Source organism: Protomyctophum bolini (genome assembly GCF_963924005.1).
Source record: "Protomyctophum bolini genome assembly, chromosome: 15".
NCBI lineage: Eukaryota > Metazoa > Chordata > Actinopteri > Myctophiformes > Myctophidae > Protomyctophum > Protomyctophum bolini.
In genome coordinates, this window is record NC_137876.1 from 30,383,715 (window position 1) to 30,453,936 (window position 70,222).

Sequence of the window (70,222 nt, forward strand, 5' to 3'; positions counted from 1 at the left end):
GCCATTTGCCTTCGGTGAGTAGCCTAGTCTATAGTGTAATAATATAGAAATAATAATAATAATGATAATAATAATAATAATATTATAAAGGCCCAGGCCAGCATAGTCGCATATTTCACTTTTAGGTGATAAGTAAAGTGCTTGATAGTTTACTTCTGTGGTGGAAATGAACAATAAATATATATATATATATATACTGTCACGGTCCGTGACATGTGTTATGTTTTGCTAGTGTCTTGTTCTTAGTTTTGGTTTTACTTTACACTTGTGTGCTTTTATTTTGCAGTCTGTTAGTGTTTCCTGTGTTGCTCGTGTTACCTGTGTTGTCTCACCAGTACCCTGATTACCCTAGTGTTTCCACCCTGTCTTGTTAGTCCTTTTAGCCAATCATTGTGATAATTATATGTTGAGTTCACCTGTGTCTGTGTATTTATACTCCCCTGGTTTTGTCTTTTCCTTGGTCAGATCATTGTTTTATGTCACTTGTGTTTGCTCCTAGTGAATTCCCAGGTTATTTCTAGTTCTTGTTTGCCTCGTGTTCCTGCTGTTTTTGGATTTTGGTAATAAACCTTCTGCAATTCCACTACTTTGCCTCTCTGCCTCTGTCCTGCACTTGGGTCCGAAAACTTCCTGCCTCGTATCGTGACAGAATGATCTGACCAGTTGGACCCAGCGGACAGGTTCGGATAGGTTTGTTTTTTGGATTTTTTGGATTTTTGCCATGCTGCCAAGGCTGTCCACAATGGCGGATAGCCACCAGCCCAGCCTACCTTTTGCACCTAAGGACTTTGGTGTAACAAGGGAAGTATTTTATGAGGATACTCAGTTCCTTGTTCAACTGGAGAAATATTGGAGGCAGAATCCTGTATTTGCCCAGTTCATGGGTTTTTTCCGATGGGAGAGTCGGGGAGCCATTTTTCCCCAAGTGCCTCCTCTGCCTGCCGCCCCAGCTCCTCTGCCTGCCGCCCCAGCTCCTCTGCCTGCAGCCTCAGCTCCTCCGTCTGCAGCCCCAGCTCCTCCGTCTGCAGCCCCAGCTCCTCCGCCTGCAGCCCCAGCTCCTCAGCATGCAGCCCCAGCTCCTCTGCCTGCAGCCCCAGCTCCTCTGCCTGCAGCCCCAGCTCCTCTGGCTGCAGCCCCAGCTCCTCTGCCTGCGGCCCCAGCTCCTCTGGCTGCAGCCCCAGCTCCTCGGCCTGCGGCCCCAGCTCCTCAGCCTGCAGCCCCAGCTCCTCTGGCTGCAGCCCCAGCTCCTCTGGCTGCAGCCCCAGCTCCTCGGCCTGCGGCCCCAGCTCCTCTGGCTGCGGCCCCAGCTCCTCAGCCTGCAACCCCAGCTCCTCGGCCTGCGGCCCCAGCTCCTCTGCCTGTAGCCCCGGCTCCTATGCCTGCAGTCCTGCCTACCGTGCCTGCAGCCCTGCCTCCCGTACCGCTGCCAAGGTCCTCCGCCTCGCCTCGGCCTCCAGGCCGACCTCCTGACGGCACCCCCCTCTCGTCCCGGCCTCCAAGCAGACCTCCGGACGGTGCCCCCCCCTCGTCCCGGCCTCCAAGGAGACCTCCGGACGGTGCCCCCCTCTCGTCCCGGCCTCCAAGCAGACCTCCGGACGGTGCCCCCCTCTCGTCCCGGCCTCCAGGCCGACCTCCGGACGGTGCCCCCCTCTCGTCCCGGCCTCCAAGCCGACCTCCGGAAATCACCTTCTCAGATCTGGTCTATCCTCCAGGCCGTCCCCCTGAGGTTACCCCCGCCTCTGTCCATTATCCAGGCTGGCCCCCTGATGTCACCTGGTCTGTCCCTCTTGCCCTCCTCCGGCCCCCGCCACCCACCCTGCTCGATGCTCTTGAGTCTGGACAATATTGAGGCATGTCTGGAATCCATGCCTTAAAGGGGAGGTACTGTCACGGTCCGTGACATGTGTTATGTTTTGCTAGTGTCTTGTTCTTAGTTTTGGTTTTACTTTACACTTGTGTGCTTTTATTTTGCAGTCTGTTAGTGTTTCCTGTGTTGCTCGTGTTACCTGTGTTGTCTCACCAGTACCCTGATTACCCTAGTGTTTCCACCCTGTCTTGTTAGTCCTTTTAGCCAATCATTGTGATAATTATATGTTGAGTTCACCTGTGTCTGTGTATTTATACTCCCCTGGTTTTGTCTTTTCCTTGGTCAGATCATTGTTTTATGTCACTTGTGTTTGCTCCTAGTGAATTCCCAGGTTATTTCTAGTTCTTGTTTGCCTCGTGTTCCTGCTGTTTTTGGATTTTGGTAATAAACCTTCTGCAATTCCACTACTTTGCCTCTCTGCCTCTGTCCTGCACTTGGGTCCGAAAACTTCCTGCCTCGTATCGTGACATATACACACACACACACACACACACACACACACACACACACACACACAAGTATAGTAATGTGTGTGTGTGTGTGTGTGTGTGTGTGTGTGTATACCGGTATATATATATATACACAGTATATATTATATATATATATAATAGTAATGTGTGTATATTAGTATAGTAATGTGTATATACAGTATAGATAGATATCTGTATAGATAATTAATGAATGTTCTTCAATTGTGTTTTAAGCTTCTTGGCCACTGGAGACAGCTACCGCACCATCGCAGACAGCTACCGTGTGGGCATCTCAACGGTGTCTGGGATAGTGCCAGTTGTTGCCAACGCCATCTGGGAGTGTCTGGTTGGCGAGTTCATGCCAGTACCAGACACCGAGGACTGGCGTGGCATCGCTGCTGCCTTCCAGCACCGTTGGGACTTCCCAAACTGTGTTGGAGCCATAGACGGGAAGCATGTCATCCTCCAGGCCCCCCCGGCAACAGGTTCTCAGTTCTACAACTACAAGGGGACTTTCTCCATGGTCCTCTTGGCGGTTGTAGACGCTGAGAAATGTTTCCGGGTGGTTGACATCGGTGCGTATGGAGGTTCCAGCGACGGTGGTACTCTGGCACACTCCGTCTTTGGCCAGCGTCTGTTGGATGGCACCCTCCACCTCCCTGAAGACACTCCGCTTCCTGGGGCAGCAGACCTGGGCCCTCAACCCCATGTGTTCGTGGCAGATGAGGCCTTCCCTCTGCGGCGCAACATCATGAGGCCATACCCCGGGAAGAACCTGACCAGGACGCAGAGAGTCTTCAATTACCGGCTGTCCCGAGCCAGACTGGTGGTGGAGAACGCCTTTGGCATCCTGGTGAGCCAGTGGAGGATGTACCACCGCACCATCCCTCTCCTCCCGGCCAATGCAGAGGCCTGCATCAAGGCTACGTGTGTCCTGCACAACCTCCTCAGGAGAGGCAGGACCCGTGGTCTTGTTGCTGCTGCTGCTGCTGCTCCAACACCAGCTGTGGATCGGCCCGTGGAGGGAGAGGTTCCAGGTCTCCGTCGGATTGGAAGGGTGGGGAGCAACAACGCTGCACAGGAGTCCCTGTTCAGAAGAAGTTGCTTCACATCCTTCTTTTCTGGTGTGGGTGCCGTTTCCTGGCAAGATCAAGTGGCCTAGTCATCCAGTCCAGTCCAAAAACCAAAGGCTCTTTTAAGAGCCACCCCAATATTCCTATTAAAGAGTTATATCCATATATTTATATATATATATTTGGCAATACATTACTACATGCATATGAATGAACGGAAACATGTAACTAACTTTCAACCCTCAATAACATGGTTTTTCTATTATCCTCACATGTAATTTTGAAATGAAATGTACTATTTTGTAATGTAATATAATGTATTGTGTTATGTTTTAATTTATTTCTAGACTCTTGGAAGATTAGCCGAAAGGCTAAAAGAGATCCAAATAAAAATATAAACAATATAAGACAGGCAGCAACATTTGTCTGCTCACCTTGTCTCTCATTTGTGACAGGTCAGAAACCTTAATCTAATATGACATCACCAGTGGTCATTTTAATGGATTTCATACATTAAAATAATTGAATTGCAATTAACGTAAATCTTGCTAATTTTCGAGGAAGAGAAAGGCTGTCGCTCTAATTAGTTTGGAATCCTCATCGATTATGTCACTGTAATAACCAGGTTTCTGAACAGTCCACAACCCACTAATGAGTGAGTGGACAGAAATGGTGCCATCTTATGAGTATTGGTGAGGACCAATTAGACGAAGATAGGTTGAAATTTGGCTTCTGTAATTTACTCTTTATAATGCTCCAGGTATTCAAAAAGACAACAATTATTTCCTTTAAAGATTACACATTTTATTTTATACATCTCATAGTAAACAATGAGAGACAAAGTCTATGGTTTTTACTCCTTGAACACAAAAAACAAAGAATATAAACAATACAGTAATCCATAGCATACTATGTGTTTTGGAGGTGCCGTGTTTATATGCATGGCGAAACGATGGTACTTATGGGTGTGGGATACCCATTCAAAGTCAGCTCATAAATTACCAAGTTGTCACACAGATCCAGGAGAATCAAACGTGACATTGATGAGCGGAGCTCCAATCCAGAAGTTGAGCTATTGTCTACTTCAATCGCCCAGGGCGCTCCAACAATAAATGCACTGAAACGCAATGCTCAGTGCTGGGAAGAGAAGCGCTTAAATGTGTTTTTTACCATAGTAATGCATGGCAGGGGAGCCTGGGATCGAACTGGGAACCTTCGCTTTCTCAAGTGGACGCTTTACCTGCTGAGCCACAATGACGTCCCCGTCAAAAACGTTGAGGGGGGTTCTAAGTGGCAACATTAGTTAACATAGCATCAAAATCAGTTAAACCACTTTAACTCTATATACATCGGATATAAAAAGAAAAGAAAATCTTGACAAATTTCAGACAAACGTGGAATATAAGGAGAGTCCCTGACACAAAATGTTTTCAGATTGGGTGTCCACGGCCAAATGTACTTTAAATTTACATTAAAACCGGGAAAGCATACGGTTATGGTATGTGTAATTTAAATTTTAGATATTAGCGTTGGCTATTCAAAAACAGATCTACTAGGTAATAGCTTGTACTGCCAAATCAAGGTGCAGTCTCATCCCATTCCATTATAACCTATATACAGACACATGTGCTGAGAAATTTCTCTCTTTAAAACAGAGCAAAGTGAGAAAGAACTGCAGTTAGAGGGAGAGAGAGAGAGAGAGAGAGAGAGAGAGAGAGGGAAGAACTAGGGTGGTGCTTGCTCTCCCAGTTCTTCATAAAAGATATCTGTATATGCCTTGGCACACTCAAATCTTAAACGAGCCTGGTTTCTGACCGAAAGCCCATTCACCATTTTGGCAAAGGCCAGAAAGTGAAGTTCGTTCATATCCAGAGCCTGCGGAACACTTCTGGAGATGGTAGGCGTTGCGGTAATTGCCATTTCGTTGACAAGGGCTTCCTGGAAGGGTGTCATGTCTTTGTGCTGGGGGTTGGCCTGATGACGACGCACCTTCCGAGGCACAGGCACATACTCCTCCTCCTCCTCCTCCTCCTCCTCCTCCTCAGACTGCTGCACTTCAGGGTTGTCCTGGGTCTAGAACCGGGCGATACAGACAATCACATATACTATTGGTCAGTCATGTGAGATTACAGGATTCCTAACTTCCTACACATATATAGGATGTACAGGGGCTTTCACATAGAAAGTGCCCCCCCCCCCTTACATAGAATAAATATTCCAAAGCTACTGTATGCTCCTGCTGTTCTTTTACATATACAGCCAACAAATAAATTGCCTTTGCTTTAATGAAATACCTAGAGTTTTATTGAAGATGCTTCTGAACATGCATACTATTGCTTGTGTGATCAATATAACAAACATCATATAATAGCTTATCTACAAGCTGACAATGTGTCATGACACTGATCTGTCTCTCCAAGTACCATAGATGCTGCTGCTTTGACGGAACTCTAATCACTAATCAGCACAACTGGTGTTATTTATAAATATCAAATATATATAATAATAGAAATCATTGAGATAGATAAATCAGTCATAGCAACTGACAATTGTAGTCCACGTGAATACATCCCAGACATAATATCTAGAATTTCAAATATCAATGTAATGACATATTTCCTAGACCTTACCTGGCGTTCTGCGACGTCATAGAAGGAAAAGGTGCTGGAGTCCTCGGTTGGTGGGGGAGGTGGCAGGCTGTCCTCGTCACCCTGAGCTGCAGGAGACCCGTAGGGAAATAGAGTGACATAGTCACCGGGAAGATATGTGCTGCTGCTGCTGGCTCCGGCTCCCTCACCAGCCCCGAGGCATGGTCGGGTAGTGCTGGTGTGGTTAGCAGGTGGGGCCCTTTTTCTGGAGGGGCCTTTACTTGGTCCTGGAGATAGTAGAATAAAAAAAAGAATCATATTCTTTATTGTCACATCACAGGTTTACAGGTGTTAAAACAGTGGGTGAAATGTATTATGTATTGTTCCATCGTTATTTGAATGTTTCCAGAAAATAAATGGAGAGAAAGGGGAGGGGGGAAAATAATAAATTGAAAAACGACACTTGTGTGAAGTGAGGGACACATGGTAATGTTTAACTGCTATAAAATTCCATAGACTTGGCTGCCATATGACATAATTTCAAAAGCCAGATGAAGCGCCCCTCAAAAAACGTATCTTCATGAGATTTAGAAATTAGGTGAATGAGCATAGTAGCTGGTATCTGTTATCATGCAGACATTGATTAGTGCAAGGACAGTTTCAGTGAATATACATTAATATCAAGGTGCAGATTACCCTGGCGGGCAGCAGCGCTCGGGGTCATGTTGCCTGTCGTGTCCCTTCTCGCCATGTGTGGCTTCAGGAACGACATGACAGCCATGAAGACCCACGGCTTTCCCGAAACTTGGCCGGATCCACTTTTCCTCTGGGTGTCTTCTTTGGCCAGATATCCCCTGTACTGATCGGCAAGGGACTTCCACCTCTTCCTGCACGTTTCCGCTGGGGGAAAAATGACATGTCATGACGTGACCTGAGTAAAGCCAACAGCTACGTCATATCAAAATATGTTATTATTCATGTACAGACAGTCTACACCAGGAGGTGGTTGCACCACCAGAACGTAAGTTCTGTCTTAAATTGTGGAGTAAAGTCCTTACTAGAGGCTTAGTAATTAACTACTAGGTAGTTTGTAACTAGTGGCTTACTAAATTGAGTTGCACCACGACTGTTTAAGGCATAACGTAACTAGTAGTGCCTAGACTGTTCCTAAAATAATGTATAGTCGCATAAAATGATGTCATAGTTCCCGGATCCAATGAAAACGAGCGGTTTCTACACTAGGAAGTAAACGTTATCTTGTCAACAAAGCAACTCGCCGTTTCGTCTGCTGCCTGCATCTTCAAAAGCTTCGGTAAGTACCATTAACTGACGTTGAATTATAGAATAAAACTAATACATAACGTCTTATACTGTTACACCGCAGCATTGACCAAATTTAAAACATTTCCCACTCGCGCTATGTTAACATAGCGTCGCGGCGGGGTTTTCTCTGTCATAAATAGAATGATTTACCGCGTGGATTTAGTTTTTGCAGTTTGGTTCATAATATCTAATATCAAATTTTCTCATCACAGACCAAGATGGCAGAGAAAGAGAAGCGCAACAGAAAGAAGAACCTCAGTCATGAAGAGATTATGATACTGCTCGATGGTTACAAGGAGAACCAGTCTGTTCTTGAAAGTAAATTCAACTCGTATGTTACAAATAAGAAAAAAAACGATGCATGGAACAGGATAGTAGATGCAATAAATGCGAAGGGGTGTGAACAACGAGAGCTAAAAGAGATCAAGAAAAAATGGAGCGATCTTAAAACCCAAGCAGTGGAAGACAATCCAAGGACGACAAACTTCCCCACTGGTGGTGGTCCAAAACCGGACCCAGGGCCATATTCCACTATAATCATTGACATCATAGGAGAGGATTCTGCTACTGTAGTTGGGGTTTCAGGAGGAGGGGTAGAGAGTGGAAGAAAGGTTGCTGCACCACCTAAACGGTCCGAAAACACAGCTCCACCACCAACCCAAGGTAATCAGTTAATGTATGATAAAAGATCCAATTGAATAATATATTTAAATGGTAATTTTGCTTATGAAAAGATCCAATTGAAATTCTATATTAATGAGCATTTTGTTACTCAAACACCTTAGTGCAGGAATCATGACAGTTTTCTGAAATACCTGTTTCTAAATTGGTGTGCTCAATATTCCATGTCAACGACCCCAACAATTATATGTAATTGGCCAGATCGACCCCCATCTGGAAATATGTTATTCCATGAACCCCTTAAAGGCAAAGATTTGAGTTTAAAACGTTCGCTCTGAAAGAATATATATTAAAAGATTTGCGTCACATTTTCACGATTTTTGAAAAATAGCAGATTTACAAGCTCGTAGTGCGGCACTCGGTGTGCTATGAGATTGTAGATCTGCTATTTTTCAATAGCTAAAGTATAACACAAGGAGTTCCCGCCCAGAATGGGTTAAATTGTCATTGTAAACATCCTGGCATACTGCAAACTAAAGTATATGGTTTCAACATAGGTAATGCATTTCTTTCTTATTGTTTTTTTCTTTTCTTCTCTTAGTTGCAACTGTTCCTGAAAGCCAGCAGAGTCAGCAGGCCACAGATCGGCTCTTCACTCCAGAATCAGCAAATGAGCTGTTTCGTTTGATCACTGGTGAACACATCCCAGACTCCCCGGAACAAACAGATGTCTCGGTCATTCCAAGTATCTCTGTTGCCGCCCCAAGTACCTCTGTTGTCGCCCCAAGTACCTCTGTTGTCACCCCAACTACCTCTGTTGTCACCCCAACTACCTCTGTTGTCACCCCAAGAAGTACCTCTGTTGACGGCAAAAGAAAACAGAAGCGACAAAGCGAGGATACTGAAAATGTAGATGTCTTGCGTTGCAAGCTTTTAAAGTTAGAATGTGGGAAGATAGAAGAAGAAACTTTGAAAATAGCAGCAGAGAGGGAGAATCTGTCGTTAGAAAAAATGAAATTAAAACTTGAAATCCTAAAATTGCAAGAGGAGCTCAAGCCTTCTGGTTATTCTTTCTCTTTAGTTGAATTGTAAACTTGCCTACATACTGCACTATTTTTTTATGTTCAGTTAGTGATGTCACTTAATTTGCTTGGCTGTATGCAAGAGTAATTCCAACAACAACAAAAAATGTGATCAACAAACTATAATATTCCCAATTGTGTTACTGTTACTATTACTGTTACAATGCAGTGAGACTGCTGTCATTCACTGACTTTATGATTTTGACATTTATATTTATATTTAATATTTATATGAAAGAGACAGGGTTGCGCTCGCCCTGTGCATTAATGACTTTGTATACACAACAGAAGAAAGCCAAAAGATAAATTACACCAGACAAGTTCCATGATGTGTCAGGGTTGTACTTCGATATGTATTTATCGTTTCATTCGGCTCACATTACGTCTATCAAGGCCCCCAGGTAATATGAACATGACATGTACATATAGTTTCGTCGTCTTTTTGGCGAGTGAAACGATTAACACAAATAACTAGCTTTAGCAACGAGTGACTGGACTTTTCATGTTTGAAGTCATTGTATAGTCGTTGTTACCTTCATCGCTTGTTGTAGGCTTTAATCCCAAGTTCTTTTGCAAGACATCGCAGGCGCAGCTCCACATACTTCATGGAGTCTAAATCCATTTCCCCCCCCGATAGTTGATATAATTTCGAAGACAGCGTTGTTTGTTTCTCTCATACGTTCCCCAAACACTCGGTTATGCAGCTCTCAGTCACACAGTCAGACACTCACGCACACAATATCCTCAAAAACATGGAGCGTGCGGCATTTTATTGGCTCGTTGGTGCAAGCGGAAGTGCCCCTGCGACCAATGTGGGCTACGGTGTGTTTACCGGTTCCGCCCACTTCCAATTTCTTTCTCTTTAAAAAAAAAGTTTTTTATGATCAGACAAGACATTAACACAATCTATTATCCCACGATACAAATAACTAAATGCACTACATTTAGAGTACCCTCACTTCCTTCGTTTGATTTAACTTATTAAATTACATCATTACACAATGCACATACGGTATCTCATCTGATATTTCTAACCGCTTGGGGGCAGTGCTGCATCAAACTAACGTAGGAGGGAGATGGTGTTGTTTAAAAATGAATTAATCTACGCAGTTTCTTAGAAAAGCAGTAAACTTGTTGCTACGATGGAGTCTGGGCGAAAATACCTCATGACCTTTCATTGTGAGCAATGTAACACTGTGCTTGGGGACTCTCTTGGGGTTTGTGGAGAGATGGAATGTTTAGACTCGATTTTATGCTCAAGTAAGTTTACACCCACAGGCTCACATAATGCATAGCAGCATGTGGTGCAAAGTCCCCAGGGCTAGATTTACATTTAATGTCAATACTATGAATAAAACAAATGTCACGTTCACAGCCGTGTGGATCTACTGTTCTTCGAGATAATTAAGTTGTCGTCGTACTAACCTGAATAAGTGCGTTTTTCATACTAGGGTTAACCCATAATGTGACTGTCAGTGACGATGTCGCCTCGGGACTAGCAGGAGCAATGGCTCACTGGTGAGTTGATACAGAAGATGTTGAACTTGAGCATCACGCATGGCCTAATAACCCAAATAAGCGTTTCATTACTATGTGTAAATTCTTGGTGGAAGTTATGTTGTGCAACTTGTGCTGGAACTTCTTTTACCAAAATAAAATAAATCTAATTAAATTACCTGCTTACAGTTGACAAGTGTAGGAGAGAAACAGCCAGTACGTGTTTCAAATTAAAGTAGCCCTGCCATCTTAACTTGGATAACAATTTGTTAAAATACATTTCGTTCAACCTACCTTATCAGACAGGTATCAGTATCACTATAGTAGTACCTGATCATCAGGTATCACTAGTCACTACTACCTGTCCTGATAGTCAGTTGACTGAAACTGATGTCTTGAAGTGTCTTCAGTACTAATCATCACAGAACAGTTTGGGGAATGTTTGAACTACTGCCAATACAATACGTATGCAGAAATTTGTCTGGCTCACATATCGGCACTTCAAGTGTACCAAGAACCCACTAATACACGTATCAATTGTATTTGCAACTTGTCTCATTAAAATCTAAACGTTTGTCTCCAAATGTAGCATCTGCAGCAATCTGAAGTGCATTGGTTGCCATTGTGTTGTGGGTGTGGTTGTCAACTCAACCCCACAGCACCTGGATGTGCTGCGCTCAGTGTTCATCCTCTACAAAACCTTCATCAATTGGTAAGACTCCACAAAGACACCATCACCGTGTGTATCCCACACGGTTAGAATCATTATGTCTGAATGTGCATTGTGTACATTGCTCTTGGAAGGTTTTAATTTTACATTTATTTTAGTACTAGACTACTAGTGTTTTGATCCTGCTGGACGGGTCTTCAGAACAATCAAGTATGAGGTCATTTATTTTCAGTCTGAAATATATCAGATGGTTATTTGTATGGAAGTAGTTAAAATAATGTCCTGACATTGCACTTCTCCTGGACTTTACTAGTAATATCTAACGTTTGTCAGTCTAGATAGAACCCTGTTTGCTTGCTACTACAATGCTTGTGATCCTGCAATAGCTTTTTTCTCTTGAGTTTTGAGATGCTCTTCTTTGTTTCCTTCCACAGCTATATCCTCAACAGCAAGCGAACAGTGAAAGCCTCCAAACTCACATTTGACTTTGAACCCTTAGGAACGACCATAAACAATGTAAGACAATACCATATCACTGACATGATGTATCAAGCTGTGTACCTTCGGTCTCCGTTCAGACCGAAGAAGCTGCTTTAAAAAGCAGAAGCAGAAATCTAAAAGACGCAGCTTTTTTTTGAGAAAGTGGGCGTGTACAAGGTACCTGTCACTCAAGCTGCCTGGACTGGCTGTCTGGCTTTGAGACGAGAGACGGGCAGTTTGAGCAGATGCGCATTTGAAAGTCTAAAATGTAAAATAGCGACTGTAGAGGAGAAATAATGATATATTTAGTTACATCATAACCTATTCATGGATGAATAAATAATATAATCTTGGTAAACTTGTTTGTAAATAACCGAACGGACCGGATCTCAATCCTCCCCGTCTTCAGCGCTCATGTCTCCCCCCCACACTCCGCTCTCCTCTCCCCCCTAGGCCACGAGCGAAACACTCCGGTTTTTTTTTTAAATGGCGGCTCTGTATGTAATGTTAATGTTGATTTAGCAAAAGCATACAATTGTATATATCCAGCACGTCATAAAAGCAATTAAAACAGCTTATGTTTACGTGTGATTTCCGGACATTCAGTCCGAAGTAGGGAGCCACTATCGCGGCGCTGTCAGCCTGTCACTGAGGCCTCCTCGGCTGGCTACCGGTACCGGTATGTGGCAGTCCACCCCCCGGACCCTCACTAGCCTACAGCATCAGCACATTTAAAGTTTGCTTTTAATTAGCAGATGATGTGAAACATTGTGCTAGTAGACTAGGCATACTTTAATTACTTAATTAATAATCAATATCACCGGAACGGAGTCCAGTGCAACGGACGCGTGTGTGTGTGTGTGTGTGTGTGTGTGGGTGTGTGTGTGTGTGTGTGTGTGTGTGGGGGGGGGGGGGTGTGCATGAGAGAGAGAGAGAGAGAGAGATATCATTTACTTAACATTAACATGAAAAGTTAATAGGGCCAGTATATACGGTATATGGCATATATATATATACACGGGCCATTATATCTATCTCTCTCACACACACACACACACACACACACACACACACACACACACACACACACACACACACACATTCACGTGTAATACCAATACAAATTATTCCCTCGAGAAAATATCATCTATCTATGCGATTGGTTTATCGATGTTGCGGAACAGCAAACCAATCACAAAACAGTGACATTTTCGCGGTTAAAATATTCACGCGATAATACCTTATTCCCTCAAGAAAATATCATCTATCTATGCGATTGGTTTATCGATGTTGCGGAACAGCAAACCAATGACAAAACAGTGACATTTTCGCGGTTAAAATATTTCATATATATAGCGGGGGTTTAAACCCGCATGTCATAGTGACACCATGGATCTTCAGCTGAGACGTCGAAGGCTCCTGATCGTTCTTGCCGCCTTGGAGGAGGAAGAAGCACTTGAACGCCGGCCTCGCTCCGCTCGCTGTATTTGGGTCCACAGTATATTGCAGCAGCGTCTGCGTTTGGGGACGTTCTATACTCTGGTCCAAGAACAGCGACTGGACCGAGACCGGTTTCAAGCGGCCTTCAGGCTCACCGTCGACCAGTTCGACGAGGTCTTGAGCAGAGTGGGTCCGCGTATAGCCATGCAGGACACCAACTATCGGCGCGCCATACCACCTGCTGAACGGCTCGCCATTTGCCTTCGGTGAGTAGCCTATAGTCTATAGTGTAATAATATAGAAATAATAATAATAATGATAATAATAATAATAATATTATAAAGGCCCAGGCCAGCATAGTCGCATATTTCACTTTTAGGTGATAAGTAAAGTGCTTGATAGTTTACTTCTGTGGTGGAAATGAACAATAAATATATATATATATATACACACACACACACACACACACACACACACACACACACACAAGTATAGTAATGTGTGTGTGTGTGTGTGTGTGTGTGTGTGTGTGTGTGTGTATACCGGTATATATATATACACAGTATATATTATATATATATATAATAGTAATGTGTGTATATTAGTATAGTAATGTGTATATACAGTATAGATAGATATCTGTATAGATAATTAATGAATGTTCTTCAATTGTGTTTTAAGCTTCTTGGCCACTGGAGACAGCTACCGCACCATCGCAGACAGCTACCGTGTGGGCATCTCAACGGTGTCTGGGATAGTGCCAGTTGTTGCCAACGCCATCTGGGAGTGTCTGGTTGGCGAGTTCATGCCAGTACCAGACACCGAGGACTGGCGTGGCATCGCTGCTGCCTTCCAGCACCGTTGGGACTTCCCAAACTGTGTTGGAGCCATAGACGGGAAGCATGTCATCCTCCAGGCCCCCCCGGCAACAGGTTCTCAGTTCTACAACTACAAGGGGACTTTCTCCATGGTCCTCTTGGCGGTTGTAGACGCTGAGAAATGTTTCCGGGTGGTTGACATCGGTGCGTATGGAGGTTCCAGCGACGGTGGTACTCTGGCACACTCCGTCTTTGGCCAGCGTCTGTTGGATGGCACCCTCCACCTCCCTGAAGACACTCCGCTTCCTGGGGCAGCAGACCTGGGCCCTCAACCCCATGTGTTCGTGGCAGATGAGGCCTTCCCTCTGCGGCGCAACATCATGAGGCCATACCCCGGGAAGAACCTGACCAGGACGCAGAGAGTCTTCAATTACCGGCTGTCCCGAGCCAGACTGGTGGTGGAGAACGCCTTTGGCATCCTGGTGAGCCAGTGGAGGATGTACCACCGCACCATCCCTCTCCTCCCGGCCAATGCAGAGGCCTGCATCAAGGCTACGTGTGTCCTGCACAACCTCCTCAGGAGAGGCAGGACCCGTGGTCTTGTTGCTGCTGCTGCTGCTGCTCCAACACCAGCTGTGGATCGGCCCGTGGAGGGAGAGGTTCCAGGTCTCCGTCGGATTGGAAGGGTGGGGAGCAACAACGCTGCACAGGAGTCCCTGTTCAGAAGAAGTTGCTTCACATCCTTCTTTTCTGGTGTGGGTGCCGTTTCCTGGCAAGATCAAGTGGCCTAGTCATCCAGTCCAGTCCAAAAACCAAAGGCTCTTTTAAGAGCCACCCCAATATTCCTATTAAAGAGTTATATCCATATATTTATATATATATATTTGGCAATACATTACTACATGCATATGAATGAACGGAAACATGTAACTAACTTTCAACCCTCAATAACATGGTTTTTCTATTATCCTCACATGTAATTTTGAAATGAAATGTACTATTTTGTAATGTAATATAATGTATTGTGTTATGTTTTAATTTATTTCTAGACTCTTGGAAGATTAGCCGAAAGGCTAAAAGAGATCCAAATAAAAATATAAACAATATAAGACAGGCAGCAACATTTGTCTGCTCACCTTGTCTCTCATTTGTGACAGGTCAGAAACCTTAATCTAATATGACATCACCAGTGGTCATTTTAATGGATTTCATACATTAAAATAATTGAATTGCAATTAACGTAAATCTTGCTAATTTTCGAGGAAGAGAAAGGCTGTCGCTCTAATTAGTTTGGAATCCTCATCGATTATGTCACTGTAATAACCAGGTTTCTGAACAGTCCACAACCCACTAATGAGTGAGTGGACAGAAATGGTGCCATCTTATGAGTATTGGTGAGGACCAATTAGACGAAGATAGGTTGAAATTTGGCTTCTGTAATTTACTCTTTATAATGCTCCAGGTATTCAAAAAGACAACAATTATTTCCTTTAAAGATTACACATTTTATTTTATACATCTCATAGTAAACAATGAGAGACAAAGTCTATGGTTTTTACTCCTTGAACACAAAAAACAAAGAATATAAACAATACAGTAATCCATAGCATACTATGTGTTTTGGAGGTGCCGTGTTTATATGCATGGCGAAACGATGGTACTTATGGGTGTGGGATACCCATTCAAAGTCAGCTCATAAATTACCAAGTTGTCACACAGATCCAGGAGAATCAAACGTGACATTGATGAGCGGAGCTCCAATCCAGAAGTTGAGCTATTGTCTACTTCAATCGCCCAGGGCGCTCCAACAATAAATGCACTGAAACGCAATGCTCAGTGCTGGGAAGAGAAGCGCTTAAATGTGTTTTTTACCATAGTAATGCATGGCAGGGGAGCCTGGGATCGAACTGGGAACCTTCGCTTTCTCAAGTGGACGCTTTACCTGCTGAGCCACAATGACGTCCCCGTCAAAAACGTTGAGGGGGGTTCTAAGTGGCAACATTAGTTAACATAGCATCAAAATCAGTTAAACCACTTTAACTCTATATACATCGGATATAAAAAGAAAAGAAAATCTTGACAAATTTCAGACAAACGTGGAATATAAGGAGAGTCCCTGACACAAAATGTTTTCAGATTGGGTGTCCACGGCCAAATGTACTTTAAATTTACATTAAAACCGGGAAAGCATACGGTTATGGTATGTGTAATTTAAATTTTAGATATTAGCGTTGGCTATTCAAAAACAGATCTACTAGGTAATAGCTTGTACTGCCAAATCAAGGTGCAGTCTCATCCCATTCCATTATAACCTATATACAGACACATGTGCTGAGAAATTTCTCTCTTTAAAACAGAGCAAAGTGAGAAAGAACTGCAGTTAGAGGGAGAGAGAGAGAGAGAGAGAGAGAGAGAGAGAGGGAAGAACTAGGGTGGTGCTTGCTCTCCCAGTTCTTCATAAAAGATATCTGTATATGCCTTGGCACACTCAAATCTTAAACGAGCCTGGTTTCTGACCGAAAGCCCATTCACCATTTTGGCAAAGGCCAGAAAGTGAAGTTCGTTCATATCCAGAGCCTGCGGAACACTTCTGGAGATGGTAGGCGTTGCGGTAATTGCCATTTCGTTGACAAGGGCTTCCTGGAAGGGTGTCATGTCTTTGTGCTGGGGGTTGGCCTGATGACGACGCACCTTCCGAGGCACAGGCACATACTCCTCCTCCTCCTCCTCCTCCTCCTCCTCCTCCTCCTCCTCCTCCTCAGACTGCTGCACTTCAGGGTTGTCCTGGGTCTAGAACCGGGCGATACAGACAATCACATATACTATTGGTCAGTCATGTGAGATTACAGGATTCCTAACTTCCTACACATATATAGGATGTACAGGGGCTTTCACATAGAAAGTGCCCCCCCCCCCCTTACATAGAATAAATATTCCAAAGCTACTGTATGCTCCTGCTGTTCTTTTACATATACAGCCAACAAATAAATTGCCTTTGCTTTAATGAAATACCTAGAGTTTTATTGAAGATGCTTCTGAACATGCATACTATTGCTTGTGTGATCAATATAACAAACATCATATAATAGCTTATCTACAAGCTGACAATGTGTCATGACACTGATCTGTCTCTCCAAGTACCATAGATGCTGCTGCTTTGACGGAACTCTAATCACTAATCAGCACAACTGGTGTTATTTATAAATATCAAATATATATAATAATAGAAATCATTGAGATAGATAAATCAGTCATAGCAACTGACAATTGTAGTCCACGTGAATACATCCCAGACATAATATCTAGAATTTCAAATATCAATGTAATGACATATTTCCTAGACCTTACCTGGCGTTCTGCGACGTCATAGAAGGAAAAGGTGCTGGAGTCCTCGGTTGGTGGGGGAGGTGGCAGGCTGTCCTCGTCACCCTGAGCTGCAGGAGACCCGTAGGGAAATAGAGTGACATAGTCACCGGGAAGATATGTGCTGCTGCTGCTGGCTCCGGCTCCCTCACCAGCCCCGAGGCATGGTCGGGTAGTGCTGGTGTGGTTAGCAGGTGGGGCCCTTTTTCTGGAGGGGCCTTTACTTGGTCCTGGAGATAGTAGAATAAAAAAAAGAATCATATTCTTTATTGTCACATCACAGGTTTACAGGTGTTAAAACAGTGGGTGAAATGTATTATGTATTGTTCCATCGTTATTTGAATGTTTCCAGAAAATAAATGGAGAGAAAGGGGAGGGGGGAAAATAATAAATTGAAAAACGACACTTGTGTGAAGTGAGGGACACATGGTAATGTTTAACTGCTATAAAATTCCATAGACTTGGCTGCCATATGACATAATTTCAAAAGCCAGATGAAGCGCCCCTCAAAAAACGTATCTTCATGAGATTTAGAAATTAGGTGAATGAGCATAGTAGCTGGTATCTGTTATCATGCAGACATTGATTAGTGCAAGGACAGTTTCAGTGAATATACATTAATATCAAGGTGCAGATTACCCTGGCGGGCAGCAGCGCTCGGGGTCATGTTGCCTGTCGTGTCCCTTCTCGCCATGTGTGGCTTCAGGAACGACATGACAGCCATGAAGACCCACGGCTTTCCCGAAACTTGGCCGGATCCACTTTTCCTCTGGGTGTCTTCTTTGGCCAGATATCCCCTGTACTGATCGGCAAGGGACTTCCACCTCTTCCTGCACGTTTCCGCTGGGGGAAAAATGACATGTCATGACGTGACCTGAGTAAAGCCAACAGCTACGTCATATCAAAATATGCCAGCATGCATTGTAGGCTAATCGTTTTTAGTTATTATTCATGTACAGACAGTCTACACCAGGAGGTGGTTGCACCACCAGAACGTAAGTTCTGTCTTAAATTGTGGAGTAAAGTCCTTACTAGAGGCTTAGTAATTAACTACTAGGTAGTTTGTAACTAGTGGCTTACTAAATTGAGTTGCACCACGACTGTTTAAGGCATAACGTAACTAGTAGTGCCTAGACTGTTCCTAAAATAATGTATAGTCGCATAAAATGATGTCATAGTTCCCGGATCCAATGAAAACGAGCGGTTTCTACACTAGGAAGTAAACGTTATCTTGTCAACAAAGCAACTCGCCGTTTCGTCTGCTGCCTGCATCTTCAAAAGCTTCGGTAAGTACCATTAACTGACGTTGAATTATAGAATAAAACTAATACATAACGTCTTATACTGTTACACCGCAGCATTGACCAAATTTAAAACATTTCCCACTCGCGCTATGTTAACATAGCGTCGCGGCGGGGTTTTCTCTGTCATAAATAGAATGATTTACCGCGTGGATTTAGTTTTTGCAGTTTGGTTCATAATATCTAATATCAAATTTTCTCATCACAGACCAAGATGGCAGAGAAAGAGAAGCGCAACAGAAAGAAGAACTTCAGTCATGAAGAGATTATGATACTGCTCGATGGTTACAAGGAGAACCAGTCTGTTCTTGAAAGTAAATTCAACTCGTATGTTACAAATAAGAAAAAAAACGATGCATGGAACAGGATAGTAGATGCAATAAATGCGAAGGGGTGTGAACAACGAGAGCTAAAAGAGATCAAGAAAAAATGGAGCGATCTTAAAACCCAAGCAGTGGAAGACAATCCAAGGACGACAAACTTCCCCACTGGTGGTGGTCCAAAACCGGACCCAGGGCCATATTCCACTATAATCATTGACATCATAGGAGAGGATTCTGCTACTGTAGTTGGGGTTTCAGGAGGAGGGGTAGAGAGTGGAAGAAAGGTTGCTGCACCACCTAAACGGTCCGAAAACACAGCTCCACCACCAACCCAAGGTAATCAGTTAATGTATGATAAAAGATCCAATTGAATAATATATTTAAATGGTAATTTTGCTTATGAAAAGATCCAATTGAAATTCTATATTAATGAGCATTTTGTTACTCAAACACCTTAGTGCAGGAATCATGACAGTTTTCTGAAATACCTGTTTCTAAATTGGTGTGCTCAATATTCCATGTCAACGACCCCAACAATTATATGTAATTGGCCAGATCGACCCCCATCTGGAAATATGTTATTCCATGAACCCCTTAAAGGCAAAGATTTGAGTTTAAAACGTTCGCTCTGAAAGAATATATATTAAAAGATTTGCGTCACATTTTCACGATTTTTGAAAAATAGCAGATTTACAAGCTCGTAGTGCGGCACTCGGTGTGCTATGAGATTGTAGATCTGCTATTTTTCAATAGCTAAAGTATAACACAAGGAGTTCCCGCCCAGAATGGGTTAAATTGTCATTGTAAACATCCTGGCATACTGCAAACTAAAGTATATGGTTTCAACATAGGTAATGCATTTCTTTCTTATTGTTTTTTTCTTTTCTTCTCTTAGTTGCAACTGTTCCTGAAAGCCAGCAGAGTCAGCAGGCCACAGATCGGCTCTTCACTCCAGAATCAGCAAATGAGCTGTTTCGTTTGATCACTGGTGAACACATCCCAGACTCCCCGGAACAAACAGATGTCTCGGTCATTCCAAGTATCTCTGTTGCCGCCCCAAGTACCTCTGTTGTCGCCCCAAGTACCTCTGTTGTCACCCCAACTACCTCTGTTGTCACCCCAACTACCTCTGTTGTCACCCCAAGAAGTACCTCTGTTGACGGCAAAAGAAAACAGAAGCGACAAAGCGAGGATACTGAAAATGTAGATGTCTTGCGTTGCAAGCTTTTAAAGTTAGAATGTGGGAAGATAGAAGAAGAAACTTTGAAAATAGCAGCAGAGAGGGAGAATCTGTCGTTAGAAAAAATGAAATTAAAACTTGAAATCCTAAAATTGCAAGAGGAGCTCAAGCCTTCTGGTTATTCTTTCTCTTTAGTTGAATTGTAAACTTGCCTACATACTGCACTATTTTTTTATGTTCAGTTAGTGATGTCACTTAATTTGCTTGGCTGTATGCAAGAGTAATTCCAACAACAACAAAAAATGTGATCAACAAACTATAATATTCCCAATTGTGTTACTGTTACTATTACTGTTACAATGCAGTGAGACTGCTGTCATTCACTGACTTTATGATTTTGACATTTATATTTATATTTAATATTTATATGAAAGAGACAGGGTTGCGCTCGCCCTGTGCATTAATGACTTTGTATACACAACAGAAGAAAGCCAAAAGATAAATTACACCAGACAAGTTCCATGATGTGTCAGGGTTGTACTTCGATATGTATTTATCGTTTCATTCGGCTCACATTACGTCTATCAAGGCCCCCAGGTAATATGAACATGACATGTACATATAGTTTCGTCGTCTTTTTGGCGAGTGAAACGATTAACACAAATAACTAGCTTTAGCAACGAGTGACTGGACTTTTCATGTTTGAAGTCATTGTATAGTCGTTGTTACCTTCATCGCTTGTTGTAGGCTTTAATCCCAAGTTCTTTTGCAAGACATCGCAGGCGCAGCTCCACATACTTCATGGAGTCTAAATCCATTTCCCCCCCCGATAGTTGATGTAATTTCGAAGACAGCGTTGTTTGTTTCTCTCATACGTTCCCCAAACACTCGGTTATGCAGCTCTCAGTCACACAGTCAGACACTCACGCACACAATATCCTCAAAAACATGGAGCGTGCGGCATTTTATTGGCTCGTTGGTGCAAGCGGAAGTGCCCCTGCGACCAATGTGGGCTACGGTGTGTTTACCGGTTCCGCCCACTTCCAATTTCTTTCTCTTTAAAAAAAAAGTTTTTTATGATCAGACAAGACATTAACACAATCTATTATCCCACGATACAAATAACTAAATGCACTACATTTAGAGTACCCTCACTTCCTTCGTTTGATTTAACTTATTAAATTACATCATTACACAATGCACATACGGTATCTCATCTGATATTTCTAACCGCTTGGGGGCAGTGCTGCATCAAACTAACGTAGGAGGGAGATGGTGTTGTTTAAAAATGAATTAATCTACGCAGTTTCTTAGAAAAGCAGTAAACTTGTTGCTACGATGGAGTCTGGGCGAAAATACCTCATGACCTTTCATTGTGAGCAATGTAACACTGTGCTTGGGGACTCTCTTGGGGTTTGTGGAGAGATGGAATGTTTAGACTCGATTTTATGCTCAAGTAAGTTTACACCCACAGGCTCACATAATGCATAGCAGCATGTGGTGCAAAGTCCCCAGGGCTAGATTTACATTTAATGTCAATACTATGAATAAAACAAATGTCACGTTCACAGCCGTGTGGATCTACTGTTCTTCGAGATAATTAAGTTGTCGTCGTACTAACCTGAATAAGTGCGTTTTTCATACTAGGGTTAACCCATAATGTGACTGTCAGTGACGATGTCGCCTCGGGACTAGCAGGAGCAATGGCTCACTGGTGAGTTGATACAGAAGATGTTGAACTTGAGCATCACGCATGGCCTAATAACCCAAATAAGCGTTTCATTACTATGTGTAAATTCTTGGTGGAAGTTATGTTGTGCAACTTGTGCTGGAACTTCTTTTACCAAAATAAAATAAATCTAATTAAATTACCTGCTTACAGTTGACAAGTGTAGGAGAGAAACAGCCAGTACGTGTTTCAAATTAAAGTAGCCCTGCCATCTTAACTTGGATAACAATTTGTTAAAATACATTTCGTTCAACCTACCTTATCAGACAGGTATCAGTATCACTATAGTAGTACCTGATCATCAGGTATCACTAGTCACTACTACCTGTCCTGATAGTCAGTTGACTGAAACTGATGTCTTGAAGTGTCTTCAGTACTAATCATCACAGAACAGTTTGGGGAATGTTTGAACTACTGCCAATACAATACGTATGCAGAAATTTGTCTGGCTCACATATCGGCACTTCAAGTGTACCAAGAACCCACTAATACACGTATCAATTGTATTTGCAACTTGTCTCATTAAAATCTAAACGTTTGTCTCCAAATGTAGCATCTGCAGCAATCTGAAGTGCATTGGTTGCCATTGTGTTGTGGGTGTGGTTGTCAACTCAACCCCACAGCACCTGGATGTGCTGCGCTCAGTGTTCATCCTCTACAAAACCTTCATCAATTGGTAAGACTCCACAAAGACACCATCACCGTGTGTATCCCACACGGTTAGAATCATTATGTCTGAATGTGCATTGTGTACATTGCTCTTGGAAGGTTTTAATTTTACATTTATTTTAGTACTAGACTACTAGTGTTTTGATCCTGCTGGACGGGTCTTCAGAACAATCAAGTATGAGGTCATTTATTTTCAGTCTGAAATATATCAGATGGTTATTTGTATGGAAGTAGTTAAAATAATGTCCTGACATTGCACTTCTCCTGGACTTTACTAGTAATATCTAACGTTTGTCAGTCTAGATAGAACCCTGTTTGCTTGCTACTACAATGCTTGTGATCCTGCAATAGCTTTTTTCTCTTGAGTTTTGAGATGCTCTTCTTTGTTTCCTTCCACAGCTATATCCTCAACAGCAAGCGAACAGTGAAAGCCTCCAAACTCACATTTGACTTTGAACCCTTAGGAACGACCATAAACAATGTAAGACAATACCATATCACTGACATGATGTATCAAGCTGTGTACCTTCGGTCTCCGTTCAGACCGAAGAAGCTGCTTTAAAAAGCAGAAGCAGAAATCTAAAAGACGCAGCTTTTTTTTGAGAAAGTGGGCGTGTACAAGGTACCTGTCACTCAAGCTGCCTGGACTGGCTGTCTGGCTTTGAGACGAGAGACGGGCAGTTTGAGCAGATGCGCATTTGAAAGTCTAAAATGTAAAATAGCGACTGTAGAGGAGAAATAATGATATATTTAGTTACATCATAACCTATTCATGGATGAATAAATAATATAATCTTGGTAAACTTGTTTGTAAATAACCGAACGGACCGGATCTCAATCCTCCCCGTCTTCAGCGCTCATGTCTCCCCCCCACACTCCGCTCTCCTCTCCCCCCTAGGCCACGAGCGAAACACTCCGGTTTTTTTTTTAAATGGCGGCTCTGTATGTAATGTTAATGTTGATTTAGCAAAAGCATACAATTGTATATATCCAGCACGTCATAAAAGCAATTAAAACAGCTTATGTTTACGTGTGATTTCCGGACATTCAGTCCGAAGTAGGGAGCCACTATCGCGGCGCTGTCAGCCTGTCACTGAGGCCTCCTCGGCTGGCTACCGGTACCGGTATGTGGCAGTCCACCCCCCGGACCCTCACTAGCCTACAGCATCAGCACATTTAAAGTTTGCTTTTAATTAGCAGATGATGTGAAACATTGTGCTAGTAGACTAGGCATACTTTAATTACTTAATTAATAATCAATATCACCGGAACGGAGTCCAGTGCAACGGACGCGTGTGTGTGTGTGTGTGTGTGTGTGTGGGTGTGTGTGTGTGTGTGTGTGTGTGTGTGGGGGGGGGGGGGGGGTGTGCATGAGAGAGAGAGAGAGAGAGAGATATCATTTACTTAACATTAACATGAAAAGTTAATAGGGCCAGTATATACGGTATATGGCATATATATATATACACGGGCCATTATATCTATCTCTCTCACACACACACACACACACACACACACACACACACACACACACACACACACACACACATTCACGTGTAATACCAATACAAATTATTCCCTCGAGAAAATATCATCTATCTATGCGATTGGTTTATCGATGTTGCGGAACAGCAAACCAATCACAAAACAGTGACATTTTCGCGGTTAAAATATTCACGCGATAATACCTTATTCCCTCAAGAAAATATCATCTATCTATGCGATTGGTTTATCGATGTTGCGGAACAGCAAACCAATGACAAAACAGTGACATTTTCGCGGTTAAAATATTTCATATATATAGCGGGGGTTTAAACCCGCATGTCATAGTGACACCATGGATCTTCAGCTGAGACGTCGAAGGCTCCTGATCGTTCTTGCCGCCTTGGAGGAGGAAGAAGCACTTGAACGCCGGCCTCGCTCCGCTCGCTGTATTTGGGTCCACAGTATATTGCAGCAGCGTCTGCGTTTGGGGACGTTCTATACTCTGGTCCAAGAACAGCGACTGGACCGAGACCGGTTTCAAGCGGCCTTCAGGCTCACCGTCGACCAGTTCGACGAGGTCTTGAGCAGAGTGGGTCCGCGTATAGCCATGCAGGACACCAACTATCGGCGCGCCATACCACCTGCTGAACGGCTCGCCATTTGCCTTCGGTGAGTAGCCTATAGTCTATAGTGTAATAATATAGAAATAATAATAATAATGATAATAATAATAATAATATTATAAAGGCCCAGGCCAGCATAGTCGCATATTTCACTTTTAGGTGATAAGTAAAGTGCTTGATAGTTTACTTCTGTGGTGGAAATGAACAATAAATATATATATATATATACACACACACACACACACACACACACACACACACACACACACACACACACACAAGTATAGTAATGTGTGTGTGTGTGTGTGTGTGTGTGTGTGTGTGTGTGTGTGTGTATACCGGTATATATATATACACAGTATATATTATATATATATATAATAGTAATGTGTGTATATTAGTATAGTAATGTGTATATACAGTATAGATAGATATCTGTATAGATAATTAATGAATGTTCTTCAATTGTGTTTTAAGCTTCTTGGCCACTGGAGACAGCTACCGCACCATCGCAGACAGCTACCGTGTGGGCATCTCAACGGTGTCTGGGATAGTGCCAGTTGTTGCCAACGCCATCTGGGAGTGTCTGGTTGGCGAGTTCATGCCAGTACCAGACACCGAGGACTGGCGTGGCATCGCTGCTGCCTTCCAGCACCGTTGGGACTTCCCAAACTGTGTTGGAGCCATAGACGGGAAGCATGTCATCCTCCAGGCCCCCCCGGCAACAGGTTCTCAGTTCTACAACTACAAGGGGACTTTCTCCATGGTCCTCTTGGCGGTTGTAGACGCTGAGAAATGTTTCCGGGTGGTTGACATCGGTGCGTATGGAGGTTCCAGCGACGGTGGTACTCTGGCACACTCCGTCTTTGGCCAGCGTCTGTTGGATGGCACCCTCCACCTCCCTGAAGACACTCCGCTTCCTGGGGCAGCAGACCTGGGCCCTCAACCCCATGTGTTCGTGGCAGATGAGGCCTTCCCTCTGCGGCGCAACATCATGAGGCCATACCCCGGGAAGAACCTGACCAGGACGCAGAGAGTCTTCAATTACCGGCTGTCCCGAGCCAGACTGGTGGTGGAGAACGCCTTTGGCATCCTGGTGAGCCAGTGGAGGATGTACCACCGCACCATCCCTCTCCTCCCGGCCAATGCAGAGGCCTGCATCAAGGCTACGTGTGTCCTGCACAACCTCCTCAGGAGAGGCAGGACCCGTGGTCTTGTTGCTGCTGCTGCTGCTGCTCCAACACCAGCTGTGGATCGGCCCGTGGAGGGAGAGGTTCCAGGTCTCCGTCGGATTGGAAGGGTGGGGAGCAACAACGCTGCACAGGAGTCCCTGTTCAGAAGAAGTTGCTTCACATCCTTCTTTTCTGGTGTGGGTGCCGTTTCCTGGCAAGATCAAGTGGCCTAGTCATCCAGTCCAGTCCAAAAACCAAAGGCTCTTTTAAGAGCCACCCCAATATTCCTATTAAAGAGTTATATCCATATATTTATATATATATATTTGGCAATACATTACTACATGCATATGAATGAACGGAAACATGTAACTAACTTTCAACCCTCAATAACATGGTTTTTCTATTATCCTCACATGTAATTTTGAAATGAAATGTACTATTTTGTAATGTAATATAATGTATTGTGTTATGTTTTAATTTATTTCTAGACTCTTGGAAGATTAGCCGAAAGGCTAAAAGAGATCCAAATAAAAATATAAACAATATAAGACAGGCAGCAACATTTGTCTGCTCACCTTGTCTCTCATTTGTGACAGGTCAGAAACCTTAATCTAATATGACATCACCAGTGGTCATTTTAATGGATTTCATACATTAAAATAATTGAATGCAATTAACGTAAATCTTGCTAATTTTCGAGGAAGAGAAAGGCTGTCGCTCTAATTAGTTTGGAATCCTCATCGATTATGTCACTGTAATAACCAGGTTTCTGAACAGTCCACAACCCACTAATGAGTGAGTGGACAGAAATGGTGCCATCTTATGAGTATTGGTGAGGACCAATTAGACGAAGATAGGTTGAAATTTGGCTTCTGTAATTTACTCTTTATAATGCTCCAGGTATTCAAAAAGACAACAATTATTTCCTTTAAAGATTACACATTTTATTTTATACATCTCATAGTAAACAATGAGAGACAAAGTCTATGGTTTTTACTCCTTGAACACAAAAAACAAAGAATATAAACAATACAGTAATCCATAGCATACTATGTGTTTTGGAGGTGCCGTGTTTATATGCATGGCGAAACGATGGTACTTATGGGTGTGGGATACCCATTCAAAGTCAGCTCATAAATTACCAAGTTGTCACACAGATCCAGGAGAATCAAACGTGACATTGATGAGCGGAGCTCCAATCCAGAAGTTGAGCTATTGTCTACTTCAATCGCCCAGGGCGCTCCAACAATAAATGCACTGAAACGCAATGCTCAGTGCTGGGAAGAGAAGCGCTTAAATGTGTTTTTTACCATAGTAATGCATGGCAGGGGAGCCTGGGATCGAACTGGGAACCTTCGCTTTCTCAAGTGGACGCTTTACCTGCTGAGCCACAATGACGTCCCCGTCAAAAACGTTGAGGGGGGTTCTAAGTGGCAACATTAGTTAACATAGCATCAAAATCAGTTAAACCACTTTAACTCTATATACATCGGATATAAAAAGAAAAGAAAATCTTGACAAATTTCAGACAAACGTGGAATATAAGGAGAGTCCCTGACACAAAATGTTTTCAGATTGGGTGTCCACGGCCAAATGTACTTTAAATTTACATTAAAACCGGGAAAGCATACGGTTATGGTATGTGTAATTTAAATTTTAGATATTAGCGTTGGCTATTCAAAAACAGATCTACTAGGTAATAGCTTGTACTGCCAAATCAAGGTGCAGTCTCATCCCATTCCATTATAACCTATATACAGACACATGTGCTGAGAAATTTCTCTCTTTAAAACAGAGCAAAGTGAGAAAGAACTGCAGTTAGAGGGAGAGAGAGAGAGAGAGAGAGAGAGAGAGAGAGAGGGAAGAACTAGGGTGGTGCTTGCTCTCCCAGTTCTTCATAAAAGATATCTGTATATGCCTTGGCACACTCAAATCTTAAACGAGCCTGGTTTCTGACCGAAAGCCCATTCACCATTTTGGCAAAGGCCAGAAAGTGAAGTTCGTTCATATCCAGAGCCTGCGGAACACTTCTGGAGATGGTAGGCGTTGCGGTAATTGCCATTTCGTTGACAAGGGCTTCCTGGAAGGGTGTCATGTCTTTGTGCTGGGGGTTGGCCTGATGACGACGCACCTTCCGAGGCACAGGCACATACTCCTCCTCCTCCTCCTCCTCCTCCTCCTCCTCCTCCTCCTCAGACTGCTGCACTTCAGGGTTGTCCTGGGTCTAGAACCGGGCGATACAGACAATCACATATACTATTGGTCAGTCATGTGAGATTACAGGATTCCTAACTTCCTACACATATATAGGATGTACAGGGGCTTTCACATAGAAAGTGCCCCCCCCCCCTTACATAGAATAAATATTCCAAAGCTACTGTATGCTCCTGCTGTTCTTTTACATATACAGCCAACAAATAAATTGCCTTTGCTTTAATGAAATACCTAGAGTTTTATTGAAGATGCTTCTGAACATGCATACTATTGCTTGTGTGATCAATATAACAAACATCATATAATAGCTTATCTACAAGCTGACAATGTGTCATGACACTGATCTGTCTCTCCAAGTACCATAGATGCTGCTGCTTTGACGGAACTCTAATCACTAATCAGCACAACTGGTGTTATTTATAAATATCAAATATATATAATAATAGAAATCATTGAGATAGATAAATCAGTCATAGCAACTGACAATTGTAGTCCACGTGAATACATCCCAGACATAATATCTAGAATTTCAAATATCAATGTAATGACATATTTCCTAGACCTTACCTGGCGTTCTGCGACGTCATAGAAGGAAAAGGTGCTGGAGTCCTCGGTTGGTGGGGGAGGTGGCAGGCTGTCCTCGTCACCCTGAGCTGCAGGAGACCCGTAGGGAAATAGAGTGACATAGTCACCGGGAAGATATGTGCTGCTGCTGCTGGCTCCGGCTCCCTCACCAGCCCCGAGGCATGGTCGGGTAGTGCTGGTGTGGTTAGCAGGTGGGGCCCTTTTTCTGGAGGGGCCTTTACTTGGTCCTGGAGATAGTAGAATAAAAAAAAGAATCATATTCTTTATTGTCACATCACAGGTTTACAGGTGTTAAAACAGTGGGTGAAATGTATTATGTATTGTTCCATCGTTATTTGAATGTTTCCAGAAAATAAATGGAGAGAAAGGGGAGGGGGGAAAATAATAAATTGAAAAACGACACTTGTGTGAAGTGAGGGACACATGGTAATGTTTAACTGCTATAAAATTCCATAGACTTGGCTGCCATATGACATAATTTCAAAAGCCAGATGAAGCGCCCCTCAAAAAACGTATCTTCATGAGATTTAGAAATTAGGTGAATGAGCATAGTAGCTGGTATCTGTTATCATGCAGACATTGATTAGTGCAAGGACAGTTTCAGTGAATATACATTAATATCAAGGTGCAGATTACCCTGGCGGGCAGCAGCGCTCGGGGTCATGTTGCCTGTCGTGTCCCTTCTCGCCATGTGTGGCTTCAGGAACGACATGACAGCCATGAAGACCCACGGCTTTCCCGAAACTTGGCCGGATCCACTTTTCCTCTGGGTGTCTTCTTTGGCCAGATATCCCCTGTACTGATCGGCAAGGGACTTCCACCTCTTCCTGCACGTTTCCGCTGGGGGAAAAATGACATGTCATGACGTGACCTGAGTAAAGCCAACAGCTACGTCATATCAAAATATGTTATTATTCATGTACAGACAGTCTACACCAGGAGGTGGTTGCACCACCAGAACGTAAGTTCTGTCTTAAATTGTGGAGTAAAGTCCTTACTAGAGGCTTAGTAATTAACTACTAGGTAGTTTGTAACTAGTGGCTTACTAAATTGAGTTGCACCACGACTGTTTAAGGCATAACGTAACTAGTAGTGCCTAGACTGTTCCTAAAATAATGTATAGTCGCATAAAATGATGTCATAGTTCCCGGATCCAATGAAAACGAGCGGTTTCTACACTAGGAAGTAAACGTTATCTTGTCAACAAAGCAACTCGCCGTTTCGTCTGCTGCCTGCATCTTCAAAAGCTTCGGTAAGTACCATTAACTGACGTTGAATTATAGAATAAAACTAATACATAACGTCTTATACTGTTACACCGCAGCATTGACCAAATTTAAAACATTTCCCACTCGCGCTATGTTAACATAGCGTCGCGGCGGGGTTTTCTCTGTCATAAATAGAATGATTTACCGCGTGGATTTAGTTTTTGCAGTTTGGTTCATAATATCTAATATCAAATTTTCTCATCACAGACCAAGATGGCAGAGAAAGAGAAGCGCAACAGAAAGAAGAACTTCAGTCATGAAGAGATTATGATACTGCTCGATGGTTACAAGGAGAACCAGTCTGTTCTTGAAAGTAAATTCAACTCGTATGTTACAAATAAGAAAAAAAACGATGCATGGAACAGGATAGTAGATGCAATAAATGCGAAGGGGTGTGAACAACGAGAGCTAAAAGAGATCAAGAAAAAATGGAGCGATCTTAAAACCCAAGCAGTGGAAGACAATCCAAGGACGACAAACTTCCCCACTGGTGGTGGTCCAAAACCGGACCCAGGGCCATATTCCACTATAATCATTGACATCATAGGAGAGGATTCTGCTACTGTAGTTGGGGTTTCAGGAGGAGGGGTAGAGAGTGGAAGAAAGGTTGCTGCACCACCTAAACGGTCCGAAAACACAGCTCCACCACCAACCCAAGGTAATCAGTTAATGTATGATAAAAGATCCAATTGAATAATATATTTAAATGGTAATTTTGCTTATGAAAAGATCCAATTGAAATTCTATATTAATGAGCATTTTGTTACTCAAACACCTTAGTGCAGGAATCATGACAGTTTTCTGAAATACCTGTTTCTAAATTGGTGTGCTCAATATTCCATGTCAACGACCCCAACAATTATATGTAATTGGCCAGATCGACCCCCATCTGGAAATATGTTATTCCATGAACCCCTTAAAGGCAAAGATTTGAGTTTAAAACGTTCGCTCTGAAAGAATATATATTAAAAGATTTGCGTCACATTTTCACGATTTTTGAAAAATAGCAGATTTACAAGCTCGTAGTGCGGCACTCGGTGTGCTATGAGATTGTAGATCTGCTATTTTTCAATAGCTAAAGTATAACACAAGGAGTTCCCGCCCAGAATGGGTTAAATTGTCATTGTAAACATCCTGGCATACTGCAAACTAAAGTATATGGTTTCAACATAGGTAATGCATTTCTTTCTTATTGTTTTTTTCTTTTCTTCTCTTAGTTGCAACTGTTCCTGAAAGCCAGCAGAGTCAGCAGGCCACAGATCGGCTCTTCACTCCAGAATCAGCAAATGAGCTGTTTCGTTTGATCACTGGTGAACACATCCCAGACTCCCCGGAACAAACAGATGTCTCGGTCATTCCAAGTATCTCTGTTGCCGCCCCAAGTACCTCTGTTGTCGCCCCAAGTACCTCTGTTGTCACCCCAACTACCTCTGTTGTCACCCCAACTACCTCTGTTGTCACCCCAAGAAGTACCTCTGTTGACGGCAAAAGAAAACAGAAGCGACAAAGCGAGGATACTGAAAATGTAGATGTCTTGCGTTGCAAGCTTTTAAAGTTAGAATGTGGGAAGATAGAAGAAGAAACTTTGAAAATAGCAGCAGAGAGGGAGAATCTGTCGTTAGAAAAAATGAAATTAAAACTTGAAATCCTAAAATTGCAAGAGGAGCTCAAGCCTTCTGGTTATTCTTTCTCTTTAGTTGAATTGTAAACTTGCCTACATACTGCACTATTTTTTTATGTTCAGTTAGTGATGTCACTTAATTTGCTTGGCTGTATGCAAGAGTAATTCCAACAACAACAAAAAATGTGATCAACAAACTATAATATTCCCAATTGTGTTACTGTTACTATTACTGTTACAATGCAGTGAGACTGCTGTCATTCACTGACTTTATGATTTTGACATTTATATTTATATTTAATATTTATATGAAAGAGACAGGGTTGCGCTCGCCCTGTGCATTAATGACTTTGTATACACAACAGAAGAAAGCCAAAAGATAAATTACACCAGACAAGTTCCATGATGTGTCAGGGTTGTACTTCGATATGTATTTATCGTTTCATTCGGCTCACATTACGTCTATCAAGGCCCCCAGGTAATATGAACATGACATGTACATATAGTTTCGTCGTCTTTTTGGCGAGTGAAACGATTAACACAAATAACTAGCTTTAGCAACGAGTGACTGGACTTTTCATGTTTGAAGTCATTGTATAGTCGTTGTTACCTTCATCGCTTGTTGTAGGCTTTAATCCCAAGTTCTTTTGCAAGACATCGCAGGCGCAGCTCCACATACTTCATGGAGTCTAAATCCATTTCCCCCCCCGATAGTTGATATAATTTCGAAGACAGCGTTGTTTGTTTCTCTCATACGTTCCCCAAACACTCGGTTATGCAGCTCTCAGTCACACAGTCAGACACTCACGCACACAATATCCTCAAAAACATGGAGCGTGCGGCATTTTATTGGCTCGTTGGTGCAAGCGGAAGTGCCCCTGCGACCAATGTGGGCTACGGTGTGTTTACCGGTTCCGCCCACTTCCAATTTCTTTCTCTTTAAAAAAAAAGTTTTTTATGATCAGACAAGACATTAACACAATCTATTATCCCACGATACAAATAACTAAATGCACTACATTTAGAGTACCCTCACTTCCTTCGTTTGATTTAACTTATTAAATTACATCATTACACAATGCACATACGGTATCTCATCTGATATTTCTAACCGCTTGGGGGCAGTGCTGCATCAAACTAACGTAGGAGGGAGATGGTGTTGTTTAAAAATGAATTAATCTACGCAGTTTCTTAGAAAAGCAGTAAACTTGTTGCTACGATGGAGTCTGGGCGAAAATACCTCATGACCTTTCATTGTGAGCAATGTAACACTGTGCTTGGGGACTCTCTTGGGGTTTGTGGAGAGATGGAATGTTTAGACTCGATTTTATGCTCAAGTAAGTTTACACCCACAGGCTCACATAATGCATAGCAGCATGTGGTGCAAAGTCCCCAGGGCTAGATTTACATTTAATGTCAATACTATGAATAAAACAAATGTCACGTTCACAGCCGTGTGGATCTACTGTTCTTCGAGATAATTAAGTTGTCGTCGTACTAACCTGAATAAGTGCGTTTTTCATACTAGGGTTAACCCATAATGTGACTGTCAGTGACGATGTCGCCTCGGGACTAGCAGGAGCAATGGCTCACTGGTGAGTTGATACAGAAGATGTTGAACTTGAGCATCACGCATGGCCTAATAACCCAAATAAGCGTTTCATTACTATGTGTAAATTCTTGGTGGAAGTTATGTTGTGCAACTTGTGCTGGAACTTCTTTTACCAAAATAAAATAAATCTAATTAAATTACCTGCTTACAGTTGACAAGTGTAGGAGAGAAACAGCCAGTACGTGTTTCAAATTAAAGTAGCCCTGCCATCTTAACTTGGATAACAATTTGTTAAAATACATTTCGTTCAACCTACCTTATCAGACAGGTATCAGTATCACTATAGTAGTACCTGATCATCAGGTATCACTAGTCACTACTACCTGTCCTGATAGTCAGTTGACTGAAACTGATGTCTTGAAGTGTCTTCAGTACTAATCATCACAGAACAGTTTGGGGAATGTTTGAACTACTGCCAATACAATACGTATGCAGAAATTTGTCTGGCTCACATATCGGCACTTCAAGTGTACCAAGAACCCACTAATACACGTATCAATTGTATTTGCAACTTGTCTCATTAAAATCTAAACGTTTGTCTCCAAATGTAGCATCTGCAGCAATCTGAAGTGCATTGGTTGCCATTGTGTTGTGGGTGTGGTTGTCAACTCAACCCCACAGCACCTGGATGTGCTGCGCTCAGTGTTCATCCTCTACAAAACCTTCATCAATTGGTAAGACTCCACAAAGACACCATCACCGTGTGTATCCCACACGGTTAGAATCATTATGTCTGAATGTGCATTGTGTACATTGCTCTTGGAAGGTTTTAATTTTACATTTATTTTAGTACTAGACTACTAGTGTTTTGATCCTGCTGGACGGGTCTTCAGAACAATCAAGTATGAGGTCATTTATTTTCAGTCTGAAATATATCAGATGGTTATTTGTATGGAAGTAGTTAAAATAATGTCCTGACATTGCACTTCTCCTGGACTTTACTAGTAATATCTAACGTTTGTCAGTCTAGATAGAACCCTGTTTGCTTGCTACTACAATGCTTGTGATCCTGCAATAGCTTTTTTCTCTTGAGTTTTGAGATGCTCTTCTTTGTTTCCTTCCACAGCTATATCCTCAACAGCAAGCGAACAGTGAAAGCCTCCAAACTCACATTTGACTTTGAACCCTTAGGAACGACCATAAACAATGTAAGACAATACCATATCACTGACATGATGTATCAATTTGACCTAAGTGCTATTTATAAGTACCCTCACATCTCTTGCATTTTAGCTGAAACAGCAAGTTGAAGCTCTATCTGTACCTGTATCACTCATCAGAAAGAGGTTGTCTGAAAGGAGCACCAGCAGTGAAACATGCGACTGAAGCCGTGTTCTTCAAGGTCTTTGTACAATATGTTTTCATGATGATGTTGGCTTGTGCATTTGTTAAATAAATGTAGTGATGCATGGTGAGATAGTATGTAATCATTTTTTTGTTCTGTCAAAGCAAATACAAACGCATTCAATTTACTTTCTGGTGTATTTCCAGACAAGCTTATGCAGAATGACTAACAATGTGAGCAGGTACGGGTTTCCTGAATCCCCAGTGGAGACTGAAACCGTATCTTATACCTACCTATAGGCCTATGTAGTGTACTATGGGGTAGTGAGTCACTACTCACTTGCCACTCGGGCCCTACACAGCCTGGCCCATTTAATAATTGAGAACTGCTGTAGTTGTCAAGTTGGCACCATGCTGTTTTTTATTGCTGAATTTGATATTTTTTAAATACAAAACCAGACAAGAGATTCACAAATAATAGCATGCCCAGTTCCTCCCTCTGGAGTGCATAGTTTCTAGAGAAAAATATCTCATCGACAAACAAATGTCACTGAATATTCTTTACATCAGCCTGTTCATTTTGTTTTCTTAATAGCATAGGTTAGTTTGCCAGTTGGCATTCAGTTCAACAGCAGCTTGGTTAGTTCGACACAACAGAAAACAAAAGAAGAATCAGTGTTGTATTTATTTTAGATTATCACTGATTGCCATTAAATATCCAATGAAGTTTGTGCGTTCAGTGTTGGATGTTTTTTCTTCCCAGAATCGCTCAGAGTATTAGAACAGATAATAAAGGCTACATCATCAACTTGCTGCTGTCCTGTCAAACAACCTTGCTGTATACATGTATACATCACCTTGTTACAGTCTTACAGAACATCTGGTATTAATGTCAGTACCATAGTTTTAACTCATTCACATTACAAAGTTGGATTATTGCATGCAATACAAATCATTCGTTATTCTGCTAGCTTAAATCATGCATACAGTATACTGTATTTTTAAACCCCACTTATCCATATTGTACATAAATCCACACATACAGTATATAGCATTACAATGTTTTTAGAACACAGTATTTGAGACATGAGGCTGGTGGTGGTGATTACGATGATGCAGTTGGTATTGGTACATGAGAGAAAGTGCTTTTCAACAAGTGTTAAATTCAGCTATGTTATCGTTTTACGCCATGCAGTAACTGAATAGATCAATCAATGCTACAAAAGTGGTGACGGCCATTATTGCTTTCATAGTATAGAATATACAGTGTACTGTTTGGTTTTGGATAGTGATGCATGTTGATCTCATTATTAATGCAATTCCAAGGTGTTAGCATGCAGTGATACTGTATTCTAAAGCCAAATATAAATACACCTCCCAAAGGGTTAACCGTAATCTGCCATAGGCAAAGTCTTGGAGAAAAAAAAATCCTTTTCACATTACCCTGGCACTAAACTCATGCATTGTTGCGTTATTGCTTCTAAGGCTTCATCCACACCTACATAAACGTAGCGTTTTCGTTTTTTTAAATCTCTCAGTCTGTCCATACGACATGTTTTTTTAAATCTCTCTGTCCATATGACCAATGGCAAGACCCATGCAAAACTCCGTTTACATTGTCCACACGGGAACACACAGGCGGAGCTTTAAAAAAATAAACTGTGGCAGGAGTTTTCCAAAAGATGCGTTTATATGGACCAAAAACGCGTTTGCGTGTGGGCGACCCCCCCCAAAACGCATATAAAAACCTACGTTTATCCGTTTACGTGTGGATAAGGCCTAAAACTCCAATCAAATAAATTGCTATGAATTAAAATAGAACATACTGACTCGTGAACTATGATGTATTATGTACAATTACAATGTTATGATTCATCTTTCTCAGTGACCATCTCACTACTTTGGATACCTTACATCCAAATCTAGAATAATTAAAGGTACTACTCTAAATATTACTTATAATCCTCAATAAGTTTAACATTGGAGAGCTTTTTGGCTGTCATATCTGGAGAACTAGTCTAATTGATTAATTTAAACTTAAGAAAGTATAAACTAAAGGGAAATATAGTCAAACATCTCTTGCCTTATGTAACCTAACAAAGCAGTTCAGCTAAAAAGCAGTTGAACATCCTGTGGTTATGAGCCTATTACTTGCGATACATTTGTCCTTTAAGTGTTTACAGTGTCTATATACTTAAGTTCTTTCTTCCTTTAAGTCTGTGTACAAGGTCTGACATTGGCCTAGGACTGAGTCTCACATCACAATAAGTGACTAGCCTACTGGTAACCTGAATTATAATGTATTTGTTATACCGATACTGCCCTGGTTTTACATTAAATCTAAACTAAAGGCCTGATTAGACTAAAGGATTAGGTTTCCACAGATTTGAGCTCTGACAGCTTTGAAAAACAATTCTGCTATTCTTCATAAAGCAAGCATCACTACTATTCATGCATGGCTACAATAATGTTGGCACCACAGTTCTGCTAAATAAGCTAATGCATATGAATCTATACATATCTTAATGGAAGACATTGGTGATTTTGTTGCTTTCAAACAACTTGTCACTTGTTTATACAATAGGCCTATACAATTTGGTCAACAACATGACAGTTAAGGTAAAATATTGCACAGTTCCCAGTATTTCTTTTTACAAATGATTGAAAAAAAAAAAACAGGTCTAGTAAATAATACCAGGGTTACAACTCACAGTAGAACACTGGCTTTTCTGGACCTATCAAACATACCATAGAATGTGACGGAACGGAAGTAAAATGCCATTTCTTAAAAGACAATAACAATGAATGCTAACTCCAAAGAATTGTGTGGTGTGATTGATTGGTTAATTGGTTGTTTAATCATAAAGAAAATAAAACAAGCCATCTATCAATTATAGGCTAACATTTTGAGCAACAATAATTTGGTTATAGGGGAAAAGGTTTTGTTTGTGATAGTGGTTTATGTCACACCGGGAGATGCATCAAGGACTCTTTTGACGAAACACATTGTTCCCCTTAATTAAAATGTCTGAACTGCAAGTAAGATACACAAACTATAGGTAGTTTGCACATTTTGTGAGCTACCTACAGTATTTCTACAAATGTCATAAAATCATGTCTTGGGTGTGGAAATGATCCTGCTGTCTTAAGTTGCAACTGGTGGTCCTATAACTGCTGGAGCACTTTGACAAGTTATTTGGCTACTCATATTGATCATGTTTGCTACTTGTTCACTTTTATGACAATGAGGTAGTGCAAAAAAAAACAACATGGTTTTCAAATCACGTCACAGGTCTAGATCATTGCTACAGTATTTTGTGTCTTTCTTTTTTGTCACAGAAAGAAAGCCTATTACCAATATATGTTCATAATGAAATAGAAAACATCTATGGAGAGGACCTTTGTTAAAGAACAAGCTCAGGGAGGACAGACAGAAACCTCATGTGGAACAGAAGGGTAAAAGCCAGCTTGATCTAGATCTAGAAGCAGGAGGTTCATTATGCTTGCATGTTAGCATAATGAAATCAGCTTGTTTTGATTTTTGTGAGGAATTGGCCAGCATAACCACAATTTAAAGAACTTCTGAACTGGTGACATGAACATTTTTTACTGTTTACATCATGTAGGTCGGATGATGACCGAAGAAGACTAGTTTACATATAAACTAGCTTCATACAATCATCTCAACTGTCTGGAAAATAATTATAGAATACCCTAATCTGAAAGTAATAGTAATGCTGATTTCTTGCACATAACCAATTCATAGCGATAGCATGGGCTACTTTAGCCCACATTTTTAGATTCTCGTAGAGGTTTTTTTCGATTCTGACGCCTCTACGAGAATCTAAAAATTTGGGCTAGGGCTACTTTACTCAACCACATAGAAGGCATGACCTATGAAGCCTCAATGTAAATAAACAGTGTTTAAAATAATTAAATGTCTGTCAGATTCACATTATTTGCAAGGTATCCTCACTGACCAAAATACATGCATTGCAACATACATGGCGGGGATTGATCAATGATGTGGTCCCAACTCCCAACAACTTCCCTGTTCAGACAGAGACCTCCAAGATCTCCGCGATCACGATGGGTCATCTACTCCCATGGCCACGGATGAACTGAAGGCCCATCACCTGTCACAGGGTTTCGCACAACTGGGGATGCTGGGTCTGGCCCGGGGGAGACGTCTGTCCAGTGCTGGCGTCATCTGATTTTGGAACTGTTAAAAGTATATTGCCAATCAAATTTGGGGGCATTTAAGTAGATGAATTTGGCGAAATGTTAGACGGAGGAAAAGCACTGACCTTGGTGAAGATTCACCGGGGTGAGTTGTCCAGTATTCCTCAGAATGAAGGTAGTATACATTTTCACTGTGCGGTGTAACGTTAGCACGCTGGTAAACACAATCTAGAGACATTCCCTTTACATGGCAGCCTACCGGATTTGGATAATCGGAACTGGACCACGGGACTAATTTAGGACCAGGCAGACCTGACAAGGTGATTGAACATTGAGATAATCTATCTTCAAGGATATCCTACATGAGACGCAAGAGGGGAGAAGGTCTCCTCGCCCCTTCTTCGCACACCATGTAATCTACGGCGCCATTTCCCTTTTTTATGATGTACGTCCCTCTATGGCGATTGCGCGTTAACTACGTCAGTCAAAATCATAGAAATAGATGTTCAAGAGTGGAAGCCGAGTAGACGTTATAGTAGCAGTGAAATTTGTTGTCTTTTTCCTAAATCCTGATTCCTGACCTGCACGCTTTATTATTACCATAAAACGTATGTCATTACACTACATGTACAGTAGGTGTTTGTAAAGATGATTTGAAAATGGCAACAACTGAGGAGGTACTTAAAAAACTGAGTGCCCTCCAACCCCACAAGGCCACTGGCCTGTCTGGCCATGACAATATTCCCTCCACATTTCTCAGAGACTCAGCCAGATCCATTTCCATAGCTCCAATCATCACCCACATAGCTAAACCTCTCCATCAAACAGGGACAGGTCCCCCAAGATTTTAAACTGGCCAAAGTAACCCCCCTGCACAAGAAAGGGAGTAAATTAGAACCCGGCAACTACCGCCCTATTTCAGCTCCATCTCGAAAGTGATGGAAAAAATAGTCTATGAACAGGTTGAAAAGTATCTTGCCACTAATAAATGAATGTACAAGTTCCAATCTGGCCTTTACTGTTCCTAATGTAAACGACATGACATCAGCTTGTGACTACAACTTGTTCCTGTTCGCAGATGACTCTCATCACAGATGGTCTCGGACAGGAACAAACTGCAGGTTGAAAAGACCCTCAGGCCTCAGCTCTGAACTCGGTAGAATCTGCACCTGGCTCGCTGATAACAATCTATCCTTACACCTGGGAAAAACTGAATCCATTCTCTTCGGATCAAATAGTAATCTCAGCAAGGCAGAGTGGGTGACAATATTATCACATGAAAAGATGAAATTACCTACAGGTTCCATCCTGGAGGCTAATCTTTCCGGTGATAAAATGGCCACCAACTTAATCAAAAAAGTCAATCAAAGAACAAGATTCCTTTACAGGATCTCCTCACTGGTCAACAAAAACACCTTGAAGACCTTAACAGGAACCCTCGTAACGAGGGCTCCTGTTAAGGTCTTCAAGGTGTTTTTGTTGACCAGTGAGAAGATCCTGTAAAGGCCTCGTACAAGGTTTCTTTGACTATGCATGCATGCACCTCTTGGTTGGTACCACAGCATCTCAAAGGCCCTTAAAACAAGGCTCCAGACCTCCTCAAAACAAACTGGCCTGGCCGCACCCCCCGAACCCACCTCACCCCTGACCACTTTGACAGGCTGGAATGGCTTAGGGTCGACGACAGAGTACAGCATCTTGCAATGGGTCTGGTCCACAAGATTCGATACAGCACCAAGATACCCATGTACCTGTCTAAATACTTCCTTAATGTTAATGAAGTCCACACCCACAACACCAGAGGGAGTGCAACAAACCATGTACAACCAAGATTCGGCACAAACAAGCTTCTATGCCACCAAAATATATTACGGTACGCCCTACCAACAGTCATTAAGGCATCAAAACGGCTCTCAAAGGGCACCTACGGCTGCAATTCACAGTGAATTCACAGGTCGTCCACTCACAGTGGACGACCCAATAGTCTTTTGTATTGAGTTGTGCTTGAATTGTATTGAGTTGTGCTTGTGCTATACGTACTGTAATTCTGCAAACTGTTAATAAATTAACAGGATTAACAGGATTTTTTGTGCATTACATGGAGAGATATTAACGGAGTAGTTTGGTAGAAGGCGGCGAACGGATAAACGGCCATGTGCTTGTACCCCCTTTCCATTATGGTAGAAGGATGACGCACATGCCTTCTCACCTGACTGTAGTGTATGTCAGGGATACTCAAATAGATGTACCTGTGGGCCACATTACAAAAATGGCAAGGGGCCAGGGGCCAGTAGATAAAATTACGACATTAATGATACTTGATAACTTCTCTCTTTCAATTGTTTTATTTTCGCAAAATGTATCAAAGTACAATGTGCATGCACACAATATGTAAATAAATAAATGTGTTACATTTTCTTGCATAAACACAAAGAGATGTTTCCATAACTGCACAAATTATTTCACATAACATGAGTAGCTGTTATAATAACATAATAACATAACATGAGTAGCTCTTTGCCTGCCTGTCTGTCTGTCCATGAGTAGTTATTTGTCTGTCTGTCAATGAGTAGCTGTCTTACTGTCTGCCTGTCTATGAGTAGCTGTCTGCCTGCCTGTCTATGAGTAGCTGTCTGTCTGCCTGCCTGCCTGTCCAATTGTCCATGAGTAGCTGTCTGTCTGCCTGTCTGAGTAGCTGTCTGCCTGCCTGCCTAATTGTCCATGAGTAGCTGTCTGTCTGCCTGTCTATGAGTAGCTGTCTACCTGCCTGCCTAATTGTCCATGAGTAGCTGTCTGTCTGCCTGTCTATGAGTAGCTGTCTGCCTTCCTGCCTGTCCAATTGTCCATGAGTAGCTGTCTGTCTGTCTATGAGTAGCTGTCTGCCTGCCTGCCCAATTGTCTATGAGTAGCTGTCTGTCTGTCTATGAGTAGCTGTCTGCCTTCCTGCCTGTCCAATTGTCCATGAGTAGCTGTCTGTCTGTCTGTCTGTCTATGAGTAGCTGTCTGCCTGCCTGCCAGCCAGCAAGTTGGTTAACAGAAAATAAATTGTTATGGCTGAGTAAAATAAAATACAATAAACACAATTTGCCTGAAAATAGATTACCCAGCTATGACCTTTGTCATGTGTGTGATATGGCTGATATGATATTTCAGTAGTGATATGGCTGACTGAGTAAAATAAAACAATCTACCTGAAAATAGATAGCTATAAGTGAAGAGCAATTTCCGCAATTACCATTTCCGCAATTTCCATTTCCGCAATTTCCATTTCCGCAATTTCCGCAATTTCCATTTCCACCATTTCCGCAATTACAATTTCCGCAATTTCCATTTCCATTTCCAACTATTAATGGCAGCTGGGTTTCATCATTCAAATAAAATAGAATTCTGTCCGTTTAGCTATAAAATTATGTCAGGGAATAGGGATACACAGTATGTCTTTCATTTGCATTGCATCTCCCCCCCCCCCCCCCCCCAAGCTTTTATTTTCGTTCGAGTAATAGTACAACTCTAATAGTATTACTTATAATAATGTAATTAAAGATAACTTCATTCAGATTTATTTATTTTTATTTCATTTTCCAGATTTTTTTTTCTTCTTTTTTTTAGATTTTCATTGGTGGGCCAGTCATAATGGTCCCGCGGGCCTGATGTGGCCCGCGGGCCTGAGGTTGAGTATCACTGGTGTATGTCATGCTTTAACTGCTGGACTAGAATCCAGACATCCTGACTTGAAAATACATGAAACCTGGCTCTGATCCACACTTTAGTTTAGTGCATTATGAATATAATACTAAAATATTTGGTGAAACGGCAACTTTTGTCTTTCGGAAATCCATTAGCTGATACAGATAATTTAAATATAACCCACATAGTCCTATTTTCAATCAAAGAAACAGTTTACATAGCGCATGGCACAATTTATTCAAATTAAATTCATAAATCCCTGTGATAATTCCCATCACATGATAAAACATCTTAATTATCTGATTGATGATCTCATCTTCATTAATAAAAACAGGCATGTTGTATTTCCATTATTCAGTTGCTGAAAGGTATTCATGGAAATGATTTTAAGCAAACTTAATTAGAAAATAAAATCAAAACGTCTGCATTTTGGTCAAATACATTGGCCTAGACAGAAAATAGATTTTAATGCATCACATCCTCTCAAGTACCTGGGACTTTACTTGATGAAAAAATAAAAGCATGACAAAATACTAAGCAGTGCATATATAATCGATATAAACATTGTTTCATGGGTTATAGATATATTGTATGCCATCCTGAACTAGCTGTTGAGCCTCTGTACTGATAGCCTAATTTCAACTAGTCTACAGGGTTAAATGGAGACATCCTGTGCTTAATTATAAAGGTCACATTTTGGGGGAAGGACCTTTTGACTATAGGCTGTATATGGCTGTTCAATTCTCAAACATAATCATCTATCAACCATGCTATTTTTTCCCCCTTCAGATTACAGAGATTGGTTGGCAGGAACTGGTAGCACTGTCCGCCTATTATGCTTCAGGGGTGGTAGTAATCTATGGTTCTAATCAGATTTGTTGTTTTTAAACCACATGATTAATTGTCAGTAGAAGTTCATCATTTGGCAAAGTTTTGTGATCGATGGTACTATTTAATTCAGGATTAAATATAATGGGTTGGCGATGGGTTTATGATGCACCAATTGGCATTGTTGCGTTAGAGGCCTTTGGGGTATGGTCAAACTCATGTTGTATTCCAAAACAGGGAAATTACAATCTTTTGGCAGTAGCTGGGTTAACCCATATGAAAGATCAAGCATACAAACAATATCGGTTTCCTGTGTATCTTTTATGTGATATTTTATGAGGGGAGACCCACAACCCATGGCACTTGAGTGGATAAAAAAAAATACAACAGAAGTAAGTCCTTTGAGAATGCTTAAGGGAAAAAGGAGGACAACCTCAAAAGCCAGAGACTTGCTATGCAACAAGACAGAGAGGAGTCTTAGATCTTACTTGCAATAAAACACATGCTTTTTGCAGTTGATAATTTACAGCTTTAAAAATGTACTTCCAACATCTGCATATTTTATATATGGACAATGAGGCAGCACATGATAAATATCCATATTCAGGAGGATAGTGTGAGTAAGCTTTAAATTAGCATGACCATGCCTTCTCAGCTTACCCATTTACAATTGCAAAAGCCTGGTCGTACCATGATATACTATCAATCATTGTTCATGTTATGAATAGCAGAAGAGCGATGGTACTAACTGGCAGACAAAAAGAAAGAAATAAATAATGTTCCACTTCTGGGAGGATGGAAAAAAATTACATTGTGACAGCATAATAAAACAACCCAAGGCACGCAACTTTTTCCCTTTGTTTATGGAGCAGTGCAAAGGCAGAAACTCAAATGAGATGTATGGCGTCGTCTACCTAATGCTTGATCAAGAGAACATGTACTGTAGGTCAGGCCATGGCAGCTGGCCCGTTGAGTGTTGAAATAGGGTTGGGTCTTGATATCAACTGGCATGGCAAAGCACCTTTCAGAGTGGTCAATTCCTCAGTGCAGGAAGCGGATGCTCATTTTCTGCTCCACGTCCACCTTCTCCAATACCTGAGAAAAGCATAAAAATGACACTATTCAAGCTAACAATAACAGTCATGAGATTTTAGGTGGCAGTTTTGTGTAGAGCATGACACTGAATAAGCTTACATGGACTGCAATAATGCGACTTCTGGGCTTGCCTTGAAACAGAATATTTCATTAACCCGTTACAAACTCAGATCAAATGCTTGGGTGTGTCATGCCCTCAACAAAATCTGAGGCTGGAAAAAAAATCCTTGCTTTTTTTGGACCCTGGTCTTGGGACGGACAGACGAGACTCAAACTGGCTTCTGTGTTTCCCCTAGAGAGCTTTAAAAGGATTGCCATAGGCACACTTCCCAAACATTGCTGTATAGCAAATATTGGTTCTCTTGCTTTTTAGTTTATTAGCAAAATTCTTTGCTTAGTTTTGATATATTAGCCTTTATTGGTTGCGTTAGACGTTCCTGTTCTCCTTGTAAAAGAGACTTCAGTCTCAATGTGGTTTTTACTGGTTAAATAAATAAATACAAATTAGGTTGCATGCGATTGTCAATATTTTATTTTAGGTTTTTCCAGTGATTAGGGCTGCAACTATCAATTTTCTTAGCGATTATTCTATCAATTACTTTTTCGTTTCAGCAAGAAGCATGTTCTTTTAATATTTTATATCAATTAGATTTTCCTCAAGCTCCCAGGATTAGATAATTGACACTGGGTAAAAAAAAAAAGGGGTTACAAAATTGTGGGATAAAACATAAAATCTTCCACATTTTGACAAAATCTTAACCGTAGAACACTGAACATCTTTTTGTCACACCATCACTAATCACAGGTATATTTTACCCAATGTAAAATATTAAATAAAAAATACATGGCAACTTGAGGTACTCTTTTCACAAAATAAATTAGATTAGAAAAAAGTGGGTATTATTTTATAAATATTCCTTAATAAAAGAGCTGGGAATGTCTCCTTTGGTTCATGGTACATGCGAGAATGGTCCTGTGGGAAAAAGCCCATTGTGGGCGTTTAGTGTTCTAGGGTTAATAGAAAGAAATGGTAATTCTAAACTGGTGCCCTTTAGCCCACTAACCTTTATGAATTCATTAAAAGAAATTGAATTGTCGCCGTTCTGATCAGCTTCCTGGATGGTCCTGTCAGCAATGCTGCCTAGCTGTTCATCTGAAATGTTCACACCAACCATCATACGCAAGACCTGTAGAAATTATATAAAATGTAAAACACCTTCTGGCAAACTTGATCTATTGTCACTTTTTATACATGATGGAATACTGTAAGTGCTTGCATTTGAACATAATTTGTAAAACACTAGACTAGTGGACTTAAAATGATTACAATATGGAAGACATTTTTACTGGGTTGAAATAGAACAATAACACATTACTCAGGGCTGGATGCAGAGCAAGATCCGTCTACCAAGTAATTTAACCCTGGGATTAAAGCAATTGCAGGTCACACAATGTCACCGAAACAAAGATGGCTTCATGGATGGACAGAAAACATCATGGGAGGAGAGAGCAGAGAGGAAGCTAAAATACAGGATATTAGATTGTCTGGCAAATCAACCTGTAGTTAAGGTTAAGAAATTACATTATCAGGGGTCAAAGTCCTCTCTCTAACAGCAGATAAATACTCTACACAGTACTTTGGAAGGGAGTGAATGTTATACAATAGCGTTTGGTCCCGTACGAGTAATCATGGTGTAAACGGCAATTCTGTTATTAAGGGGGGATAATGGTGTTTGGCTATCCTGTTATCCAGAATGACACAGATTCCCATGTGATGTCAAACATTTGCTCTCAGCAAACCTCTCACCTGTAACAGCTCATCACGAGAGATTTTGTCATCCCTGTCCAGGTCGTACAGACGGAAGGCAACTGGCAACAAAACAAAAAAGGGTTTTCACTTTTCAGCCAGTCTCTGAACATATCCGAGACGCACCAAAAGTCCGACATGCAGAAATCACCAGTCACCCAGGACATACGTTGCGTCGTGCTTGCAGTTAGGGTTAGGTTGCCGGTTTAATGACTGTCGGACCTTTGGTGTGTCGGAACTAAAGTCTGTACGCAATCTGAGAACAGACATTTTTAAGAGTAGGTTTTACCGTCTGCAGGCCTCAATAGTGGGTGCAAGCCAGAAATTTGTATTACCATGGGGTTACAGGCCAAAGTGAAATTACACTTTTGCCCAGGACCCAAACTAGCACCTTTTTATTTATTAAAAAGGAAATGATTAGATCCTTTCATTTTATTTAAAAATATTTTCTGTAAATGTAGGAAAAGGGGACAAAATATATTTTGCTTGCGACCCAAAAAAAAAAAAAAACTTGTCCGCGACCCAAAGATGGGTTTCGACACATTGTTGGGAAACAGTGGGAGTATACAATCGTACAGGAAAAGTATTGCAGTATTTTGCAGGAACTGGTGTTATTTTCCCCAATGTCTCAAATCCACCCCCTCATACTGAAAGTGCTCAGACTCACAAAGTAACTTGTTGGTCCTGCTGTTGAGTGGCTCGCTGTCAGTTCGGTCTTTATGCTTCTCATTGTCCTCAATGGGTCTGAAGTGAGCCAGGGTTCTCATGAAACCCCTGAAGTTCACCTGGTCCTCCCTGAAAGACAAAGTAGCATGGTCAAAACAAAGATTCCAATTGGGTTTTATAAAAAAATAAAATTTTAGGGCTGCTATCCAAATTTGGGGTGCTAGATCCTAGAAGGGCTAAGCTACTTAATAAGCTTCTCTGTGTAGCTAGAAAATGCATTTTGTTTAATTGGATTCATGAAAAACATCCATCAGTGACTCAGTGGTATAGAGAAATCTACAGAGTACTTCCAATGGAAAGGCTCAGTGCCAAATTAAAAGAGAGAAAATAATTTTATTTAATTTTTTTGTTCCAGAGATACCCAGAAGCAAAGATTTGAGTTAAACAATTATAAGAAATCACACCCGTGTGAACTGAGTGGTGCAATCCGCCCCCCCCCCCCCCCCCCCCCTCTCATATATATATATATATATATTAAAAGATTTTCACAAATCTTAAGGATTTAAAGTTTCAAAGGAATCTACCATCTAAATTATACTATTGGCATTATTTTCTTATTCACAAAAACAGGGGTTGGTGGGTATCTACACTGCAGCACATCTCTGGATTAGCCACAATTTGCAACTCTAGATTTTTGAGTGGTGCAACCACTCCAAGGAACAGCAATGTTGGTGTTAATGCGACTATGTATGTGACGATGTGACTTTAAAGGAGAATTCCATGCTAGAAGGCTTTTTTACCTTTCTTTGTAGTTGTGACGTCCCCACCAAAGAGGTCCAGGTGTTTTTTGGGCAAGAATTCCTTATTGGCTATTTCCCCTACCATAAGCCCTCAATGAATTGCATTGAATGGAAATTGAATGGGGCTATGGGGTGTTGTGCTAATTCGCTTATTTCCATCGAAATAAGTAGTAAAGTGTGCCGCTTGGGATATTATTTACATTATGAAGAGAGGATATATACAAAAAATATATATATATGAGCGATGGAAATAAGCGAATTAGCACAAAACCCCATAGCCCCATTCAATTCATGTAGGGCTTATGGTAGGGGAAATAGCCATTAAGGAGCTTTTGCACAAAATAACACCTGGACCTCTTTGGTGGGGACGTAACAACTACAAAGAAAGGTAAGAAAGCCCTTTAGTATGGAATTCTTCTTTAATGAGTACCAGTAGGGGCGCTGTTGTGCCAGAAACAGAGAGAGGGATAGTGCTGCACTGTTGCCTGCTAATATGAGAGAGAGAGAGAGAGAGAGAGAGAGAGAGAAAATGGCACCACTCAGTTCACACAGGTGTGATTTTTTTATAATGTAGTGAATCTAGAGTTGCAATACCCTCCATTGACTCCCCACTCATCCAATTTGCGTTTGCGATCTGCTTGTATTAAACAACGTTAAACTCACCAACATTGCAGCTGTAGTCCAAGTTTGAATTATCCTCTTTCAATCTGCCGAGCTTGTTTTTCATAAAAATCCACCGTAGACATGTTATGAGCTACTTTCTGTCAAGAACTTCTGTGCAAGTGATTATTTTTCTAAGTGCTGGAGTTTGGAAGCACTCGTCGTAAGTCACTGAACGGCCCTGCATGCCATCTGTTTCGCATTTGCACATAATGCAGGAGGCAGCGGCGCTTCCAAACTCCCAACACTTAAAAAAAGAATCACTTGCACAGAATTTCTTGACAGAAAGTAGCATTTGGGGATTTTTATGAAAAACAAGCTAGGCAGATTGAAAGAGGATAATTTGAAGCTTGGACTACAGCTGCAATGTTGGTGAGTTTAACGTCGTTTAAGACAAGCAGATCGCAAACGCAAATTGGATCAGTGGGGAGTCAATGGAGGGTATTGCAACTCTAGATTCACCACATTATAAAAATATATAGAGTTGCAAATTGCAGCTAATCTCTGGATATACAAAGAAAAACACAAATAAGCTGAGATTCTGCAGTTGCTTTCAATGAGGGCTTTAGTGTGCCGACCCTTCTGCTGAAGGATCAAGCGGCTTCCAACCAAAACTAAACCAAGCCTGAGGCAAAAACATATCTGTAACCATTAAAAAACCACATCTAAAATCAAGGACGCCTACACATTGGATTTTTTGGGATCATAACATGTGGAAAAAAGCTCTGGTTAAAAACAAGCGGGACTACATATCAAAACAAGCACTAAACCAAAGAATACACTTCAAATCCTGAGTTAGGACTGTTGTTTACCAGATAGCTCTTTTTGGTTTTATACTATGAATGTTGTTAATTAGTCAATGCATTACTGGTCACATCTACTGCTGTTTGATGTACACACACTGCTGTTTTGACACTCAATCTTGTGGTGATTGTGACTCAGGCCTATAATGTGTACTCTTGAGGGAAAAACAAGAATACAGCTGAGAGCAGACCAACAACAGTGAACACTCACCCCTCAGGGAAGAAGGCGTTGATAATTCTGTCTCCCAGAGGATTGATAGCCAACTCCGGGATCCTTTGGAAATCTTCTCGACTGTAGGAATCAGGGATGGAGGTAGTGAGCTCACAATTTATTTTAAAGGAATACAAAGCGTGCAACCCAACCCTCACAGCAAATAACCACCACAGCTCTTAAAAATAGGTTTAATTATTGATAAATATGTTAACTCAGTGACTTGCCAGTATTATTATTAAATTCGACACAGAAACCAGACATCAAACTCAACATTACAGGAAAGCGGTTACAAAGGTAACCCAGGCTTTATAACAAGTGAGATGACTCGCCTGCATAATGAAAGAGTTTCCCTCTGGAACCTGTTTTTGTATGATAATAGTACGTCAATGCAACAGTCTATCTGGCGGATGAGATATTCGGACGTGAATGTTGTGTCAACTGATGATTAAAACAAGTCACCTTGGATCCAAAGCCAGGTGGTTTCTGACTGCACACAACCCAAGTAAAAGCTACAGTGCAAGGACACAGGGATCCTGTGTTTATTATGTGTAAACATGCAATCTGAGAAAACTGGTGCTGTGTAACAACACTATAAACGGATGTGGCCATGTAAAGGCATGTATTCTCTTTTACAATGGAATAATAATGGGCGCAACATTGTTCTGATTATTGTAGTGTAGTCTATTGTTGTCTAAAAGACGGGAGACACATTCCCCTCTTTTTCACTTGGTTATTTTGTGGGGATGTTATCCTACTTTTTCATAACCTTTGGAATTCAAAAACATTCAATGATTACCCATTTCTTCACCTATTGCTTGTTCTGTATATATTATGCATGCAGAGACATTATGCATGCAGTTGTTACTTCAGTTTCAGTTGAATAGTCATGCCAAGTGCCCAAATTAGCTCTGGTCCATAGCTCTAATGGACTAGAGCTAGCCCCAAATGAGACAGAAATCTTAGTAAAGTGTTCCATTAGCCAATAACAATTGTAAAATACAAATATATACATATAAATACACGTATAATTACCTGAGGGTTCCGTTTTCACCTTTATCAAGGCTGGTGAAGCGACTGTACAGACGTGTGATCTGACTGTGAGAAACTGCAAGGGGACGGACAGACAGGTCACAACTCAAACGTCGTTACTGTGTAACTGTATGACACTAATGACAGACTGAGACTTTCAGCTAAATTGTTGCACTAATTAACAGACTATTGATGATTCCAAACAATGTCATATTGATTGATGATTTTGACATCTAAAAGTATGTTGCCAGTTATACATTATATTAGATGACGTTCATTGAACCCAGAGATAAAATGACATGAAATGTTTAACCACAAAGCGTTTTGGCGTCCGTGTCTCCCAAAACCAACCCAGCAATTAGTCTGAGCTCAACTTACAGCCCGTTTCCTTCTTGATTTCTTCAATTTCCTCTTCTCTGAGTAATGTGGACGCCCGTGAACCCATGGTGAATGATAAACCTCGCAATCAAGCGGTAAAAAAAAAAGAAACTCAAAGTAATTCCTCCAGCAGTCTAAAAGTTGTCCGAGCTAGCTCAAAGCCAGACAAGAGCTAACACTCCTCCTAGCTACGCTACTGGCTCTCGTTTGAAGTGAATTCTCGCTTTAATGACAGATGGACATTAGCTGCTGCTCTCTTGCTGGAAATGAATCCAATCGGTTGTTTTCTGTCTTCCTTGCTGATGCTGGTCTGTTCCTTTCAAAAACCTTGTCGATCTCGTCGTCTGTCTTGCTGCTGCTACTACTACTGTCTGCTAGCTATTATCTTACTTACAGCTGAGCTAACCTCACAGCAGCTGAGCTGTTGGTGGGTGGGCACGTAAAGTGTAGATCCCATAGCGCGGAGGCACAGTCACGTTCTGATTGGTTAGTTGGTTGCACATCGCACTGCTGCTAAAAAGCTACTTATTATCTACTTTTGATCAAATAAAAGTGTGTCGCGCGCGCACAATGAAAGAATGCTCTGTATAATTGCATTTAAATTGCAATCTCTCTTTTTCTTTTTTTTTCAAAGATACCGGTAGATAGAAATATACTGTGGATACTTTTAGCACAATATCGCCCTCGTGTGGTTAGTAATGTAAATTATTTGTCCCCGTTGAACTCTACTTTCAATGAGGACAAACATTGTTTAATAATATAGGTATCATCATCATCATCATCATTCTCAATAGAAACTTTCAAAATCCACGTTTTTCTGATTGATTAGAAATTGCAATTATGTTGCAAAATAAATATCTGTCAAAACATTGTAAAGGTGGTCTAGGTAGGACAGTTTTTCCCAGACTTTTTAGCTCGTGACCCAAAGAGAAGTTGTCTGGACCTGAGCAGCCTAGGTGCCCAGACGGTTACCGTCCGGGCCATAACTTACTTCCGATTTTTGAGGGGCCCCTCCTATGCCCAGCTTTGTGTGTTTGTGTGTACCCCATGATTGACTGAGCGATTTGATTGGCTGAGCAATGTACAGAAAATTGAGGAATTGTGATTTGCCGGATGTGATGATGTATGATAGATAGCGCCTCTCACTTCACACGGGTGTGATTTTATAAATTGAAATTTGAAAAAGGTAAATGGAAATAAATTATATTTAGTGACACAAAAAGTGTGATCCTGTCTGTCCCTTATGCCCATATATGGAGACCTCTCTATGACTTGTCTGTGCAATTACTTCATAGTACTGATGTCACGGACGGGCACCAAGTATACTCTGACAACGGATACAACTGGAGGGGCCTGTGTTCCATAGGCGTTCTTCTGGGCAGAGTTAAGAACAAAAAGGAGCTTAGTTGACACCACAGTTAAAGACAAATCAAGTCATACTTACTACATAATCATACTAACTTATCACAGTTTTCCATTAAACAGGAATGACTCAGTCAGGTGCAACAAGCACCTGTTAATTGTTAATTTCCGACATTCTTTTGTTGGTTCTAGCAAGGTACTAGCAATGTAGTCCAGGCGCTTTTCAAGCACCTGGCAAAAAAAAGTTTCACACAAGAAATTCCTATTCCGGAACCACCAAGGAAAACATTTTGAGTCCTCTCTTTCATACTATGAGTCAGAACCTAGGTTGTATTTCTTGATAGCTTCATCCATCGCAAAAATTGCAAACGTATCTTTAAAAAAAAGTGTTTGAAATAGAGGGGAAAGCAATAGGGGTGACACAGAGAAGGTGAAGTTGTCCACAGTTAGTTTCCATACTTCATAAAGACTTAAACTCCCATTCTCTATTGTCTATCGGAGTGTTTCTCAATGTGGAGTCATTGAGGGTGTTCCAGATAGTTAGGAACCAAATGGACACTTACAGGACAAAACCTAACTTCCCTAAAAGCGCTCATCATAACCACCTGAGCAGCCATTAATATTCAGCTGGTGTGCCAATGGAACCAATTGGACCCACTCCGAGTTAAAAAATTATAGTGCAGATTGGGGTCCCAGAGATAAAAAGTCCATGACCTAGTGCAAATAAAATTGGGGGTCCTTGAAATTAAAAATATATGGTCCCTTACTCCCTTGTCAATTCTCTGGTCTTCACCCAGTGAAACAAGTGAAAAAGCCTGATTTCAGACCTGTGGTCTCCTCAGATGTGGCATCTTTGGCCTGGCAACTATTGTGAAGGTTTCCTTTCCTTTCCTTTCCTTTGGGAGCCAGTAACATTATGTTTGATTGGGGTGCAGGTTATGATCAGTTGGCCATATATTAAGTTGTCTTCCTTCATGTCGTTTTCCTCCCACTTCGTCTTCAGGTCCTCGTTCACTAGCCACCTTAAACCTTTACAGGTTTATGGTGGGTGAAATTCACTTTTTAATGAACGCTCCATTATGTTGTTTTGGTGAGATGAGAAAAGAATGGAGGTAGAGTACAAGAAAAAAATACATCCAGGAATTCCCTCCTGGTACTCTCCCACAGTTCATTGAAGCCTGGAAGATGCTGAAACGAGATGCATGCTCGAACCAGCTCTGTAGACAACAGGTACATTCAAGGGATGCTGGGCTCTTCCGCCCCATTGCATAGCCACTGATCTTTCATTCCTTCAGACTGGGCCAGTTTCACCAGCTTATTCTGACATCGTATAGATGTCGTGTCAGGATCTGAGTCATGTTCTTTAGATCTTCAAAGACCTTGTTAGTTTCCATACTTCTGAAATTCCCATTCCCGGTTGTCTAGAGGGCACACCTGTCTGTTCTTCAACCAGCGAGAAATACAGTGGAAGTGGAAAGCGTGATTACAAACACCCCAGGCAACTTTGCACTCCTCATTTGTGTTAGAGCCTTGGTTGGCCTGGCACTCAATACAAAGATCCATGATGTGATTGCGACAGATAGCACAGTTGTCCACTACAATGTCCCAAGACCACAATGCCACAGAATTCCATTTCTTCACTTCAAAAGGTTTCTTGCCGACTCTGCTGTTCGTGCCACTCGGCATATCAACATCCATAGGAGTTGCCATTTTGGCAATAATGCTTTGTGCGTATATGTTTCCTGTATACAGATATTATTGTAAGATACCCACAAAATATGAATGATTGTCCATTGAACAAGTCTCTTTTAAACAGAATCTTGTGTCATCAAATGCGACATCAGGGTACTCCATATATAGGCATTTGCTGTTTATCATGAATTGCTACTGACGTAATAGAATGGCCCCCAACATTTATATATTTTATAATAATAAAAGTGAATAAGGATTGGATTGGGATGAAACCATGCCCAAATATGGCATAGATAACGCCATAGATGACATCATATAGTAGCCTCATGAAGGCATACACTGCCGTTTTGTTTTTATAGCATGGCTCTTCTACATGCAGGAGGTGAGTTGTGTCTGTTTGTTCATGGATAATCTTTCAAGTCACTGGAACGATCAGTACCAACTTTATTTTCCTGGGAAGTACATTCGAGATGCATAGACCCTGTCAAACTATGCAAATGTAAACATTTTTATTGGTGAGTGGATCACGGGAAGAATGTTGAAAAAAAGACTTTGGAACTGAGCCCAAACCCCATGTGTTCTATACCAAACAAACTGAGAAACTTACAATGTACAATTAGTAAAACGAGATGGGGTCCAATAACATCATGGCTCCCCTGTGAGATTCACAGGGTCACAACGTTGCATTAATGACATCGGAGTTGCTCAAATATGGAGTAGTGGTGGTGGATCAGAGATTGTCAATTCACAAAATGTGAAAAACACATATTCACAATTATGAAACATATTCAGGGATTGATTTACTAAACAGGCCTAAGATCAGTGTAAGGCCCAAACCAAACCACACCAATGATTCGCCATGCAACTCCTTGCAACCAAACGGTTGCGAGTAGTTGTTGCAATGTTGCATGCAACCATTATTGCGAACACAGTGATTGCGAACGCAGTGAGCACTTACTATGAGACCTAGCAGATCATGTCTGTCTTGTCTGTCCGTGTGTCCGTCCCGCTATCCAAATATGGAGTGTGTTGCATCAGCAATCACTCAACTCCATATATGGGCACAAAAGGGGCCAGGTCCACTCAGCTCCATATATGGGCACAAAAGGGGCCAGGTCCACATATACAGTAACAGCGGGACAGACAGACAGACAGACATGATCTGCAGGGTCTCAGCTGCGTTCGCTTCCCGCGTCTTACTGGTCCCCAATGGCAGTTGCAATGACTGTTGTGTTGCAACTAGTTGCATTGGTGTGGTTTGGGCCTAATGGTTTGCCAGCTTAGCTGTGGACGCACAGACACAAAAGAACATGCAGAAGAGCACTGTTCTAAAGGGCTCACCCCTTTTAGGTGCAACAACATAAAAAGGAAAAAGGTTTGCATTTGTTGCATTCTTGAAATAACCCATCGCTCCAGCCGACTCCAGTCCTCTTCCTCTCTAGTGTTTTGTCAGCTCATTGGATAGCCAGTCCAGTCCCTCATATATACCTTTACCTTGGGTAGCACAGGTAGCCTGGATGTACCATGTTCTGTTGCGACAGCTCTGCAGGCCCAACCTGTATGATAGTTCATTCACTGGCATAGCATTAGGCAAGTCCTGTTTGTTAGCGAATACCAGCAGCACTGCCTGACTTAGGCCACCCTCTTGCAACAATCTGACCAGTTCCTCTGCAGACTCTTCTACTCTATCTCTGTCATTGCTGTCCACAACATAGATAAGACCATGCGTGTTCTGGAAGTACTGTCTCCAGAGAGGTCGGATTTTGGCCTGACCACCCACATCCCACACAGTGAAGCAGATGTTCTTGTACTCTACGGTCTCCACGTTAAAACCAATGGTTGGGATAGCCTTAATAATTTGTCCAAGCTTCATTTTGTAAAGGATGGTGGTTTTTCCAGCAGCATCCAAACCAAGCATAAGTATGCTCATCTGCTTCTTTCCAAAAAGCTTTAGGAACATGGACGAAATTATGAGCCCCATGATGTGAAATGATCCTGGGAAACCTCCTGCGCGTAGCTCTTCTTCCTGTGCTCGGTGTCTCTTTTATACAGAGCTACCCAGATCTTGCATCACCAAAAATGTTGTCAGCTTTGGAAACCATGGCAACCTGAAATCAACAAACATGGATGGGGTGACGGCCCGACGGGTCACCCTATGCCGCCAGAAAGGTCTGGGACCACCAGTAGTCAAATTGGACAGTAAATCTGAGAGTGTAAACATGGAGCCAAATGGACCATTTGGGTCCATTAGTTAAATAGAACTCAGGATTTTGCAGTGTAGTTTAGTTTGCCTATGACTCTTGAACTGTAGGTAATACAAATCAAAAGCTTTTTGTACAAATCAGCTGAGTTTGGGTTTTTTGCAATTAGTTGGAGGTTGACCCCTTCTTTCCCATATAATGCCTGTACTATTAGCAGGACTTGAACCTGCTAACTGTCTGTATCTGTAGCAGAGGCAACCGATCAAGTGCACTACACCATTGAGCCAAGGCACCTTTGGGCATTCAGCAGATGTCTCCTGGTGCTTTAGATTTTTTGAGTGGTGCAACCACTCCAAGGAACAGCAATGTCACTATGGGACTATGTAACTGTTACTATGTTTAGAGTACCAGTAGGGGGAAAAGTGGTGCTGTTGTGACAGAAACAGAGAGAGAGAATGAAATTGGAACGATACAGAGAAGAAATTGGAACGATACAAATTGGAACGATACAGAGAACCAATAGAGGGGAGTTGCTAATAGATAAAAAATAAATAAATTATATCTATTTTGTAATGTTAATTAGAAAGGACTGTAAATAAATAAATATACCTTCAATAACCCAGCAGGGAGACCAAATACCGTGCTGTCTTTACCTTAAGAATTAGTGAGTATAGCCTTTAAATCTTGAATGACAGTCACTGTACCATAAAGCAGTTATCTCGACACATTATAGTCATAGGATCAACTAGGTCAAGGAAGAAATGCCACCCTTTTTGACCTATAACATGACATTTTGCGCGCACACGGCTGTATTTTGCGTGTCTTAAGTACCAGGTCTTATTCCCTAACTTGAGTAAACTAAAGACCTGGAGGCGTGATCGATGCTTTTTGGCCACTCAGAACAGCCAAATGGCATTGATCACGCCTCCAGGTCTTTTGTGATATGTCAAACTTTTTTTCTTTTTTCTTCAGGTTTTCTTGATTCTGAATCCATTCCAACCATTAGTTTTTCTGCACAAAAAACATTCCGTGGGCTCACTGAAAATTCATTCATCATTGTGTGTGCAGTCCAGAATTTATTTAAAGGTCCCTGCAGTACAGCAAACATTTGGTGGCATGTCCTTTATATGTCATTAATGTCAATCAAACATTTGTGCAGGCTCCGGTCGCTGACAGACAGAAATCTTGTATCTCCATATTTCGTTTTCTTTTTTTTATATTAATGTATAATGTAATGTAGTATATTAATGCTTTACTATATCCTACAAGAGTGTAACACAAAAGTAGAGACAATAGCCAATTTTCTTAGTTTTGGATATACAAGGTTTCCACCAGACAGCGACAAAAGATCATATAAAAATCAAGTAAAGCAGTAAAACATTCTTCCAGACAGACAGCATCTTTCACAGTGACATAGTGCAATTCATTATAAAATGGGCCTTTAAAATCTGTAAAATAATAAAAAATATATCACAAGTTAAGAAAATAAGTGTTATAGTGTGCTGATGGGGAAAAACAAAAACACAAACAACACAAACATCAACTCTGCGTCAGCTTGATTCTTTAGCAGTGCAATGAGAAGTCACATCTTCTCAAGCCATCCAGTTTGAGACTTTTTGAGGTCCATTTTACTTTGAGAAATGGCACACGTAGTCCATGGCCTTCTGAATACTGGGGAGAGAGAACATTTATGTGAAGAATTAGTTTTCACAATGGCCAAAAAAGTAGAAACTCAACTCAACTCAACTTTATTTATAAAGCACATTTAAAACAACCATAGCTGCCACAAAGTGCTGTACAGTACATAGGTAAAACAGTAAGTAAACGCATAGACTAAAAACACAGAATACAAAGACAACACACAAAACAAAACACAAAACAAGGGAAGGAGGGTGGGGGAGGCTAGTTCAGGAACAGAGGTCTCATGCTGTGTTAAAAGCCAAAGAATAAAAGTGCGTTTTAAGCGAGGTTTTAAAAATGGCCAGAGAGGGGGCCTGCCTAATTTGCAGGGGAAGGTCGTTCCAGAGCTTGGGGGCAGCAATTGAAAAGGCTCTGTCCCCTCTAAGCTTCCGCTTCGCCCTCGGGACCGCTAGCAGCATCAGGTCAGCTGACCTGAGGGAGCGGGCAGGAGAGTAGGGGTGGAGGAGCTCGGAGAGGTATGGAGGGGCGAGACCACTTAGAGCTTTAAAAGTAAAAAGCAGAACCTTGAACTTAATTCTAAGGTTCACTGGCAGCCAGTGGAGAGAGGCGAGGATGGGAGTTATATGCTCTCTCTTACGCGTGCCAGTAAGAAGTCGGGCAGCCGCGTTCTGAATTAACTGGAGCCAAGCAAGGGAGGACTGACTGGCTCCAAGGTAGAGGGCGTTACAGTAATCCAGCCGAGATGTAATAAAGGCATGGATTACTGTCTCAAGGTGCTGCATGGTTAAAAAGGGTTTTACTTTTGCCAGTTGTCGCAAATGAAAAAAGCTAGACTTCACCACTGAGCTAATTTGGCGATCTAGCTTAAAATCGTTGTCCATTTTAAAGCCTAGGTTGGAGACTGTTGGCTTCACAAACTGAGCCCCCCCTGGCTCAGTTTGTGAAGCCAACAAACTAGATCAAGGGGAGGGGGGTTACCAGAACCATTTGGGGCAAACACTACTACCTCAGTTTTCTTTTCATTGAAGATTAGAAAGCTTAGGGCCATCCAGGCTTTAATGTCATCCAGGCAAGAGAGAAGAGCTTTAGGGTCAGCGTCTTTCTTCTTTAGGGGAACATAGATCTGACTGTCATCAGCATAGAAATGGAACGAAATGCCATGTTTTCTGAGGATGGACCCTAGCGGCAGGAGATATAGGGAGAAGAGCACTGCGGCTAAAATAGAGCCCTGTGGAACACCATACGACAACGGCGCTGGGGACGATTCAGAGCCAGCAGCGCTGACAGACATGGTTCTGCCCGTCAGGTAGGACCTGAACCACTCCAGCGCAGTTCCACAGATACCCACTAGGTGCTGCAAGCGCCAGAGCAGGACGCTGTGGTCGACTGTGTCGAACGCAGCCGACAGGTCCAGCAGGACCAGAATGACATAGTCGCCTGCATCATTAGCTATGAGGATGTCGTTAAATACTCTAACTAGTGCAGACTCGGTACTATGCCGGGTTTTAAAGCCAGACTGGAAGACCTCAGGGATCTTATGCTCCTCTAGGAAAGACTGTAGCTGGGCATAGACAACCTTTTCTAGTATCTTAGAGATAAAAGGCAATTTCGATATGGGCCGGAAATGAGCCAACACAGTGGGGTCGAGGCCTGGCTTCTTAAGCAGTGGTTGCACTACAGCATGTTTAAAACACGTGGGAACAAGACCAGAAGAGAGACTGCTATTTATGATTTTCAGGACCGTGTGAGCTACGCTGGGGAAAACCTCTTTAAAGAGGCGAGCCGGGATAATGTCGTGCGGCGAACCTAAGGCCTTTATGTGGCTGACTACATCCTCCAAAACGGACAATGTTACAGGTTCAAACGAGCTGAGCACCGCGGGACATGAGACACAGACAGAGGGGTCAGAGGCAGGAGCAGTGATGAGGGCCCTTGTATTTACCACCTTGTCAATGAAAAAGTGCAGGAAGTCATTACATATGTCAGCTGATTCAAAACAGACAGGCTGAGCGATATTAAGAACAGAGTCAATGGTTTGATAAAGTACACGTGGATTAAGACGGTTAGACTCAATAATATTCGCTAGGTGATCTCTTTTTGCCTCTTTGACAGTGTTCTGGTAGAAGAGCCAGGATTCCTTTAAAATCTGAGAAGAAACCTGCAACTTATCCTTCTTCCATTTACGTTCTGCTTTTCGGCACTCCTGTCTAGCTGCACGGGTTCTGTCATTAAACCAGGGCTCGGGCTTTGCCCTGGGCAGCTTGGATTTCATTGGGGCCACAGAGTCCATTATGGTCCCACACGAAGAGTTAAACCAAGAGCATAGTTCCTCTGTGGGAACAGCCGAGACAGACGGGGCACACAACTGTTCAAAGGCAGCTGAAAAGCGACTAGCAGTGCGGGGGTTAAGAGTCCGACAGAGTCTAGCAGGAGCCCTAGATCTATTCTCCGTACAAGAGAGAGCAACATCAAACAGAACAGGGCAATGATCAGAGAACGTACTATCACAGATCTCTAGGTTACGAATAGGCAGCCCTATTCGTAGCCCTATCCTAGAAACAATCACACTTGAGATGTAAGGCTATAAGAGGAACACATGGGGATTGGGGATGTATGATTTCGATTGCTGATTATAATAAAGTGACTAGAGCAAGTATATGCATTTTGTGCTTTTATATTAATTAAAATTCAAACTAAAAGGAAGGCAGTGACACATGCATTCATGCACACACAGACCTGTCAATGGAGTATCCTCCCTCACACAGGTTGACCAGAGCATAGAGGTGCCTCAGTGCATACTCATACTGAAACACAAGATAATTTCATTCATTGATATCAATACTATTTATTTAATCTGCACCGCAAGGAAAAACAATATATATGTATGTGTCTTGGACAATAGTAGTTATATTGCACCCAGCCCTAAATGCAATGCTCTGCCTAGAGATAAAAACCCCCACAAATTTATACTTGGCAGTTCAAGTACCACAGTGGAAATGAATATAGCATGAACATGCTACTTTGCAAACAGTAGATTGCAAAAGTCCACGGAACATGATTGTGATATAAGAATATGAATGTTGTGCAAATTCTAAAATGTTGCTACTATACCTCCATTTTGTGCCAGTTGAAGCAGTTGTGCTTGTAGTAGGTGACTGCGGATTTGTAGCACTCATCCTGGGAGAGCTCCCGTCGGTCGTTGAGAAGCGTCTGAGCCTTGAGCTTATCGCCAGTCACCCTCGCCACCACTCTGTTCATAGTCTCTGCCAGCATCTCCCTCACCTAAACAAGATTAATTTCATATTGCAACTTAACAATGACAACTAATTGTGAAATGTTTTAGGCTTAGGCAAAAAATAAAAAGCAAGGCTTTTGCACTCCTACAGGCGACAGGTGCGTAGGAGAGGGTTAAGTGCCCGACATAATGAAAAAGAACAAACACCCGCACACTGTCTTCAAATGCAGTAAAAAAAACTTTAATAAGGAAACATAGCAACGTTTCAGCCTATGCTGCCTTCAACAGATCTTTATGATAAATAAAGATAGCCTGATGAAGGCTGCATAGGCCGAAACATTTCGCTATTAAAGTTTCTTTCACTGCATTTGAAGACGGTGTGCGGGTGTTTGTTCTTTTTCAGACTTAGATGACTGACATTTACAGCCAAGAACACATTAGATGTTCTTGTTTGTACTACCTACAGTACCTAACAAGCACACATCACACACACACACACACACACACACACACACACACACACACACACACACACACACACACACACACTTACCTTAAGGTGGGTGTTGATCTCCATAAGCAGGCCTCTTACAGTATTGATGTCGTTGGAGGCCATCATCTTCCTCTTGAGGATGGCCAGGGGCACATCAGGGCTGGGGATGATGTCAGCGTCCACCACCGGCTGCAAGGTCATTGGTTCAGCTGGCTGGGCACCTGCCAAGCTGTTACCCTGGAACTCCATCACTTTCATATGGGCAAGAGTCTACAAAGATGAGCACATGAACCACTTACACCCTATATACTATAAGTTGACCGGGGTCCACCAGGGCCCTGGTCATATTACAGGCTTTGCGTATTTATTTACATTACTTAACAAATGTTACTACAAATGTTAAATTCAATTAAAGCACTATTTCCCTCACGATGACATGGACAGATCGCTGATAGATTATATTGACCGCTGAATGCTGATTAATCGTCCATCATCCCAATCCTGACCAACACTTTAGACTTACAGTATCCTGACTGATACAAGACCAACACTTTAGACTTACAGTATATCAGAGTATTTTGGTTGGCTGTTTAAAGGAAGTAGCAAAACAGAAATAAATTCCTCTTTTCATCAAAAAACCTTTTTTTCCTGACCTTGTTTCCAAACTGCTGGACGTGGCTGGTGTTGGTGTGGCTCTTCACAATCTTAAACTGCTTGATTAGGGTTTCCTTTGCCAGGTCCTCCTGTAAGCAAGTAGTGAAACACAAACCCATCAGAAAGTCAATCACTTGGACAGAAACATTCCTAGTCTGGAGGAAACCTCTGCCCAAAATACACTATCTAAAAGTCGCGACACGACATGTTATGAGCTTGTAGATCGGCAATGTATTTTCAGCAAAAGGATTTGGTGTAGTGGGGGGAGAGTTGACCGAGTACAGGTGAAGTTTACTACGTATAGAGGCTTTAAGTGGTTAAAATATTTGGGACATGCAACCATGGTGCATCAACCATTCAATCAGAATGTGTGCCTGTATTGCATTTCAACACTTCTTTACCTCATCACCTTCCCATGTCAGAATAATGTGCCATAATATTAAAAAACAACAGATTTTCAAGTGTTAAGACCAGTATAGCCAACACACAATGATATCATCGGAAGGTTTCAAATGGCCCTTATTGAGTTTCATGTGTGTCATCTGTTGTATTGGTGGGGGGTATTGGTATACACTGGACAAGTTGACGTACCACATCAGAGTCTTCCATCCATTTGATGCTGTACACATCTCCCAGGTAAGTGTCCCTCTCCTCATCATAGTAGCAAGCATAAGAAGATTCATGAGAATTGGCAGCAGTGGTAGCATACACTGTAAAAGGAGAGTAGGTGTTGCATTTTAGTTTTACATTTTATAGATTATGAATTTATTATGGTCATCGTATTTTCCATTCGGTCATCTGCCTCGTTTGAAAATAACTTTATTCTTTTCACATGTGTTGTGCTATATAAACGGGGAATGCCCATAGATCCAAAGTCCTGTTAGTCCGAACATACACACATTAAGGTTGGCGAACATGCACTGCTCCCGTGCTTGCGGTTATGTTTAGGTTAGGGTTAGAGATAGGGATAGTAATTTCGGAAGAATTAACCTTCTGACTAATGACACAGCACCTAAATAAACGTGAGGGGTGGGTGATTCAGTTTTTGACGCACATGCATTTCTAGGTTTTCTAAAAGAAAGTATAGCAGCAAGTAAGATACCTACAGTAGGTCAGCAAATATTGACTGTCAGTTGTTGAAGTTAGTATGATGTTATACTAGATGATACTGGACAATAGTAGTTATATTAATCAGCTTAGCAAGGCTGCTCACTTATGGGAGTTTGCGCCCCCTAGCGTAAACACAGAAGCATTATATAAACTCACAGACAATTTTGGCTGGGACTTTGAGACGTGATGACGTTGAGAACCGCCCACCGGTGCGCTGGTATAAAAGCGCGTCAACGTCCCTTAGTCTCCATTCATTTGTTTCTTCTCATGTGTGTAACACAGCGCAAGCGAAGTCTCCCAAGGTATAGCATCTGAGTTATTTCCACAAGGACGAGAAAACCTCTCGGTACCGCGGAAACTGCTTTCCTAGAGGCTTTGAGAAGTAAAGAAAAACGGTAAGTCCTTTTTCCTAAAACCAAGGTTAATAATAACTTGGTGGGTAATGTAACTTGTGTGGTGGCTCGAGCCCTGCTAAGTTTCTTTACCCGTGTGACGGTCTTTGACACGGCTAACAATAGCGTGTTTTTGCTTCCACACAAACTTCGGTGACTTAAGGTCCCGGACGTGTGACGGGCTAGAAACGGTCTCGACCCTTTGCTAGTTTCCACACGTGTGCCGGCATCGGTGGCTGCTACCATTAGCCTGCTATAGCCGGCACAACACACGCACGTACCGCGGCCTCGAAGCCCGTGACAGCGTGGTGAGCTGCATAAAATATAGTAATATTTCTGCTTAGCTTTTACGTCTGTGTCGACGGCCTGCTTTGACAAGCTAGTGTAGCCGACACAGCGCACGCACGTCCCGCGGCCCCGAAGCCCGTGACGGCGTGGTGAGCTGCACGAAAAATATAGTAATATTTCTGCTTAGCTCTCACGTCTGTGTCGACGGCCTGCTTTAACAGCTAGCGTAGCCGACACAGCACACGCACGTCCCGCGGCCCTGAAGCCCGTGACGGCGTGGTATTCTGAACAGCATATAGTAATATCTCTGTTTAGCTCTCACGTTCGTGTTGACGGCCAGCATTTAACAGCTAATAATAGCTCTTTACTCGGCCTCCACATACAACGTCCCGCGGCCTTTCGAGCCCGCGGCAGCGTGGTGGTGATCCGAAACGCGCAGCCTTGTGAAACTGGTTGATTAAACTCGCGGTTACTGTTGTAACCAGGGATATATGAACCAGCGAGCCTTGCCTGTAACGTGTTCGCGCAGCCTTGTGAAACTGGTTGATTAAACTCGCAGTTACTGTTGTAACCAGAGTTATATGAACCAGCGAGCCTTGCCTGTAACGTGTTCGCCCACGAAGCCTCCACCTACGTGGCTGCTTTTAACTCTGCTCTTCGTTTCCACGTGCTTCCTAGCCTCGTGAGATGGCAGAGACCACGTCCCGTCGCCAACGCCGCCACGCCCGGGCGGACGCTCACAGCCAGTGCATACAAAGGGCGTGCAAGTCCTGCAAGGGCCTGCTCGCCCATGACGACTTGCATGACGAGTGTCTCTACTGCCTGGGCTATGGCCATGCTGTGGAAGCGACGGAAAACCCGGAGCGATGCCCGCATTGCTTCACCTTTTCCGACTTGCTGAAGCGTAGCAGGCTGAAGCGTGCCCACAGGGCGTACCGAACCCAACGGGACGCCCACGCACAGGGGAGAGAGGACGAGGCCCAGCGTCAGGAAGCCTCTAGGGAGGCAGCTGACCCTAACCGCTACTCTCCGAGCCTCTTTATCGGAGCCCCGACCCCTAGTGAAGCAGCCCGGGCTGTTGCACAAGGGACGTACGATGCAGAGAGGGGACGTGGGGCCACGCCTGAGGAGGCGGCCCACGCCGTTGCAACCTCTATCGCACAGAAGGCCTACACTGCCGCTCTGAAACAAGGAGCCAGGCACTGGTCCCCTGACATGGAGGCACCGCTCCCCGACGCCCCTGACGTCGTCATCCTTGCAGACGACGACGCGGGCCAGGCACGAGCTCTCCCAGAGCACGACGCTGAGATGGACTCCGACGAGTCCTCATCTCAGGACTCAGCTTCCTCCTACACCTCTGAAGAGGAGGAGGATGACGAGGTGAGCGACGGCGAGAGCGACACCGGAATGGCGGTCCCGCCTCCAGTCGTCAAGACCGTTCAGGTGGCCGACGTCGCCGCCCCCATCGCGACACCAAGTGCTGCAATGGTTGCACCGGCCGACGCCGCTATAGCTCCGATGGCCCCAGTAGCTCCGGCCGAACCAGAGCTCCACTATGATAACACCGACATAGTCGACCTCTTCAAGAAGGCCACGATCCGCTGTGGACTGGTCTGGCCGGCCAGCCTCGAACCTCCGGTGTCTAAGGACACCCTATGCGAGCAGTTCCGCAAGAGGATTCAGGGCAACCCAGTGAAGTCCCAGATCAAGGCTGAGATCCCCCTCGATGACGGGTTCCTGAAATCCCTCATGACGTCTTGGAGACAGCCTTACTCAGCCTCCGCCTCTCTGACCGGAGGCATGAAGCTGCTGGACTGCGCGGGTCAACGGGAAGCAGGCCTCGAGGCCATGCCTCCCATGGACAAGTCCTTCGCCGGATGGCTCATGGGCGTTAATCCCAACGTTTTCCACGAGGACCCGGACTTCTCCTTGCCTTCGGACAAGGACGATTCCAAGATGAATAAGGCAGCGTACAGGTGCGCCTCGACTGCGGCCAGAGCGCTGAACGCTGCGACCCTTCTGCAGGGGTCAGCGTCCTATGTCCTGCTCGAGGCGGGTGACACACCTACCCCCGAGCACATGGCTGAGTTGAGGCGCCTGCACCTCGAGCTCCTCCGTCTCACGCAGGCCCAGACTGAGATGGTGGGCGGGACCATGGCGAGGCTTCTGGTCCTCGAGAGGGCCAGGTGGCTGGAGCTGTCCCCCAAGGTGGGACGCAACCCGCTGAAGCAGAAGGTCTCCACCTCGACGCTCTTCGCGTCCATGCTCGAAGAGATGCGCTCCCGCGACGGGCAAACGAAGACCGACACGGAGGTCATTGGCGCCTGCCTCCCGGCGTCCGGAGCACGGCCCAAACAGGCTCCGCCCTACAGGCCGTCCTACGATCGCCCCAAGGAAAGGGACGATCGCTCCAGGTCCAGGACGAGCACCTTCACGGGGCCCAAGTTCCCTGCAGGTCAGAGGGCTCAGCCGGCAGCGGCCTCTTCCTCTCGTCCACCGCGCACCCGCAAGAAGGGCGACAGGCCTAGACGCCCCTCGGCGTCTCCGGCCGGCGGCCCCCGCAATGCCAGGAAGGGTGGACCACCCGGCGGGAAGCCGAAATAACCAGACCTGCCCCAAGGGGAGACACCGGACACTGTCTCCCCCACCCGTCCCCGAGTTTCTCTGAAGCGCAGCATAGCGGCCACGGGCCTCATGCAGGACGCTCTCCACGCAGACAGGAAGAAGACTTGTTTGTTGAAAATAAATGTCTCTCCAAAGTTTTCTGTACCACCACTTTCTTTAATAAAGCAGTGTTCTCTACTGAAAACCGGTCTCGTGGGTCGACATTTGAAACTCAAGGGGTTGGGCCCACGGCCCGGGCCTCCAAGGGGGCCTGTGGCTGTCGGCCAAAATGCAAGTGTAACCACCTCGGACACGGCACCAGAGCCCAGGGTCCGTACGGCAGAACAGAGGCTCAAGACCCGAGTTCCGACCGTACGTTGCGCCGCTCCGCCACAAAACGGCTCGGAGCTGGCTTCGACCCCTCTGGCGCTGTGTCTACAAGAGTGGAAACGTTGTGGTGCTCATCCTTGGGTGTTGAACACCATCTCGAAGGGTTACAAACTACAGTTTGCCAGAAGACCTCCCACCTGTGGGAGCGTTCTCTTCTCGCAAGCGAGTGGTCAGGCAGCCGAAATTCTCCAAGACGAGATAACATCTCTGTTGGAGAAGAAGGCTATACGTGTGGTGTCGGCGGAGCAGAGCAACACCGGGTTTTACTCCCGCTACTTTCTCGTGAAAAAGAAGGGGGGGGGCATGCGGCCCATTCTAGACCTGCGGGCTCTGAACGGCTATTTGAAAGTGTTTCGCTTCAAAATGCTCACGAGCAAGGCTCTGCTGCGTATGATGCGTCGAGGGGACTGGTATACGACTCTCGATCTCAGAGACGCGTATTTCCACGTCCCCATCTACCCGCCACACAGGAAATTCCTACGGTTCGGTTTCAGGGGACAGATATACGAATATCTGGTCCTTCCGTTCGGACTGTCACTGAGTCCGAGGACTTTTGTGAAATGTACGCAAGCAGCCGTCGCTCCGCTACGTCAACGGGGCGTTCGGATAGCAATGTACGTGGACGATTGGCTAATTTATGCGGACTCAGAGTCGACTCTGCGACTACACACAGGATGGGTAGTAGATCACCTGACGTCTCTGGGCTTCAGCATAAATTACGCCAAGAGTGTCCTAATGCCGAAACAATCGATAGATTACATAGGCATGACACTCGACGCTGTGTCCTTCACGGCGCGTCTCTCCGACGAGAGAATTCGCTCGTTTCAGTCATGTCTGGCCTTGTTCCGGACAGGCAACAAGGTCCCGTTCCGGACTTGTCAGAGGCTGGCGGGTCTCATGGCTTCTGCGATATCCGTTGTTCGGCTAGGCAGACTGTACATGAGACCGTTTCAAAGATGGATGCAGTCGCTAAATGTGGGTCAGCATCGTCGTCATCAGCTTGTGCACGTGTCGATAGGGTGTTTCGAGGCGCTACGCCAGTGGAGAGGCACTCAGTTCCTCTCGGAGGGCGTGGTCATGGGGATGGTCACATCCCGGAAAGTACTCACGACCGATGCCAGCCTGTCTGGGTGGGGTGCCACCCACGAGGGCAGGACGGCCAGGGGTGTATGGAGTGGCAGCACCAAGTCTGCCCACATAAATTACCTGGAGCTGATGGCGGTGATGTTGGCGTTGCAGCATTTCGAACGCTTCATCAGCGGTTCCCATGTCCTGGTCAGGACGGACAACACGACGACGATGTGCTATATCAACAAGCAGGGGGGACTACGGTCCACCAAACTGCATGTGCTGGCACACAGACTGACTTTATGGTGCGACGAGCACCTTCTGTCGGTCAGGGCCTCCCATGTTCCGGGACTCCTGAACACGGGAGCGGATCTGTTGTCCAGGGGCCGGTACCTCTACGCGGCTTGGTCGCTGCACAAGACAGTGGCCAAGCAGATATGGGAGAGGTTCGGCGAGCCACGAGTGGATCTGTTTGCGTCGGAGGAAAACAGCAAGTGTCCTCTGTTTTTCTCCATAGCAGGAACGGCGCCGCTGGGCTTGGATGCCTTGGCGCACCGTTGGCCCCGGGGCCTTCTTTACGCTTTTCCCCCGCTGTCTCTCATCCTTCCCACACTGGAGAGGGTGAGGACGCAGTGCCTGTCGGTGATCCTAGTGGCCCCAGGATGGGGCTCTTGGAGGTCAGACATTGTCCCTCTCCTGTACGATCGGCCCTGGCAGCTTCCAGTATGCAGGGACCTATTGACTCAGGCGGGGGGCGAGATATTCCACCCGCGGCCGGAAGATCTAGACCTCTGGGCCTGGCCCGTGAAAGGCTGAATCTTGGCGCGGAGGGTCTTCCCCAGAGCGTCATCAACACTATTCAGTGTGCGAGGGCGCAGTCGACCAGGGACGCCTATGATTTGAGATGGCGATTGTTTGAGGACTGGTGTTCACCAGCTCAAGTGGTGCCTTTTCAAGCGCCAGTGAGGGTCGTTCTGTCGTTCCTCCAGGACCTCTTGGATAAAGGCAGAGCCTTTAGTACTGTCAAGGTGTATCTGGCTGCTATCTCTGCCTGCCACATCGGTTTTGAGGACAAGACGGTGGGCCAGCTCCCGCTGGTACGCCAGTTCATGAAGGGAGCTAGTCGTCTCCTTCCGGTGACTAAGTCTTTGGTTCCTTCATGGGACCTTGCTTTGGTTCTGGACTCTCTGTCCCGACCACCGTTTGAGCCCTTGGAGGAGTTGAGTATGAAGCTATTGTCGCTGAAGACAGCGTTGTTGATAGCTTTGGTGACCGCTAAGAGGGTCGGTGATATCCATGCGTTGTCCACGAGTGCGGAATGCATGAGGTTTAATGGGGATGCTAGGGTGGTCATGAAGACCAATCCGGCGTTTTTACCTAAGAACCGCCTGGCTACCCCGGTACCGATGGACCTGGTGGCGTTCTGTCCGCCCCCCTTTGCCTCTGAGGAGGAGAGGAGGAGGCATAACCTCTGTCCGGTGAGGGCATTGAGGTTGTATTTGGACAAAACTAAGGCGACAAGGAAGACTACACAGCTGTTTGTCTCCTGGGATCCCAAGACTGTGGGACTGCCTATCTCGAAGATTAGGCTTTCCCAGTGGATCGTGGAGGCTATAGAGCGGGCTTACTCTGGTAGGAATATGGTGCCTCCCATAGGGTTGAAGGCGCATTCCACGAGGGGTATGGCGTCATCCTGGGCCCTCTGTAGGGGGGTCTCTATTCAGGATGTTTGTTCCGCTGCAAGTTGGGCATCGTCTTCCACTTTTGCCACCTTCTATAGGCTGGATGTGACAGCAGCGCCGATGGCGCATGCGGTCCTGAGCGTGGCCTCCAGTTAGTGGAGTGACTCGGCTCCCTGGGGGGACATTGGTCTTCTCCAGGGTGCTGAGCTGGTTGTTCTGTCGGCTCCTCTTAGGCGCTTATGACAGACCTGAGCCTGGTTGGCTTTCCCAAGGAGGGGCAGTAGTCCTTTTGGGGACGTACTGTGGTCCTTGCTCACAGATGGTACGGGCCCTAAGGGTCCAGACTTCGCGATGACAATAAGGGAGTTAATAAAGTCTCCCATAAGTGAGCAGCCTTGCTAAGCTGATTAATATAACTAGGGGTTACGTATGTAACCAAAGTTATATAACAGCGAGCAAGGCTGCTCACTAGGATTCCCTTCTTGTTGCTTGAGAAGAGAACAATTGTTATCGAATGGAGACTAAGGGACGTTGACGCGCTTTTATACCAGCGCACCGGTGGGCGGTTCTCAACGTCATCACGTCTCAAAGTCCCAGCCAAAATTGTCTGTGAGTTTATATAATGCTTCTGTGTTTACGCTAGGGGGCGCAAACTCCCATAAGTGAGCAGCCTTGCTCGCTGTTATATAACTTTGGTTACATACGTAACCCCTAGTTATCAAAATACTGTAATTTCTTTGATTTTATTGGCACTGTACATACAGGCATTGCTGCCAGTTCTGTCATTCAATCATATTAACAGATGAGTCACTGTAATATACAGCAAAGAAATCCTGTGTTGTATGGGTGGAGCACAAATGTCAGTATTGGCAGATCATGTTCATTTAATTATGGGAAGCA

General features: G+C 43.2%; 8 protein-coding genes and 1 long non-coding RNA gene across 10 annotated transcripts in view; 1 reads left to right on the plus strand and 8 right to left on the minus strand.

The window, feature by feature from the left end:
• Positions 1–4,203: 4,203 nt before the first annotated feature.
• On the minus strand, positions 4,204–9,729 carry LOC308329382 (uncharacterized protein). Its single transcript, XM_080783650.1, has 4 exons — positions 9,558–9,729; positions 6,695–6,898; positions 6,041–6,285; positions 4,204–5,483 (listed from the first exon to the last, which is right to left on the minus strand). The coding sequence occupies exons 1-4, from the start codon at positions 9,622–9,624 to the stop codon at positions 5,136–5,138; spliced, it is 864 nt and encodes a 287-aa protein (XP_080639776.1). The 5' UTR covers positions 9,625–9,729; the 3' UTR covers positions 4,204–5,135.
• Positions 9,730–15,424: 5,695 nt separating this feature from the next.
• LOC308330010 (uncharacterized protein) lies at positions 15,425–21,010 on the minus strand. The gene is made up of 4 exons (XM_080784605.1): positions 20,826–21,010; positions 17,932–18,135; positions 17,278–17,522; positions 15,425–16,719 (listed from the first exon to the last, which is right to left on the minus strand). Exons 1-4 carry the CDS (start codon positions 20,890–20,892, stop codon positions 16,357–16,359), a joined length of 879 nt encoding a protein of 292 aa, XP_080640731.1. The 5' UTR covers positions 20,893–21,010; the 3' UTR covers positions 15,425–16,356.
• Positions 21,011–26,710: 5,700 nt separating this feature from the next.
• On the minus strand, positions 26,711–32,247 carry LOC308330187 (uncharacterized protein). Its single transcript, XM_080784930.1, has 4 exons — positions 32,076–32,247; positions 29,213–29,416; positions 28,559–28,803; positions 26,711–28,001 (listed from the first exon to the last, which is right to left on the minus strand). Exons 1-4 carry the CDS (start codon positions 32,140–32,142, stop codon positions 27,645–27,647), a joined length of 873 nt encoding a protein of 290 aa, XP_080641056.1. The 5' UTR covers positions 32,143–32,247; the 3' UTR covers positions 26,711–27,644.
• A 220-nt stretch (positions 32,248–32,467) lies between these two features.
• On the plus strand, positions 32,468–34,403 carry oip5 (opa interacting protein 5; the record flags this gene model as incomplete). The annotated part of the gene is made up of 5 exons (XM_080784322.1): positions 32,468–32,802; positions 32,994–33,060; positions 33,629–33,751; positions 34,144–34,225; positions 34,311–34,403. Exons 1-5 carry the CDS (start codon positions 32,685–32,687, stop codon positions 34,401–34,403), a joined length of 483 nt encoding a protein of 160 aa, XP_080640448.1. The 5' UTR covers positions 32,468–32,684.
• A 363-nt stretch (positions 34,404–34,766) lies between these two features.
• On the minus strand, positions 34,767–38,989 carry LOC308329506. 2 transcript variants are annotated; one of them, XR_013965397.1, is made up of 3 exons: positions 38,669–38,989; positions 36,587–38,583; positions 34,767–36,547 (listed from the first exon to the last, which is right to left on the minus strand). It is a non-coding gene; the product is annotated as an uncharacterized lncRNA (long non-coding RNA). The 2 variants fall into 2 exon arrangements; XR_013965398.1 differs by having other exon boundaries at positions 34,767–35,841; positions 36,148–38,583.
• Positions 38,990–42,442: 3,453 nt separating this feature from the next.
• On the minus strand, positions 42,443–50,917 carry LOC308329453 (calcineurin B homologous protein 1). Its single transcript, XM_080783762.1, has 7 exons — positions 50,511–50,917; positions 50,136–50,208; positions 49,101–49,181; positions 46,628–46,755; positions 45,961–46,022; positions 45,218–45,340; positions 42,443–44,153 (listed from the first exon to the last, which is right to left on the minus strand). The coding sequence occupies exons 1-7, from the start codon at positions 50,575–50,577 to the stop codon at positions 44,100–44,102; spliced, it is 588 nt and encodes a 195-aa protein (XP_080639888.1). The 5' UTR covers positions 50,578–50,917; the 3' UTR covers positions 42,443–44,099.
• Positions 50,918–53,255: 2,338 nt separating this feature from the next.
• LOC308329821 (E3 ubiquitin-protein ligase RBX1-like) lies at positions 53,256–53,582 on the minus strand (the record flags this gene model as incomplete). Its single annotated transcript, XM_080784323.1, has 1 exon — positions 53,256–53,582. One exon carries the CDS (start codon positions 53,580–53,582, stop codon positions 53,256–53,258), a length of 327 nt encoding a protein of 108 aa, XP_080640449.1.
• Positions 53,583–55,002: 1,420 nt separating this feature from the next.
• LOC308329299 (ADP-ribosylation factor 4-like) lies at positions 55,003–55,545 on the minus strand (the record flags this gene model as incomplete). Its single annotated transcript, XM_080783539.1, has 1 exon — positions 55,003–55,545. The coding sequence occupies one exon, from the start codon at positions 55,543–55,545 to the stop codon at positions 55,003–55,005; it is 543 nt and encodes a 180-aa protein (XP_080639665.1).
• A 1,276-nt stretch (positions 55,546–56,821) lies between these two features.
• The window catches only part of lgmn (legumain), an 18,093-nt gene continuing 4,692 nt past the window's right edge, over positions 56,822–70,222 (minus strand). Inside the window, exons 9-14 of the mRNA XM_080783268.1 lie at positions 62,380–62,498; positions 61,788–61,877; positions 61,195–61,404; positions 60,518–60,688; positions 60,143–60,210; positions 56,822–57,436 (exon numbers count right to left, since the gene is read on the minus strand). Of these exons, the coding sequence (XP_080639394.1) occupies positions 57,394–57,436; positions 60,143–60,210; positions 60,518–60,688; positions 61,195–61,404; positions 61,788–61,877; positions 62,380–62,498 (701 nt within the window). The 3' untranslated portion in view covers positions 56,822–57,393. The remainder of the gene's footprint in view (positions 57,437–60,142; positions 60,211–60,517; positions 60,689–61,194; positions 61,405–61,787; positions 61,878–62,379; positions 62,499–70,222) is intronic.

Bases quoted from the DNA above. Each gene is read 5' to 3' on its own strand.
- LOC308329382 (XM_080783650.1), bottom strand. From the start codon at position 9,624: ATGTGGAGCTGCGCCTGCGATGTCTTGCAAAAGAACTTGGGATTAAAG. The intron at 6,899-9,557 runs GTAACAACGACT...TTTTTCCCCCAG, and splicing joins GCCTACAACAAGCGATGAAG to CGGAAACGTGCAGGAAGAGG. The intron at 5,484-6,040 runs GTAAGGTCTAGG...GCCCGGTTCTAG, and splicing joins ATGACGTCGCAGAACGCCAG to ACCCAGGACAACCCTGAAGT.
- LOC308329453 (XM_080783762.1), bottom strand. From the start codon at position 50,577: ATGGGTTCACGGGCGTCCACATTACTCAGAGAAGAGGAAATTGAAGAA. The intron at 50,209-50,510 runs GTAAGTTGAGCT...GTCCCCTTGCAG, and splicing joins AATCAAGAAGGAAACGGGCT to TTTCTCACAGTCAGATCACA. The intron at 49,182-50,135 runs GTAATTATACGT...TGATTCCTACAG, and splicing joins GGTGAAAACGGAACCCTCAG to TCGAGAAGATTTCCAAAGGA.
- LOC308330010 (XM_080784605.1), bottom strand. From the start codon at position 20,892: ATGTGGAGCTGCGCCTGCGATGTCTTGCAAAAGAACTTGGGATTAAAG. The intron at 18,136-20,825 runs GTAACAACGACT...TTTTTCCCCCAG, and splicing joins GCCTACAACAAGCGATGAAG to CGGAAACGTGCAGGAAGAGG. The intron at 17,523-17,931 runs GTAATCTGCACC...TACTATCTCCAG, and splicing joins GAGCGCTGCTGCCCGCCAGG to GACCAAGTAAAGGCCCCTCC.
- LOC308330187 (XM_080784930.1), bottom strand. From the start codon at position 32,142: ATGTGGAGCTGCGCCTGCGATGTCTTGCAAAAGAACTTGGGATTAAAG. The intron at 29,417-32,075 runs GTAACAACGACT...TTTTTCCCCCAG, and splicing joins GCCTACAACAAGCGATGAAG to CGGAAACGTGCAGGAAGAGG. The intron at 28,002-28,558 runs GTAAGGTCTAGG...GCCCGGTTCTAG, and splicing joins ATGACGTCGCAGAACGCCAG to ACCCAGGACAACCCTGAAGT.